The 72,089-nt window shown below is 42.3% G+C and overlaps 1 protein-coding gene across 1 annotated transcript; it reads right to left on the bottom strand.

Moving 5' to 3' along the window:
* Positions 1-12,787: 12,787 nt before the first annotated feature.
* RAB11FIP5 (RAB11 family interacting protein 5) lies at positions 12,788-43,671 on the bottom strand. The gene is made up of 5 exons (XM_089501089.1): positions 43,316-43,671; positions 22,525-22,976; positions 20,791-21,469; positions 13,998-14,160; positions 12,788-13,000 (listed from the first exon to the last, which is right to left on the bottom strand). The coding sequence occupies exons 1-5, from the start codon at positions 43,669-43,671 to the stop codon at positions 12,788-12,790; spliced, it is 1,863 nt and encodes a 620-aa protein (XP_089357215.1).
* Between the last annotated feature and the right edge of the window lie 28,418 nt (positions 43,672-72,089).

Raw genomic sequence — 72,089 nt, 5'->3', positions numbered from 1 at the left:
ACAGGGCAGGGGTTAGGATTGTACCGCGCCGAAATCAGGGATGGGGCGGGGGGGGGGGGGCGAAAAAGCACTAACATTACACTGCTGTCTTACTATGGGAAATTCGATGTGTTTATGGCAACTTAACACACATTAAAAGGTTGTAACATATACACGTCATGTAAAGGTGCTTTCTACCTGTCCATATGAGCCGGATTCCAATCCCAACGAAAAACCTCCTAGGAATAAAAACATGCGCAATGACATTAGCCCAACGTTCTCATACCCCAGAACTCCCAGGGTTTGCCTCTGCGTTCTAGGGTTTTTGCCCCAAACCCCAAAAGTAAATGGGTTGATTTGAAAGGCGACACAAACTGGAGATGACTCCTTTACACTCTCCTCTGATTTTAATGATAGCTGAGCATCCAAACTGGTGCTTTTCTCGCTGCTATATCACAGCTGGAATTCCTGCATGAATACAGGTGACTTCATTCAGAAGAAATGTTACGTTTTGTGAAAGATCCAAAATAAACTAAATGGATTTATTTCCTAGGAAGACAAACTATGAAGCATTGAAGCCTTGATGGAGATAGACGTTAATGTATGGCCCCTTGCTGTGCCAGGTTGACCCTTTTTTTTTTTTATCATGACAAAATACAAAAATACATTTCTTTATATTCGTTTGTTATCACTAAACCAACGGAAAAAAAACATACAAGTACAAAAACATATCAGACATGTTAAAAATTCCCCTGCTACGACCATATCCTTAATTATACTTAAATACTATCACCAAGATTAATATTTAATATTGTTTATTGAGTAGTTTGCCATCAAACTTTACTAATTTGGACAATCTATCAATCTAACCTGCCTTGTTGTATTTGATCTATCTATAGGCTCCAAAAATAATATCTGTTTTGGTTCCAGATTGATTGGGATAAAATTCCTTTTTCCATCTGGAGTGGATAAATCAGTTGGGTTTTAACTTTATTCCAGGTAATCCCTTCAGGGGTCTTCCAATTTCTAGTAATTTCTATTTTAATAGATAATAATAAATGTAAGAGAAATCGGAGATCTTTACTATTTGAATTAGGGGGATTTAAATGTAATAATGCCAAATGTGGATTCAATCTCCATTCGGAACCAAAAATCCCTTCCAAACGAAAGGAAATCCTTTTTCCAAAAACTATAAATAGGGGAGCAACTCCACCAGATATGGAGCTCATCACCTCTCGATGCTCCACACCTCCAGCAATTTGGAAAGTTTTTATACATTTTTGTTAGGATTGTTGGTACTCTGTACCACCTGTTCATTAATTTGAACTGTAATTCATTCAAATTGAGATTATGAATATATTTATTAGTGAGATTCTGAGCCTGATCCCAATCTGATATATCAATTTCCCTATTCAAGTCTTTTTCCCATTTTTTGAGTGCTGGGGGAATTAGTTCTTTTTACTATGAATTTATCAACGTCATGGACTTCGTAAGGTTTTTCCTATAATCTTTGGCTTTTAATATTTTTATGAGGAGTCCTATGGATTTGTTATTATCCTCTATATATCATGAATTGGATAGATAGCTTTTTACCCTCAAATATTTAAAGCAGTTCACTGAAGACAAAGAGAATTGTAATATAGAAAAACTTTTAATATTTACCGTATTTTTCGCTCCATAAGACGCAGTTTTTTTCCTCCCAAAGTAGGATGAAAAATCAGCCGCGTCTTATGGAGCGAAGATGCATGCAGGCAGGCAGGCAGGCAGGCAGGCAGGCAGGGAGGGGGGGCAACGATATACCGTATTTATCGGCGTATAACACGCACTTTTTTAACTAAAATCCGGAGCTTAAACCCTACCTGCGTGTTATACGCCGATAAATCCGGGGTCGCAACTGAGGCAGGCGGCGGCGGCCGCCAGCAGAGGAGTCCTGGATTTCTGCCAGTCAGGGGGGCCCAAGGGGTGCCGAGCGGTTGCTGAAGACAACCGCTCGGCAACTCTCGGGCCCCTCTGCCTGACAGATATACAGGAATCCTTTGCTGGCGGCAGCCGCCGCCGCCTGCCTCAGCGCTTCAACTCCTGTGTTGGAAGCGTTTGTCTCGGGTGCCGGGTGCCGGGTGCCTCACGCTTCCAACACAGGAGTTTAAGGTAAGTGACCGGGGCGGGGGGGGGGAGATCCTGAGAAGGGGGGGTTAGGGAGTTAGAGGGGAGATCCTGAGAAGGGGGGGTTAGGGAGTTAGAGGGGAGATACTGAGAAGGGGGGTTAGGGAGGGAGGTCTTACTGTGTGTGTCTTACTGTGTTTGTGTGTGTGTGTCTTACTGTGTGTGTGTCTTACTGTGTGTGTGTGTGTCTTACTGTGTGTGTGTGTGTCTCACTGTGTCTGTGTGTGTCTTACTGTGTCTGTGTGTGTCTTACTGTGTCTGTGTGTGTCTTACTGTGTGTGTCTTACTGTGTTCATAGCTTATTCAGTTATTGTAATAAATATTTTAGCCCATTTTTTAGCTCAAAATATTTTTTCCTTTTTTTTCTCCTCTAAAATCTAGGTGCGTCTTATCAGCAGGTGCGTCTTATAGAGCGAAAAATACGGTATATTATCGTATAACTCTGCTATCGTGTTTATGCCTGCTTTCTCCCAGTCTGATAAATTTAGATCTTCGTTTAGATTTTGAATAACCTTTAACGGCAGGCATGAGATAATTTTGTCTCCAAGCCTAATCTTTTTTTTTTTTTTTTTTTATATATTCCCAACTCTTAAGTAGTTGTAAAAGAATTGGATTGTTCGTGGTTTTTATAAATTCTTTAGATTTCCTTCTGGGGATCCAAAAAAGAGATTGGAGATCTCTCACTGGAATATTTTTACATTCTAAGTCATACCAAGTTTCGTGAATTGCCTTTTCATTTAGGGTCAATAGAATATGAGACAATTGCGCAGCATAAACATAATCTTTAATAATTGGCATTCCCAGGCCGCCATTTTGTCTATTTTTAGCTAATAAATGAAAATTTAGCCTTGGTCTTTTAGAAGCCCAAATAAATCTTGAAAATGCATTTTGAATTAAGTCTGCCCAAGCTGTAGATATCATAAATGGGATAATCCTAAAGATAAGTAAATTTTGGTAAAATATACATTTTGACTGCGTTTAATCTGCCCATCCAAGAAATATATAAAACTCGCCATTTTTTAAAAGATTGATTCATTTCTTTTATTAGAGGAAGAATATTAATTTCCATCCATTCCAATTGATTTGCTACAATTTTTAATCCTAAATAATTTAATAATTTTTTTGTCCACGAAAGACCAAATTTTTCGATTTGTAATTTTTGTGAATGTTCCCAAAATAGGGGAAGTATCACTGACTTTGAAACATTCAGCTTATAATTAGATAGTAGGCTATATTGGTCAATCAAAATCATAAGATTTTTCAGCGAGACAACAGGATTACCCATCGTCAGAAGGATATCATCAGCATATAATTGAATTTTGTAAGTACCCTTTGTACCGCAGCCTGAAATCCCTCTACTTAGTCTGATCTCCCTATCAAGAGGTTCTAGGGAAAGCACGTAGAGGAGAGGGGAAAGAGGGCAGCCCTGCCTGGTGCCATTAGATATTGGAAACCATATAGGTTCTATTCCCTGGGCCACTACTCTCCCCATAGGGGTTGTATATACAGCCAGAATTGCTTGATGGATTTTTCCAATGAATCCAAACGATGTTAAAACTTCAGACATATATCTCCAGCTGACTCTGTCAAAAGCCTTTTCGGCATCTAATGACAGGGTCATCTGGGGCACTGCCATTATCTTCGCCAACACAAATATGTCGGCAAGAGCTCTTATGTGATTGACCGGAGACCTACCGGTTATAAACCCTACCTGGTCTGTATGGATCAGCTTGGGAAGGACCAGTTTCATCCTCTGAGCTAATATTCCAGTATATATCTTAATATCTAGGTTTAGTAAAGTAATTGATCTATAACTGGAAATTTCTTCCGGGTTTTTCCCTACCTTTAGGATAGGTATAATATTACCCCTTAATAGTTCAGCTGGAACGATTCCTATGTCCATAAATTCATTAAAGGCTGTAGTCAGTCTTGGGGCTATTTCATTTATAAGGAGTTTATAAAATTTAGCGTTATATCCATCTGGACCTGGTGTTTTATTACGTTTCAATGTTTTGATTCTATCTTTTACTTCTTCTACAGTTATAGTTCTGTTCAGGTCATTTAGACTCTCTTCTGTTAGTTTAGGGAATGTTTTATGGCTAAAGTAATCAATTATCTCAACCTCTGAAGCTTTCTGAGGAATGTTATATAGTGAGGAATAAAATTTGCTAAAGGCCTCTCCTATTTGTCTGGGGGACATCAAAGTTTTATCGTTCTAAACTATCTTTGTTATATTATTAGGCTGTATATGCTTTGGAAAAGCAGGTGTAATCCCTGTCTGTAGGATGGATAGTACGCCAAATATCATATAATGAATGCTGTCTTAGGAGAGCTTGTAATTTTTTAGCTTGCGGGATAACATTCTTGTCTTTTGTATTACCCTTTAAGGTCATTTTGTCTAAATAGGGGTCAAGGACGCAGTTGAAGTCTCCTATCCATATTAACAGGCCCGGACTGGGACAAAAAATAGGCCCGGTAATTTAAGCCAGAGCAGCCCATTTTTATTTAAAACATCGGAGGTTTTTTTTTTTTAACTTTATTTAACATCCTCCATGTTAAATAAAGTTAACAAAAACTTTATTTAACATGGAGGATGTTAAATAAAGTAAAAAAAAACAAAACCCAGATGTTTTAATTTAAGCCCTGTGCGGCCGCACACCCATAGGGCCGGACATGGTGGGGGCTTTCAGGCCCCTTAGAGTGGCGGACCCGGTCGCAGTTGTGGCGGGCTTAAGGGGCAGGTGCCCCTTATGCCCTGCGTTAATGAGGCCGCATAGGCCCAGTCAGTCCAGTCCTGACTGGGCCTATTTTAAGGTAGGAGCCTGGAGCTGCAGCTCCATCAGCCCCTAAGTCAATCCGGCCCTGCCGCGGCCCGGCCCGATGGCCAGTCCGGGCCTGCATATTAATGAGCCCTGCTTTATATCCATTATTTTCTGAGTTAATGATGACAAGAAAGGAACCGAAGACTGATTTGGAGCATAGACATTTACCAAAGTCATCAATTTCTTATTTATTTCTACAATCATTATAATAAATCTACCGTCGGGGTCTAAATCAACAAATTTAACATTAATGTCTATCCCTTTGGCAAACACAATTGCCACTCCTCTCTTTTTTTTTTTTCTTTTAATGATGCCGAAAATAAAAGGGGAAATCTCTGGGTTTTCATATTGATCTTATCTAGGAGCCTCCAATGAGTTTCTTGTAAGAAACATTATATTCTCTGACCATAAACGATTTAGCAATATTGAACGTTTTTGCGGGGAATTAAGCCCCTGCACATTAATTGTGGCAAATCTCAGCGTTGTTTATATAGCATTAGATAATAGCATCCTGGTGAAGTCATACAATTGGTCGTTTGCAGAGGGAAATCTACATACACAAATAATAACATTCATATCCCACATAACAAAACATAAAACATAGAATTGTAGGCAGCCACTTTGAATAGGTGATTGCATACTTCCACCTGTGTAACACCAGGATACACGAGTGGACATTGCCATCTGACCGATGGCCGTCGGAAGCTCCAAGGGGCAATAATATATACATTTCTTAATATTTGTCTCATGTAATACGAGGGGGAGAGAGATCCAGGGGGAAGAAAAAAAAAAAGTGAATTCATATACTCATATATTTCATGTAACGTTGAGAAATACCAAAGTCTGTGGTGCATCTAATGGGTCCTGAATCCACCCAAATATGTGTAAGTTAGTGTGAATTATATGTATATAAAAAAAATATATGTATGCCTATACTCTTGTGGTTCTCCCAAAACATATAACTCTAAGCTAATGTTTTACGTGTAGTTAAAAAAGACCAAAGTCTGTGGTACGTCATGGGTCATGTATCCTCCCAAATATTGTGTATAAGTTAATGTGCATACTATGTATAAAGGAGGGGGGAAAAAAAGTGATAATTGTGACCTGCTTTGTGACGTGTAATCATCAAGCTTAATGTATTATACAAATACAATAGAAAAAGAAAAAAAAGGAAAAATTAGTGATAATTAAATGTGATAAATATGGCCTTTATTTCATTATCTCGTGTAATCTTCAGGTTTAATATATTGCCAATATAAAAAAGAAAGAAATTAGTGTGAATAAAGTGTAAAAAAAAAAGTCTCTACTCCTCATTTCAACATTTCTAGTGGATTAGGCGTCTTGGCTATTACTATTAATTTTATTTACTAACATCCATTTTTTCAGTTTATCCGGTGAGTCAAAGGACCAAGATTTATAATCATAAGTTAGAACGATTTTCATCGGCACGGCCCATCTATATCGAATGTCTTTCTGTCTCAGAGTCTCCGTAAACTCTGCATATTGACGTCTCTTGGCTCTGGTGTAATATGATAGATCTTGTAGAATTTTGATACCTTCATATGGTTTAGGAGGTGTTATTTTTCTTGCTTTTTTTAAGATAGTATCTTTTAACCTTGAGGAAGTAAAGTGAATTAAAACGTCTCTTGGGATTTCTAAGGATATACTGGAGGGTTTAGCTGTTCTGTGGCATCTATCCCATAATTGAATATTTAATTCAGGTTTAATGCCCATTGCATCCAGGAAGCTTTTCATAAATTCTTCAAGTTTTCCATTTGTAATTGTTTCCTGGATCCCTCTAAACCTGAGATTGTTCTGTCTAAAACGATCTTCTTGATCTGCCAACTTCTGCTCAAGCAGTTCAGTTTTAATTGAATTTTGTTTTATTGTATCCCGTAAGAGTTCTGTCTGTAATCCCAGTAGTCCCAGCTTTTCTTCATTATGATTTACTCTTTTTGCCATAGCTGTTAAATCAGTTTTTAAATCTTGTATGTTGGTCTCTATGACTTGTTTGATCTGTTCAAGGCTTCAGATAACGGATTATGTATCAGTTGTTTCATATCTAAAGTTGATTGTAGAGTGCCACATTCTATTTGACAAATTATATTAGAATTAGCCTCTAAGTCAAGGTCTTTTCGGTCCTGCTTAGGTGGAGGGGTGAAAAAAGGACAATCTTTTTTTCTGCTTTCTGGTCTTTACGATCTTTCCTAGGCATTTTGTCTTGAAGTTTTTTTGATGCCATGTTCTTTCAGGAGTTATATTTATATTATATGAAGTTCTTCGTGCCAACCTTATATATTCAAGAATTCCACTTAGATATCAAAAAGTTGTAAATCAAATCTCCTTGGACCAATTAGCCCAGGGGAGTCATTAACGATATGGATCTTCGTTTAGCTTAAGTGTGGACAACTTAGCTCAACTTTAATATGGCCACCAGTTACTGTGTAGATTTCTTTTTTTCAACATTTCCGCATTTTTTTTTTCAAAATTGTCCAACATTAGACCCTTCTTTAAGCATATAGTCCATAATATGTATAATTTAGGTTTTTTGTTTTTTTTCCCCTTATCTCATTTATTTTTTCCTTTTTCCCCCCCCTTATCTCATTTATTTATTTTTTCCTTTTTTTTTTTTTCCCCCTTTTCCACCAGTATTTTCAGAGACCAAATAGAAATACAAAAAATAAATTTAGCCCATAAATAATAATTTTAAGGACTCTGGTGTCTCCTTAGCCTCATGCATCCTAGGTGACTGCTATGCAGCCGTATGGAGGGCACACAGAAGATGTCCAGCTACGTGCCGGGAGCTGGAAGCAGAGGAAGCGTCGGCCAGCGTGTCGGCAACCAGCGAGGAGTAAGCCTGAGATTGCGACCCTCAAGCAGGGAGTCACATTGACAGTCGGGACGCCGGTTTGAAAACGGCCGAAGTTGCAGCCATCGAGTGCCGGTAGGAAGACGCCAAATTCGGAGAGACCTAGAGATCTAAGCGCCCGAGCTCCGACAAACCGCGCGCGTGGCACACCCGCGTGCTAAGTCATCACTCCTCCCGAAGCCCAGGTTGTCCCTTTTAATGACTGCTCAGGTGTTTAATAATACGTTCGACGCTTGGCTGATTAATCTGAAATACAAATCAATGGCCACCCAAACTCATTCCAGAAACGGCTCGCTCGGCTAACGACAACCCAAACAGTTCGCGCCAGAACCCGTGTTTATCGAACCTCTTATATCCCGCCGGCAGCAACAACAGGAATACATTTATGGCAGGTGAGCTGAACCTTATTCTGCTGTTAATACAACTTTAATTGGAACAATGCTTCACCGCAGACAGTTAAACGGCATCATTATTTACTCGGACGGATGCCGTCTCCAGTGCATGAAATCGTTACACGAGCTTTGAGATGGGAAAATTCTTACAGGAAATAAATTCTGGTGTTCCAATCTAGTCTTACACTCCAGAACAAAAAAAAAAAGAAAAAAAACCAGTGTGTGTGTGTATATATATATATATATATATACACACACACATATATATATATATATATATACACATACACACACACACACACACACCTTTTCCCCCCTTTCTCTCTCGCTATCCCCCACAGTGGTTCAGACTCAAACTCCAATGAATTAATCTGGATTTTCCAGGAGAACGCCACCTACAGAGATGCATCGGCCCTACCGTAAAGTCTGGCGGACGAGGGACGTTCTGGGGCTGTTATTCAGGGTTGGGCCCCTTAGCCCCAGTGCAGGGTAAAGTCAACGCTTAAGCATACCAAGTCATTTTGGACAATGCTCTGCTTCCAACTAAGCGGGAATAGTTTGGGGAACCCCATCGAACAACTTTGGGATGGACTGAAACGGAGATTGTGAGATCAGGCACCGACGTTGGACGGGACGCCCAGGTAGCAAACGCTCTACTGGATGAACGGGCAAAGGTTCCACAGAAACTCTCCAAAATCTTTTGGAAATCCTTCCCAGAAGAGTAGATGCCATTATAGCTGCAGGGGGGGGGGGGGGGGCAACTTCATATTAATGCTAATAGTTTTGGAATGGGATGTCCAACGAATGTATATACGTAGGTGTCCACATACTTTTGGTCATATGGTGTAGTAAAGAATACAAACCGGGTGACCCATCTCCTACGACTCCACTCCATGGTCTTTTGTCTCTTAAGCTTTCTTCTTATTATCAATATTTTTATTGTCTTATTTATTCTGTAATTTCCGCAGCAATGTCCTGCATTCAAAGAGACAGACGAAGCCGACACGTTAGGGAAAGAGGGCCCGGCTCACAAGTCTACAACGAGACAGCCTTAAATAAACTTACAAATCAAGAGGTTTAAACAGACTTTATTCTTAAAGTGCTTTTTAAAATAAAAAGACAAAAAAAAAAAAAAAAAAGTAACACAGTAAACATTAGCCGAAGAGTGATATAAAATACATATTTGGTACAGCAATAGATGCAGGAATAAATAACAGAACAAAGTTTTAAGAGAGTTCTCATCACCATAGCAACCAATGGTTTGGTCCAATCCGCAGGAACATTCCAGCGGTTGCTACGGCGATAAGACCACTTTTCAAAAACTTTACAACGTAATTGCTGTTTGAGAACAACGCCCCCTATTGTGTGTCGGAAAATAAACTACGGGCATTCAGCCATGATCCAAGCATAAATAAAGTAATGTTTTTGCAGTAATTTTGTACCGTACTTTTATGGTTAAATGTCGTGTTTCCGGCAGTCGTAAAGCAAATTTGCTAAATTCTTAATGATGCGACAGAAACGCTGAGCGCATGGGGTCATCCTAAACGAGCGGGGATTGGGTCTTGGGGCTACCTAGAAGCCTCGGAAGTCCAGATTGCAAATAATAATGAAAAAAAAAACACCTCAAATTAACAGAGCAGATGCTTCTTTACAATGAGCCTTATTTTTATTTCATTTTTTGTAACTTTTCCTCATCTGACTGGCGATCAGGGAATGGCTACAGATCAAGAAACCCCGGTGGAAAAACATTCACCCAACATTCCAGGAGTCCACAGGACTACATGTGGCCCACAGGGCCGTTGGTGGGAATACTCTACATTCCAAAACAAACTTATACTAATACTGTAATAAATCGCCCACGGCCAAGGGGAATACGACCAAGCGTCTGGACATCAAAGCACCTTGAAGAATAACTCCAGCTGTGGAACGGTCTGGCAGACCCAAGGAAGAAGGCCGTCAAGATTAAATCATAGGGCAAGTATGGAGCTAAGAGTTTTAATCCAAGGGTATGTAGAGTAAAGACGACACCGGTGTAGCGCACGGCTCTTTCAGTAGAATCCTCACCAATTCTGGTTTCATAGTTTTACTAAACGTCCTTAATAGTGCATTCTTCACCCAAAAAAAACGTTCCACTTAAGTGAATGGCGTTATTAACGTGTGTCATGCTCTTTAAGCACTTTGTAAGCGTTGAAACTGGAAAAAAAAAAGTTTTATTCTGTGACTATTGCTGGCCACGCGGACATCTGGATTGCCCAGTCTGGAGAACCACTGGCCTTTACTCATTCACAGGACTCGTAAAGGAGTGAAGGGTCACGTCCAGCCCGTTCGATAAACCTGAGCTGTGTGCAGTATAATAACGAGGGCGCTTATTCACAAAGCTCCATACTCTACAACCACAGCCGGGGTCATGTATTGGGAAAGCCAAGGCGAGCATGGCTGAAATAGCTCCTGAATCACGCATAGACGACATGAGCAGCTCTATGGTATCATACGTCGCGGCCTGCAACTCCCATTAAGACCTTTAGTTTCCCATGCCTGATGGGATTTGCCGTCCACGACATTTACCTACAACAGCCCTTCATTGTTTGAACCTAAACTCTATATATTACATACGGTATGTATGACCCAAAGGTCACGCGGTACCTAGAATAGCGTTTGCAATATCCATACATTCACAGTTGCTTATTTTTGGCATATTTTTTTTCTTTCTAGACGATTAAGAATTGCCCAACACGCGAGGTTCTTGGAACGATCCCAAACAAAGACGCCAGCGGCTTACGTGTCTAAAGGGTGAGACCTACTTATTGCACAGCAGCTAAACCATAAAAAGAGTTGTAAACATACCAAACTGCTTTATTTTTACGCATAGCGGGAGGCGAGCATCACGCGTGTTTAAAACATATCGTTGAACTGATGATAAAGGTTTCAGGCTCACATTCTGCTGTCTGGTGTAACAAACCTGAAGTCAAATGACAACGGCACAGCCTATAGAGACCCTCCTTCAGACGCCCCCCAAACGCAGAAAGGGTAACAAACATCTCCTGGTTCAGTGGAAATTCATACTTTTATAGGAAGCCAGGCTGAAGATTTATCTCTAAATATACACACATTATCGCAAACGTGCCAGACCATAACAAATTCCGTGTCACATGTGGCTTCTTGCACAATGCATGCGCCACGCCTATAATAAAACCATTGCCAAGGAAGCAAGGACTTCCCAACATCCGTCAATATTTATGCAATTCATCTATTATTGCCCCCAAAAGTCTGGTTTGTGTGCAACATTTACAGTTTTAGGTTTACTCTAAATTATTAGAATAAAGGCACGTAGATTGTCTGTTACAATAACGTTTTTTTGGTTTTTTTTATCCATACATCAGCATGCCACAAAGACAATTGCAATGGATGTTCAGACCCACAACGCATTTAAATGGTCCTAGATTAGTCGTAGTCCTGATTCTGGTGGGAAGAAGACACTTTGGTTCCTCTACAACAGAACATAAACAGATCATATAGAGCCCTTACAAGCCCAGCTAAGTGTATAGACCAACGTAGTAGGTGTCCTGTCTGCAGAGCCAGTCATATGTTCAATGTAGCATGCGCGGGCCCTTTCTCACATACTAAGGACATTGCAACGGACAACTGTTTCATCCGAACGCCGACGGAATGGTAACGCCACGTCTATCAATTCTCAGCAGGTTGACGAACACAATGTATCGATCGCTCTTTGGGTTAATCTCATCATCGTTTACGTGGATGTGAAATCAGGTCACCCGAATGACCCGTGTTTCGTCGTCTGCGATATAAAACTTGGACTGTGTTGGACAGATTTAGATGGTCAACTGGTCAATTCCAGTACAGCCCTTTGACTGTTCCTAACATCAGACTGTAAAAGAAACAAAATACATTCAACTAAAAAGAGAAGAAATCCTAGCTAATGCCACCAAGTGGTACGTTTAGCCACCTAAAATCACACACGGGCAGGACCAAGGTCGACACAAACTCCAGATCTAATTCGTGCCTCTCCTGGTACCTTCTTGTCCTCAAATGTACCTGCTGTCTACCGACGGATTAGTGGGAGGATTAAGCACAATTAGCACGTTTCTGCCAAAGTCGCCGGCCTGTATCAAACCGGACGACAATGAAAGCAGATTCTGAAATGAATGGTAGTTTGCAGCTTTGGTTTGCGTCGAAGGGTCTGCAGCCAAAATCGACTGCGAGGTAGCACGACCTTCTCGAAACGCTCAATGGCTGTACACAGGGACTTCAAAAAAGGTAGAGACGCCCCAGGGGTCAAAGCTTTTTGGGAAGGAAAATATACAAGTAATAGTATATTCAGTATAGTAGAGTCCAGCATTAAGACCAAGCTACTTGTGCATGGAACCCCCCCCCACATAAGATGGGTCCTCGCAGGTTTCCCGCGGCGGGATGGGCTCGGTGGAGGTGCGGAGATGGCCCCCTTTACTTTTTTACTTTAATTTCTTTATTAATTATCGAACATTTTGAAAATGCGTCAGAGCGGCTCCAGAGTTTCCCAGATTGCGGCTGCCACGCGGTGCTGTCTATTTGTTGTTCTTCGTGGCCTCCAGCGGGACCTGGAGCAGCGTTGGCGCTTGTTCTATGATGCGGACCATGAGCTTGTCGATGTAGTCCTCCAGCTCGTGGACGTGCTCCTCCTTTCTGCCCAGCTCGGCCTCTTTCTGCAGCAGCATGTGGATCAGCTCGTCGTGGGTCAGGTGATAATACTTAGCGGCTGCGTCCGGAGAACAGAGATCCTGAAGGAGACGGAGAAACAGAGGTTACGATACGTAAAAGAAAAAACGGACGGGAGCCAACATCGCCAGTGCAACCGCTACAGGTTAACTAAGAAATCCTTAATCTTAGAGGTCCACTGCGAGGCAATTCAAGGGGACTTATAAAACACTACATGGCGGAGGGGTGTTAGGGTTAATATTCTAGGTTCCCAGGCCTATTGCAGACTAAAACCAGCTTAGCAATGGTTGTATATCCATTTAGGAATTCCTAAATTCTGTTTCAGAATGGTTGTACACATTGTATATGTATATTTATATATATTATATATACATACATACATACACACACACACACGCACGCATACTTTTCTTTAAGGTCCAAAGTTGGAGGGGTCGTCTTATAATTGAGGAAATGCAGTATTTCTCTCTCTTATATACTAGTGTGTGTGTGTGAGAGATATATATATACACACACACACACACACACACACACACACACACATACATAGTTTGTTTTGTAATACCTTTATATGTAGACACATTGAAGAAATACAAGCTGCTTAATGATGTACGCTGAGGTTCTTTTTGGTTGGAAACACAAGCTTTTTACGTTTTTTGTTTTTTTTATATAAACAAAAAACTAAAAATAGTTAATATCCTAACAAAGTCCATGCGCTGCTAGGGAAGTGATGCCGGCTGGTAACGAGAAACAAACAGCTTAACCCTCCCATTCCACCAGGGCTTTCTCCACGGTCCCCACGCACCACCAAGGAAACCACAGCCCATTAATGTGATCACGCACCGCATCACCACGGGACCCGATCGCAGCGACAACAGGGCCCCTCTGCTCTCGGGGGTAAAACATAATTAAATTTATCCTGCCAGGTGGTACCCAGGGGGCCCAAGGCTGCGTCTAACCTTTACAGAGCGTTACCTGTGAGGGACGTGGCAGGTAATCGACCTTGCGGGTTCTGCTTTGGTCTTTACTCCCCTATGAAACTGAAGGCACCTCACTTACCTTCAACCGGTCAAGCTCCTGTTTCTTGGGTGCCGGGTGCTGTCCACCGGTCACCGACTTCAGCATCTCCAGCCCACTGCTTATGGCCGTGCTCAGTGCCGGCTTGTTTGGCTTCTTTTCCGAGTCGGACAGCGCGGCACTAATGGGCTTCACGGGATGGGGACTGAAAACACGAGCAATCGAGGAGAGACCAAACAAAACAAAACGGGATAATTAGAGGTCTACCAAATTAAACGCGTCTCTAAAGCAGTCTCGTCTCAGTTCTAGAGTACAAGGTCAGGATTTTAGGAGATAGGTGAGCGGCATCAGTGGCTTCAAAGGGAGCTGTCACTTCTGAGAGAACCGTTAACTAAAATCACTTCCGCCATTTTTAGAACATTCAGATATTGGACTTTTGAGCTCTGCCTCCACCAATAAGCATACGTGCCATTTTCCCTTCACTTCCCATGATCCCTCAGTGCATTGTAGTCTTAACTGTCAGCCTGGGAATTACCACGGGAAGTTCCCCAGAATGTTAATATGTTGAGATCAGAGGTATTCTGCAACAGAAGCAAAAGCCTTGACCTCAACCTTAATAAATAGGGGGGGGTTTATGTATACAAATTATCTGGTGCAAATTATTAAAAGTGATCTTATCACCATAGCAACCTATGGCAGGATCCAAACTTTGCACAAGAACTCCTTTATTTATTACCCCCCAACATTTCACATTAAGGGATTGCAAACATTTTGGCACACTGGACCATGCAATGAACAAAAAACATTTCAGCGCCTTTGAAAGGGAATGTTCCTGGACCCTTCAGTCTGTTTTGGCAAGAAGACCAATAGTTTGCACTAGTACTAGGTTTTTATCAATAATTCCAATTTTTTGGTTTTAATTCCTGTATTTTAGGGTGGCATTAGGTGAGATGTTCCGCTCAGTTATCTGGAATGCCAAAATCATATCTTAAATTCCACTTTATAGCACACTCAGAGGTTGGAATACAAGACTTTACAGTATAACCATGGAATGTTCTTACTTTGGCAAAACTGTTTCTATCTTGTCCTGGAGACCAGTTGTGATCCAAAAGGTCTCTGCATGACACATCGAGACTTGCCAAGGGACAGGGCCATTACCATTACAGAATGGATGGGGCCATTACCATTACAGAAGCAACAACATCCCACTAAAGAAGTTAAGAACCACCCAGGAGTATTCAGTACAAACTATGATTCATAGCTCATAAAAAGGGGTCACTAATGTTAGAGTACAATGAGCTAGAATGGGAAAAGCGGTGGAGAAATTGGTAAGAACGTAAACATCTCATATCGGCTGTAAAACTGTATTTAAATTTATCCATCTCTGCACTTCCCCTTTGAATGTTTTGGTCGGTTCTACGAACCAGATTCGATTAGAATTCATAATATGGACAATCTGCAAATGTAACTGACCTCCAGACATACTGATCTAGAACATGCCATTACTCTCCAGGTCACCACGAAAAGGCTATCAAATGGACAGCGTACATCACACACACACACACCTTTTATGTAGAGCTCACCTGGTTTTCAGTGGGTAAAAGGGGCTCTCAGCCGGCTGTGTCTCCTGGGGTAAAACTGAACGGGCAGCAGATGTCACCACAGAGCTGGTAGCAGGAGACTGGAGGTAGGAGAGAGCTGCTGTACAGGTATTGGTCGTGCCGGTGACCCCCGAGGTCGTAGAGGACAAAATAGGAGAAGGGAATTTGGATACTTTAGGATTCTGTACAGCTACAAGGGAAGGAGTAGAGAAAGCCAGTGGTTGGTTGCCATGCAGGGATGGGATTTTCACATCGGTTGGGAGAGTAACGGGTGGTAGGACTTTAAGAGCTGCTTGCCTATGAAGTTCTTGGAAACTTATATCTTCCTGCAAGGAGACCTCAGAACTTTCATTACCATTTGTGGGTTCCACAAAGGGGTTTTTGTGACTCAAGACTGGAGGTGTTTTGTTTGTTGGTGTAAAGGGGTTGCCAGGTGAAGGCAAACTTTTGATGTCTGTAGCCTCTAAGAAGTCAGATTCTGACCTCCAGAATTCTTCATTCTTGAAGTCGACGATAATATCTGCTGACCAGGTGGACAGCTGGCTCAAAGAAATGCCAGACTGGCTTTCAGCCTTTAAGCCCTTTGTACTGGTCTCTAATATTTTTTCACTTTTTGTCTCATTGGCCTTTTCCAGCTCTGGGATTTTAAGATTTTCTTTTGGCTCAGTATTGTCCTCCACTATATGACCTTGTGCTGTAACCTCTTCACATTGTAGCAGATTTTCACACTTAACTTCTACAATCTGGTTGACTTCTGAATGATTTATGTTGTTAGGAAGTGGCTCCTCGAGAGCAGACCAAAACAGTACATTAGAACGTTCAACTTTCTTTGAGGAATCTGAAGATTCCATCTCAACCTCTTTTTCCTTCTTGGACACCGGCAAAGGCTTTAGGAAAAGGTCACACTTTTGTTTTATGACCTCCACGTCTCTAAGCTTTTCTGAATGACCACATTCAATTAACTCAGAGCCCGGTCCACGTTTCAAAACATCTAATTTATTCGCGCTTTCCTCTACACTCGAGAGATCTAATGCGTCTAGCGAGACTTTTGAAGGGCAAGTCCGGAATTGCTCAGCCAATGTCTCATTTACATCCAACAGGTGTTCCCCATTAGTGGTGCCCGGCTTTGTTAAATCATTATTCTCTTCCATTAAGCTAGGTAAAGGGCCCTTAGCGGGTGATTGAGTGTCCTCTCCAATAAGTTGCTCTGGGCTGTTAACCTCAATTATAGGACAACAGATCACTGGAGAGACAGTCTCTTTGCTCACTCCAACGTTCGGCTCCTGCCTTTGTTCCTCTGGGCTCTCTGCTCGTTTTCTACTTGTGTCTTGATTACTTGTTTGTTTGTAATTATCACCATTAGTCCCCTTTCCCTCAAAAACAGATGACATCAGCCGTGGCGGCTTTGGTGGGGCGAGAGACCCTACAGAGTCAATTAAGGCACGCAATCTGATTTCTGACTGATTAACCCCTTTATCATCTCCACTGGTGACGGTTACTTGATCAGGAACTGCATGTAACCTGTTGGAGATTGACTCCATGCGGGCCTTCTCTTCAGATTCTGCGGAGTATTCAAGTTTCTCTTTAGAGTTCACACTGAACACATCCTCTCTATCTATGGTTTCCTCTGTTATGGCCCTATGCAAAGGGGGTACAGTTGGGTTAAAGGCATGATTATCAAACAGTAAAACAGGTGAATCCAATAACCTGGCCATGGAATCGCCTACCGGTACCAGAGGGGAGACAGCAGCAACCCTGCTTTCACCATCTCCAGAAGTGTTTTCCGTGTCAACCTTATTTACTTCAGAACACATGGCTTGTATATGATCAGTGGTGTTAAGACTTCCAGATGTTGGGTTCTGAAGAACAGTATCACCAGATAATTCTGTGACCTCCTTGTCTAAATGACACAAACTCAGGTTGTTAATTTCATAGCCAGCAGCTGGTGGGTCAGACATATCTGTGTCATGGTTGTAGGTTCTGGATAAGTCCTGGGTGAGTGTTCTGGATCTTGTGTACTCAGCAAGGGGAATGTATGGCATGTTTTGACTTACTGACACATTTGGAAGGGAAGGAGAAACGTCTTCAGTTGTTAAGGCATCAACAGGCCAGTGTGTCTCCAATACCTTTACGCTAACGTAGCTTGTGTAGATACTAGGCAAGGTGTTGACCATATGTTCCGACTCTATGGAGGTCTTTGACTCTTCACTTAAGACGCCTGTTCTTTCTGTAGAGTACGAAGCCTTTGAGGGCAAATAATGAGAGGCACTGGGATCCTGTAGTTTTGTGTCTGGTAGACACTGGTTATTGGCGACTGGCTGAAGCCGGCTTGATGCAAAAGAATCGAACTGTTGCTCCCATCCTGCGGTGTTTAGACGACCCACTGAAGAGGAGCTTGGAGTAAACTTGAAGTTGTGGCCTTCAGTGAAGGCATCGCCGTGGTCTCTTAAATATTGGCTCGATGGGTTCTTCCAATCTTCTGTAGATGGAGAAAAGGCCAATGGACTCTGTTCCTCCACAAGAGAAGAGCCTCTTTCAGCAGCTTCTGAGGTAGCAATAGACCCAGAGGGAAAACTAGAGAAAAAGCGAGCAGGTGAAGAATTTAGTAACTGGTCAATGAGGAAGTCCTCGAAGAAAGGGTTTGTCTGTACTGAGTTGAGAAATGGGTTGTTGGCAGATAGGTTCCCATAGACACCACTATCAAAAGCCGCAACAAGGTTAGTTTTAGGCATGCTAGCAGGATCGGCTAAGGGAGAGAGAAAAGTGTTGGGGATAGGAAAGCCAGGGGTAGGGTATGAAGAAGCAGAGGAGCTAGTATCTACCCGAGGAGACACATCCAGGCTGTGGAGGAAGACAAAATAGTCCTCCTGGTTAGTGCCAAACAGCATTTCCTATGTTATTCGCACACACGCATACATACTCATAGGCCTGTTGGAAATACAATAGCACCTACTAGAGAGAAGGGAGTGACATATGGCTTTAGGTATAAATAAGCACTTTCAAGAAGACAGTTTTTAATTATTTGTTCATTTTTTCCCAGCCAAAATTTAAACACCCTCCCCCCTTTATCTTCAAGTCCTTTATCTTATACGGCTATCACAGACTGATACATTTCAAAATAACGTTTATACTCCTTTATATACACGGAGAGGTTCCAGGAACCTATATACCGGTCTATGTCTGGATTTGTTTTACAAGCAAATTATTGAGTGTTTTGTGGAATTACGGAGTACAATTGCGAATACGTTTGTAGACCCATTAAGGATCTGTCCTCTGTGTTGCTTCTCTGGTCAAGTAGGAAACGACAACAAAACTAACTTTTTAGTGCTAGGTATCTAGGTCTCAATAACGCTAATCTAATGGTAATCAGGATTATTGATAACATCTCGCGCTAGATCAGTTATCCAACTGGTGGCCACCCCTGAGACCTCCTGAGAACTCCATATGTTTATCATGCAATATCATAGATTTAAGAGGGTTGAATAATCCTTATATTCAGGATCTATATCATAATCCAGTCCACTGAAAAAGAGCAAACTCCCATCCCAACAGAACTGTTCTTTATGGATAAAAAGTACAAAAAGTTATTAAATGCCGACTTCTGACCACTACAGAAGCTAGGTACAGATTATAGACTCTCTCTCATATATATATATATATATATATATATGAACTTGTAGCTCAGGAGCTGCACACCGTAGTGTAATTAGATCACAAACGCCAATTTAAGAATAAACAGACCACCGTCTTCAGGAAGATCGCACGCCAGTCCACCAGGTTAAATATTAGACGCATTACATGGGGAGTATGTGACATCCTCAGACACCTGATATCCTTCCCAGCAGAAGGTGGATCATACTTACCGGTGTCCATCACCCGAGCTTTGGTTTTACAAAGCCTTGGACACGGGTTCAGAGGAGTCTTTGTACCAATTTTAAAAAGCGAGATTGGTCGGCCACAATAGCCAGGGCTTAAAAACAACAGGGACCTTAATTGGAAGGTGAAACTTTCAATGAATGGAGAAAAACGTTCCCCCAAGTCCAGCCATACACCAGAGGAAGAGAGATGGACCAACGTTATACGATAAAGCATACGGAGTTCTCATACAGTCCGAGAGAAATGCCTTTCAAAGCAAAACAAAACCATACTTAGTCTGACCTTCTTGCTTGTTCTTGGGTTTGTGTATATATTTCAAGAACAGATGGATGTCAAGGCAGAAAAATGATCAATAATGCACAAAAGCAGCATAGGTGGGTGAAACAGAATGAATATTTATGTGACAACATCCCACAGCGGCTTAACAGAATCTCAAACATTTAAATATGACGCACAGGAGAAACATTAACTGAAGGGCTGTTTTAATATAAAATGATCTTTTTCTGAATAATTAAATATTATATATATATATATATATAATATGTGTGTGAGCAAAATGTTCTTTGAAAAGTAGGAACACCATACTGAAAACCGTACGGAATGGGTAAAATCTTTAGCTCCCAGGGATAATTCAGGATTATAAAATAATTAAGATTATGTAGCAAAAAAGTGTTGTTAACTCCCTCTATGGAGAACAGGACAACACAAGACTGATTGATTCTGGAAGACGTACACTACCCTTCAAAAGTTTGGGGTCACATCAAAATTTCCGTGTTTTTTTTTTTTTTTTTTTTTTAGAAACACAAATATTGTCCAATAAAATAACATTAAATGGATCACAGCACAGACGGGGTTAATTTTGTAAACCACTATTGTTGCTGGAAACGGCCGATTTTATTTAAATATCTTTATATGCGTACAGAGGCCCTTTATCACTCCTGTGTCCCAATGGCCCTTTATCACTCCCATCACTCCCGTGCCCCAATGGCACGTTGTGTTCATTGACCCAAGTTTAAGTTAGAAAACGCATTTATCAATTATGCTACAGCCAGAGATTTCCTCGTTTTCCCATGAAGATAGCAAAGTGACCCCAAACTTAGGTCTCATAGTGTATGAGACCTTTAAGACGGAAATAACTGTATAGCTTTTTCACTATATTAATAAACTATTTTTCAAAAGGAAAAAAGGTAATCTTTTCTCTGGGCAGTCATGCTGATGTCTCATGCACACTGTGGGCTTTTGACCTACTCCTTAACAATTTTCTCCAAAGGGAGCAAGGTCATCAGCCTGGCGTGACCCTTAGGATAATCAACACATCAAAACATAGATTTCATAAAAATCAAGAACTCATTACCCACCTTGGTTTCTGTTGGACGTCTTTGGCTTCTTTAGAGCCAAACCAGCCGCCAGCCTTGCCTTTGTCGTCTGCGACCGAGGATCCGTGCGTAGCTTGTTCAACTAAGGTCTTTCCACCAGCTTCATTCTTCCCGGTTCCGTGGTGGAAAAGGTTGACCTTCGGTTTCTTTTCTTCCTTACCAGTGATTTCTTGAGGTTTATTCGTGGACACGGTGTCTGTAAAGAACATGGGTGTTGTAATTTGGACAGGCTTTGCCTCCAGAGAGACCTCCTCTTTCTTTGGACGTTGGATGTTGGCTTTGGCAGAGATCTTTTCCTCTTCCATGGCCGAGGTATTAGGGGCTGATGGCTTCTGCTCCAATTTCTTGTCTGGTTTCTCCCAGCCTTGGGGTTGTCCTCTGGATCCTTCGCTCAAAATAGGCTCCTCTGATCTCTTCACAATGTTCTGAAATGACTTGGATGGCAGCAAAGATTTCTCCAGCGGACTCGGGGGAGGTTTTGGAAGAGGAACTTCTGCATAAACGTGGCTTCCGTTGATGCACAGAGAAGACTTGGAGATGGGGCTACTGCTTATCTTCAGATTCTGGATGGACTTTGGTTCAGGGAACATTTTCAACTGGCTGACTTCATCACTGAAGGCTCTCTTATGAGTCATCCTCGGTGAAGCCTCATTGTCTTTGGCTACAATTAAAGAGATATCATTTATAAACCATCACATATAGTCACAAACATTCAGTTTTTATAGACCTTGGCAACACCCGGCAGAAATAATCTATATTAACAGCGTCAACGCTTCCGAGAAAGGCCACTGCAAAGTTCTGGACTTAAATGAATCTGTCCGAGGCTATTATGAGCAAAGGGAATTATTTATTATTTTTCCGAACGGCAATAATTAACATTTTTAAAAAGTTTTAACGAAAACTTCCGTTTTAATAAAGATCTATAGCTTGCCAAAAATAAGGTTCATGTAGTCTGCTCAATTTCCTGGTTGAAATTGCAGTATATCCTTCCTTTCTGTTTATTGTTTTATGTAGCGCCATCATATTCCGCAGTGCTGTACGATAGGTAGGACAAGACAAGTAGTATATAACTAGTTATGTGATGCATTATTCCTTATGCCCCGTTCAGACACTGTATCAATAAACAATACATATATACAGTATACGTAATAGTGCATATAATGCCTTTACATAAAATATAGGATGGTAAGTAGCTTTTTTTTTTTTCCTGGATAGGCGAGAGAAGACAGCTGCACAGAAATGTAACATATTGTAGAAGCACAGAGAGAGCTCCAGTTTGGGAATTTTGGATGACGTGAGCTCGCAGCCAGTTATACTCAAGGTTGCAGCTAGAGGGCAGTAGTGAGCCGTCACTATCTTAAGGATACTAGGAGCTGAACAGTGCAGATGTTCCTCCAGAAAAGGGGTATATAATACCCCACCGTCTAGGGATCCCAGGCAGGGAGGTGCAGATAAGGAAGTCGGGTCACGCTTTGATTCCCTACCCATAGTCGCATGAGCTCCCCTCATTGGCACATACATGCTACTCTTTACACCGCTTTGGTCACAAGGTTGGAAGTTCACGAGCCCGAGTGTTCCACCTACAAACACCAACGTACCGTGTGACCTGCAAACCGCTCCCCAGCTCGCTGTCGCAAATTTAAAGACACGGTATATCTTGAGGATTTGGGACTGATAAGGGGAATACAAAGAATGACGACGGTAGGTTATATTTACCCGTAGGCTCTGCAGATAGGCTGCTGTTCCGGGAGGCAGGTTTCTTGCCTGGGTCCGGCAGAACGATAGTGATGCCTGCGCTGGTGGGCACCGTGGCACTGGTGGAGGATATGGTGCTGTCGGACCCCAGAGAAGTGTTGGATTTGGTAAGAGAATTTTTCCGTAACCCCTTGAAGAAAGCAGCCGCCTTGGACTTTGGCTTTCGTTCGTCGTCGTCGTCGCTGTCGAGGCGACCCACGCTGCTCGGAACGATGGCCGACGAGGATTCCATGTCGAAGCGTTTCTTGACTTTCATCTTGTCCTTCAGCTTCCCAAAGGGTGTCTTCGGCTTGTCCTTGATAGAGAGGTCAAACATGCTGGCGGTCAAGTTGTTTCTGGTGAACTGGATGTGGACTTGGATCTCGCCTCTCTCTTTCTCCTTCTTTCCAGGCTTTGACCGGAGATTGTACCACCTAGAAATAAAAGTGACAACGGCGAAAGAGGTCAAAAACAGAAAAAAATAAATAAAAAAAAAAATTAAAAAAAAATCACTTCCCCTAAAGCCATCACAGAATCTTTCTTACAGCCAGGTTTATTCAAAAGCTCTTTAATCCGTGTAAAATGACCCAATATCTTTAGAAACCTATGGCTTCTATTGGGCCAGCATAGAAAAATATATAAAATTACAAAAGCTTTCAAGACCTCAGAGGTCTCTTCAACTGGAATATTACACTATGAAGAGTAACATGGGCGATGTCGACTAAAACCGAATGCCAGAGGTTTCTGACACTAGTCCCTTTACCACCAAAAGCATCAATGGGTAAATACGGCAAACCCTAAACCGGTGCCATACTCATACAAAAACAGAATTTAGTTCACCTCCTGTGCCTCAGGCAGGGATTTAAACATTCCCAGCAAAAATAAGGGATTATTAATAAATCATAATTATTAAATATTATTATGATGATTCATAATAAAAATGTTATGTTTCTGCCTGCTGCATAGTGTTGAATGATATCAGCTTGGTCACATTGATAGGGTTAAAAATAAAAATGTACGACAGCCAGATGGGTTCCGGGCGACCTGGCGGGCTTCACAGACACATGCCACATACTTCTCTGTACACGGGGCACGGCCCCCCGATCCCGGCCACTGCCCCGGAAACAGGCAAAGTCTACCTTCAACCCCCAACCTGCTTAACCCCCCTTTTGCCAGAGGGAAGAGCAAAGACTGGGTTTAGGGAACTTACAAAAATAAATAAAACGGTTTCATGGAATGGTAACCCACCTGCCATCCGTAAACCTTGGGTGGCTGAGAGTATTTAGAATTGGAATGGGAGAAACCCATCTGGGTCATTCTAACAGATTCTGTTCCATTAAAAAAGCAGCAGGTTCTTCACGACATTAAGGGGGTGCATGGCATTATTTTTTAACATAGCGCCATCGTATTCTGCAGCGCTGTACAACGCGCTAACAGGACTAAACAGAGCACCACATAACATTCTGAATGGAGGCCCTGTGTGTGTATTGCCCCCATACGAGTCCTCATTCCACATGACCTGCTCCTGACTCACCCACTACTAGCCTCCAACACAGACCCAGCATACGAAAGGACCAGAAAAACGCAGAGCGGCGGGGAAGCACCGAACCCCAAAAAAGTGGACAGGGGTTAACACGACAAAGCAGGGGCTGCGCATCACACAGAGTATTCTAGTGAACAGATTTAATATTCTCAATAATTTACAGCTGGGAGGAAAGAAAGGAAAGAGGGGATGTGATGGAAACATTTAAGTACATAAAAGGAGGAGAGATTATTTCTAAAGGAGGATAAACCTTGGAACAAGAGGCCTGAATCTAAAACAAGAGGGTCAGGGTCTTAAAAAGAACGGAGAGGGTGGTAGATACGTGGAACAGCCTCCCAGCAGAAGTGGTAGAGGGTAATACAGTGAGGGTATTAAACATGCATGGGATAGACATACGGCTCCTGAATCTAAGACGAGACCAACGACCAAAACGGTCCTTATCTGCCATCAAATTCTGTTAGTAGGAATTATTAACGGAATGGATGCGCGGGTTACATTTAATAATTGTTTTTATAGAACCGCCCTTATTTACTTTAAAATGAAGCTCGAATCCACGCAGTTCATGTCCTGTTATACGGAGCCAAGAAAAACAGCATTACGTCCGGGCAAACAACGCTCCTCACGTAGCGGCGTCCAATAAACGCGGACCCGTCGGTGAAATACTGCAGATCGAGATCGGTAAAGGAGGGACAACTTCTATATATTCATAGCAAGTACAAAGATTAACCCCTCCTCGTCTAATGCGCCAAAGAGAATATAAGCCGTTTGCGTTGGGGTTTCCCAAGGCATCCCTGGTTTAACTGAATTCACGAAACATGCAGAATCTATAATGGGCAGCTGATGAGGACTTGGACGCGACTTCCCTACTTCATGATCTTAATAAATCCTCCTATTGTTCGTGCCGAACCGTTACAGGTCGGTGGTTCCCTGCGGAGGTCATTCTTTTGCTTATTTATATACAGACAGTAATGTGATCCGGTAGAAAGTTTGCTTTAAGAAGAAGAAGAAACAAGAAGAAAATTTGTTTCTTAGAGAATCTGCTGACTTCTCGGCAACGGGATGTAAAGAACACAAACTAGCGCTCTGTGACCCCAGCCTGCATTCAATACCAATTATTGCTTATCAGAAAAAATAAAATTAATATTCTTTTAGGATAGTTGAAATTGCCCTGGGACCCCCGACTTCACCACACATGTCCTACAGCGCCATCTTACCCCCAAACAGTTTGTCAGTGCCGTCTTTGCCCCCAAACAGTCTGCCTGTACTCCTGCCTGCAGAATCAGTGTGTCTTTTCCCCGTGCAGACTGACCCAGCATGCAGGAAGCGGATGTGATGTCACTTCCTGCCCGTTGGATCACTCAGAACCAGCATGCAGGAAGAGAGTGTAAGATTATCCAATTGGATGAATGCTACACTCTCCATACCGCTAGCTGCGGGTATTGCCAACACCTGGCGCCTTTAAATGAGTAGACAAATTGGCTTCCCGGGCCCCTAGAGTGGCGACCATGATTGTTACGCCCCTGGTTATGGATACTATAAACCCAACTTCCATAAAGTTATTATATACCATTTATTTTACAGTTACAAATACACGAGGACGTGACAGAAATTAGGTCCGGCCGCATAACGAAGAGAACGTTCTTTAAAACCGAACGACCGTAACCAGGACCCCCGCCAATGCTCAGATAAACCAATGGCTGAGCACAGAACCAGCTCGGGCCGACCAGTTTGAGGGATTATTATTATTATTATTATTAACGTTCTATTTTATTTTTTTTTGCTGTAACTACAAATTACGCAGTTAATCTAATGACAGCATTTACACTACTAAAGAAAGCTCCTAATTATAGTAATTAGCTTTACTTTATTTAAAAAAAAAAAAAAAAAAAAAAAAAAAGAGCCAATGTATAAGAAAAGCTGGGCTAATGTATACAGAACACGGGAGACCATGCTGATGGTACCGTTCCCATGAGCTTACAATCTAGGAGAAGGGTGAGAAGTAGAAAATGAATCCAGAGGCTGCACATTTAGTTAGAATGGGAAGAGATCAGACCAAATCAACAGAATATCCTCCCAGCAGAAGTGGTAGAGGGTAATACAGTGAGGGTATTAAACATGCATGGGATAAGCATATAGGTCCTGAATTTAAGACGAGACCAACGACTGATTAAGGTCAGAGTATTTACAGCCGGAGAAACGGGCCGATCTGTCGGCAGGTAGGTCAGGTTTTTAGGGAACTGGGTCTCTTGAAACCAGCTGGTAAGAATCTGATGAGTAAAATTATAGGAGGGAAATGCATTAGTGTATAGTCAAAAAAATGAGATGAAATGAATGGGTTAAACACTTTGTAAAGAGGGTCAACACTGCAGGGGCAGATCCCTGGGCTAACCGCTTGCCCCTCACGCGCATTCATGTTAGGACTGACCTTCTGGCGCTGGACTGGGATAAAACCACATCCCAAATTTTTACTGGTGCAGCTCCCTGTTCTGGAATGTTCTCCCACACGCTGTTACTCTTTTAACCTTCCCAAGTGGGATTAACCCTACAACGACCAGAGCCGATACAATCAGAGGCTAAATATTGTGCAACTCCAAATTCTATGTATGTATACACACATTATATACACACACACACACATATATATTAGAATTTTATAATGGAAAAAGCGGCAAGACGTTTTGTTTTTTTTCGGAATGAGATTTTATGTCGAAATCACAAATGGTGCGTTGTGGGTAGATCCTATACACTATCAGAAAATATATATATATATATATATATATATATATATATATATATATATATCAGAATATATTTTAACCTAAACATTTGCTAAGCATTCTGGTAACCAAATGCAAACGTACGTGTATATGTGTGTGTGTATATTACACATATATATATATATATATATATATATATATATATATATATATATATATATATACATACATACATACATACCATACACACACGTACGTTTGCATTTGGTTACCAGAATGCTTAGCAAATGTATAGGTTAAAATATATTCTGATATATATTTTCTGATAGTGTATAGGATCTACCCACAACGCACCATTTGTGATTTCGACATAAAATCTCATTCCGAAAATAAATAAATAAAAAAATTATTGGGTTAATATTTTACTGTCAACAGATTATCCGTTATACGTCTTGCTGCTTTTTCCCTTATAAAATTCTAATTATATATATATATATTAGAATTTTATATATTATTATGAAAAATTATATATATAATTTTTTTTGTTTAGTTTTTATTTCTCTCTTTTTTACTGGTGTTCAGTTTTGTAACATTGGCAGAGGAGCCAATAACTCCTTCAGCTAGAAGATCTCTCCGAAGGTCTTTGCTTGTTTTTGGAGGACGAATTGTGATGTTTTGTACCAACCAGTTTATCTCTCCATGACATTTTTTTGCCTCAGAACTCAATTTGCTTTATTTCAGCGAAATCGATCCTGTTTTATTGCTGGCTTGAATAAAATGCTTTTAGTCCTAGCGGTTTGCCCGAAAGTCCTCGAAGCACAGCATCAGGACACTACGAATGAATACAAAGTAGTATCTATGGCACAAAATTCAACACCCGGCTGACAAATATCTGATTACTGGTGGGCAAACCGCCTTCCTCGGGCCGGGATTAGTAAACCCAGTGTCCGCAGACGTGCATGCACTCAACTACTGCCGCAAAAAAAAAAAAACTTGACATACTGTGTTACAATAGCTCAGACGGGCAAGGCTTACAAGCAGCAGTAATTACTTACACAGCATTCTGTAATTAGACTCCACCCCTTACATATAACGATCCACCAATAAAAACACACAATAAAGCCTCAGAATCCAATAAACTTTACATTAAAAGGGTTGGTCTGTTTATATGAATTAACTACTTCAATAAAGCCTTGTTTGAACCGATCTTAATACATATGGTAGCTGCGTGGTCCCTTGACATTTTCACGGGGTTCCTTTTGTAAACGCGTGGGGAGGATTCTACAGAATACGCATTTAAGAGCCCTAAATACTGCGCACACCCAGTGAATACCGCCCAAAAAAACACCAATATCGGGGGGTCCGTCACACTATATGGCCACACATTTCTTAGCCTGTCACCACGCCAAAGTACCCCAAGTCTGGTGAGTCCCATCCAATCATCATGGCTATATTGCCTACCAAAGGAGCTGAATGAGTGGGACAGCACTACCCCTTTACACACCAAGACTCTCAAGCTATTTAAAGCCTTCTCTGGACACCATTAATGAGGCTCCTGCGTGGCAGGAGAGGGGTTAACCCTATGGTTTAATCAGACCGACAGAGGAATCTGAATGATTATGCCTTTTGCCCCCCCCCCCTTTTCTGTATTTTTTCTTTGTAGTCCTAAATACTGGCCTGCCAAGCCCTTTCCCTTTTAAACAACCCACGATGCTCACTCCTTGATAACAAAAAATTACCACGATGGCAAAAACCACAGGAAAACCCCACAGAACAGATAAGCCGGTTCTTCAGAAGCCTGCGCGGTCGGGCGCGACCGACTGCCGGCCTGCAGCTCAACCAAAAATAAAAAGAGAAGCTTCGGTCTTCGAGAGAACGTTGCGTAAAGTCAGCCCGACACACAAGGAACCCGCGAAGAACAGTTGGAGGCCGTTGCAACATCCATTTTCAGTTGCAGCCTTACTAGTTTGTTATTCCAAGTGTTTTTCTTGTGTTTCTTTCCCAAAAATAAAATGTATTTATAAAAAAAAAAAAAAAAAATAAAAATCAGAATGCCAAGGGATTTGGCTTTTTTTACGTCCTTACTTTATATTAACCCCTTCAGTGGAGGTTTTTAGAACCAAAAAGTTGTTTTTTGTTAAACCATGATTCCCCCCTTTTCATCACTTTGTTTTGTAAAATAGAAATACATAAAAAAAAAAAAATAAGTAATAGTACATAAACTTTTTTTTTTTTTTGCAATCTAGCTTACACTTTGTTCTATGCTGTATGTGCCACAACTGGACGACGAGCCAATTTAACCCTCTCTGAATCCTATGGTTACATGTCAGGCCCCTAGGAATTCGCATAGCTTAATGTACAGGGCACACGGGTGAGTGCGCCGTGATTGGTGGATACATGGCCGGGGGGGGGGGCATTCAGAGGGGATATAGGGGTGAACTGGGTCATTGCCGTTTTGATAGCCGGCTAGGGGCCCCTTCCCTTTGTTGTATCATTCTCAGTGTTTTAACTTTCTTTTCTTCGTCAGCGCAGGCGGGTTGCCGTGTCCTTGCCGGTCAGGAATTAGTAATGGTGGTAAGGACAGAAGTCCGGTCCCAATCCTCCCCTAACCTCTTGTGGTAAAATCAATGACCTTCGTCGTGCCCAGGGAGCCATTTGTTGGTGTTGGCAGCGGGGGGGGGGGGGTGAGTACCTTGGTGGTGGCAAGTATGGAAGCGGGGCCGGCAAGGATGGAGTTAATTTATTATTACTGTGTTATTTTGAGTTCGGATGTTTCATTGTTAAATTATTTATGTTTTGATATTTGGTTAGAAGCTGGTGTTTTTTTTTTTCTCTTGAAAATAGGCCACTGCAGTATTGATTTTGGATTCTGTAATAAACCTGTGGCCGGTTTTCATCTCGTGTCTGCGGTTGGGGGGGGTTGTAAGGGTGGTTTTATTTACCCCGAGCCTAAACGGGGCTTCACCCAGAGTCTTAGAGCAAAACCTGGAGAGTTCCCAAAGGTCATCATTAATTCTTTGAATCCAGTTAAATTTGAGCCTTAATTAACACCAGGAGCACTTTGTCATGTGATACAAAAGCAGGCTCCGATAGGTTGTTACCATAGAAACAACAAAAAAGTTCTTAAAACTTTCTTTGCTGTTTATAATGTATACATACAATATACGACCATATAGTCCAACAGAATGCCCAATGTTTATGCCCCAGATAGGGGCTTTTAAATCGTTTTTGCTGACTTTGCGTTATTCCTGTGTGTACACGGTCCGGTAATCTAGGTTTCCTCCTTTTGGGGCGTGTGACAGGAAGGCTATACATCTAAAAATACATTAAATTAGCCATAGATGGAGGGGAAGGAGGGAACGTAAAGATGAGCTTTACTGCCATCCCAAAATCCGGCTTCCTAAACGAGCGCAGCTCTTTCCCAGCTGCGATATACAGATCGGGGAAGAAAAAAAAAAAAAGAAAAAAAAAAAGGAAAGAATAGTACATTACGCACAAATCTGCATACTTTTATTTAGATTATACAGCAGCGTTCGCTACAGCGTCCGGGGTTATTTTTTTTTTTATTTTTATGGAAAACGAGATGAAGTATTTCCCCGGAAAAAATAAATATAATTCTTAAAACAATAAAAAAAAATAAAAAAAAATAAAAAAAAAAAAAAGATTACGAGGACCTGTTACATCTTTAAGCATAAAATAACCCCGATTAATCTGTAGCAATTTAACAAAATAGGGCTGCTCCCGTGGCGCGCGGGCGCACACACACACACAACTCCCCGATATTTATTGCTTAGTTTAATACGCAAGCAACATGCACCACGTGAACTACAGATGGGTTACGACCCTTTAATCAGCCCAAGTAAAGTTCCGTTGGAGCGCGGGCGCCGCGGGATCGTTTATAAGCCATTATACAATTCTTGGGAAAATACATAAAAACGCATGAATTATAAAATATATTTATATTTGATTATGTATGATGTAGATGCTCATGGACAGGGCCCTGTTAATGTATATTTGTTACCAATTTGTTAACCACCCTGTATTTAATTTGCTACGGAATATGTTGGCGCCTAATAAAGAATAAATAAATAAAAAGCGGACAGACATTTTTAAAAACGATTAATAGGCCGTAATGTCTTTTTATATCATACGTGATGATAGGACTAAAATGTAACACAGTAGCCAAAGGGTTAAGAGGAACATGTGTATGAAGCCATGACAGCCGTGTTCCGGTAATAAGGAAATCAGGTCTGTTTGGGGCGTCTCCATTAATATCATTATTCTCCTCCTTTGATGTGCAGCACAAAGCTTACGGCACTTCTAAGGGCCAATTAAGTTTGGGAGCCCGCTGCTGCTTCAAAGGGAGAGCCGGTATCATCCTATCACCTCCCGAGGTCCCTCCAAACACCCAAAGCTTCTTCCAGATGGACAGATTTTTTTTTTGTTGGAACCGATATCTGGCAACATGGAGGGCAACTTATTCCAAAAAAAAAATAAATAAAAAATAAAAAAAAGTCTAACCTCCCCCTCCCGCACCCGGGATAAATGTATATGAAAGTTCCAAAAAGAATATTGCGTTACTCGGCATTCTATAGATTTTTATTTCCCTTTGATTAAATAAAAACATTTACAAGCAAAATTACAAAATACGAACACTCCCGTTTGTTTAAAGATGGCCGGTCATAGGGACCCGGGCAGACATTTTTTTAAATGAAATAGATTACTTTTCCGGTTCTGAATCGCTCACGAAGTAACGAGTGGGACGGAGTTATCCAACTAGTTATGAAATGGTATTTCCAAGAAGAATAACCCCGTTCCCTGCTGTTTCTATACACATTATCGGGGCTTTTAGGGCTGTAGAACCCTGCGATCCCCTCATACCCCGCAAACATTCTGACCTCCTAGAAAAGAGGGGGAATCTGGGGGGAGAGAGGGGCATCAGGGGAGGAAAGAGGGGCACAAAGAGACCGGCCACACTGAACAGAAGAATTTGGCAGGTACGGCAACACTTCTGATTGGTAATACTGCAGGAAGCAGTTGTTTGGGGGGGGGGGGTTCCATACAGATGTGCAGTTTAAAGACAGATTTGCCCGGCTGAGGGTGTGGGAGTGTCGCACCAACATGCCCGGTTGGGGCTATATATGCGAGTCACAGCAAAAACATTCCACAGCAGATCCAGGATTTTTTTTTTTGATTTTTTTTTAAACCCTTTTGTCTGCTGTGCATGTTTTGCCAAGTAAAAGGGGGGGGGGGTTACACGGTCTAACCGCACCCCTGCTTTGGAATCTGTCGCTTCCCGATTGCTTTAACAAAAATCCTGCCTACATTTACCGAGACGATGGTAGGTAAGTGGAATAGCCTTCCAGCAGAAGTGGTAGGCTAATAAAGAGATGTGAATACTTCCTTGTCTGCGAACCTAAAACTGGAAATATGAACTCCACCAAGGGGGCCATATTTCCCGGCTCAATCACCACACTGAGCTGATGCTTTATGGCGATGCTAATGAAGTCCGCCCCTCCCTAGACTTTCATTAGTCAGAGTGTCAGGCTGGATTATTATGACTGAGCCATTCTATTGTTCCCCAAAGGCAGTATGATAAGGAGTTGGGGTGTTTAGTAGATCGGGGATCAGATAACAGAGCGAGAATCATACAAACGGCTGATATGCAGCTGCCTGGATACTAGACATGTGCACCGCGTACAAAAATCACTTCAGACCAAACTTCTGTTTCATTTTTGTGCAAATTTTGTTTCGGACGAAATTCAGAACGACATTCTGGGGGAGTTCCCAGAGGGGGGGCCCTGACATCTGGACTTTACTTTCATTATATCAATTAGAAAAAGGTTCCCCCAGGTCAAAGAGGTGCAGCATAGGCCTGGGCAGGCAGACACCGGCACATCACATGTAACGAGACCAAATAGATCTCACTGACTTAGCTATACATTATACAGGGCCAGCCAAGCACTTCCTGCAGCAGAAGCTGATTGGAACTTTAGCCCCTCCCACTTTACCTCATGAACAGAGCACCAAAACAGCTTGTAACGGCGGCTACACGTGGCCACGAATCTAACGAATCTCCGGCACTTTTGTTATTTTCGCCGGGGATCGCCCTCATTTTCGTTGATTTTCTACGAACGCACGAAAAACAGGCCATTTTCGTTAAAATTTAAATTTGTACGAAAACGAACGCACAAGTCTACTGAAAACATATTGTGGGGCAAAAGCTACAACTGGTTTAAGAACAAAAAAACAAAGCAATATTTTTGGAAAAAATTAGTAATAAAACAAATCGTGGGCGCTCCCTTCTGAAGATAAGCTTGCACCAGTAAAGCGACCTCCCGGGTTTATCCAGACGTCCGCGCGACTTTAATTTCCAACCTCTGTATAAACTCGGCAAATTTTCCAACAACAACCTTTTTCCAACACTTTCTCTGCTTCATAACAAAAAAAACCCTGTTAATTTTAGCCCAGAATCCCGAGTTCCGCTGGCAGAACGTTCGGCCTTCCTGCTTGCAAAAGGGGCAAGTTACTTAACCCTTAAGCAATATTTGCCTCGCGGGGCGTAAGGACGACGTCTGCTCACCAAGACTGACTGGGCTTCTGCTTTTTAGTACTTAACACGCTAAAAATTAAATAAATAAAAATTAAAAAAAAAGCCTTTCCATCTCTGGCCAGACCATATTTAACATTTGGCTCACTGAGGATGATAGGAGTTGGAATCAAACTGAAGAGCTGCTGTTGTCCATCTGTGTTGAAGATATTACAGTAAAAATATTAGATCATTTATATAGCGCCATCATATTCCGCAGCGCAGTATAATAAACTCAATTTATTTATTTATTTTATTAGACGTACAATGCTTTTTTCTTTAAAAGCAGATGAAAACCCGGTTAATACGAGCACAAGATTGCGGCTTAGTTCTGATGCGGGTACAATCATTCCCTGTGTAGGTCTCAGAAGTCCTGCGGTCAGATACAAAGTGCAGGGCAGATTAAGTGAATGCGCTACAAAGCCGAGCCTCATGTGACGCACGTTAAGAAATCCCGAATCAAGAACACTCGGCACCTGCGAGGAGGCTCGGCGCCGTGCTGGGTAGCAGACAAGGCTTTCTGGGAACTGGACTTCCAATATACACTATAGTATTGGGGCAGTCACCCGGTGATGCTTTGTGTGCATTACAGTATATATGTGTAGAATAACCCTGAGAGGGTGGCAAGTATGCAGGGAACGGCCTCCAAGCAGAAGTGGTAGAGGGTAATACAGTGAGGGTATTAAACATACATGGGATAGACATACAATCTAAGACGAGACGAGGTCTGAACCTTTACAGCTGGAAAAACGGGCGACTAGACGGGGGCCGAATGGGGCCGATCTGCCAGCAGACTCTACCTTACTATTCTATTATGCAGAAATTATTATTTTTATTTTTCAGTCCTCTGTGTATTAAGCGGGAAGTCCATTGGAAGAATACCACATACGGTAATAGATCCCCCCCACCCCGGCGCTACATACAGTAATATAACCCCCCTGTGCTGCATATACAGTAATAACCCCCCTGTTCTGCATATACAGTAATAACCCCCCTGCACTGTATGCAGTAATAAACCCCCCTGTGCTGCATATACAGTAATAACCCCCCCTGCACATACAGTAATAACCCCCCAGCGCTGTATACAGTAATGTCGTTAGGATTTGCTAAAAACCTGATTTTCTCTCATTTTTGTTTCCATAAACTCCCATTATCTGCAGACCTGGAGCCGCCATTGTTGTCAAACACGGCACTGAGCCGATACTTTATGGCAATGCTAATGAAGTCCATTCCTCCATAGACTTTCAGAGAGTCCTGCTGGGAGATTAAGACTGAGCCATACTAATACTTTGTTATCTGAGCCCAATCTACTAAACAGAGTGAGAACGCATAGAAATGGATAATATGCAGCTACCTGAAATCAAATTATGGGGTAAAAACTACAAATGGGGTAAAAAAAAAAAAAAAAAAAAAAAAACCTGGTAAGAGACATGATCCACACGGTGGCCCAGAATGGTGTTCAGTTTGGTAGTCATCGCCCTGGTAATGCACCTAGTTTTGGTTTCGGTTGCGCGGCAACGGCTCGGTATAAATAAATCGTCTGTTGCCTTTTCTACCCCACTCTTGGCTTGGTGTTAATTATTGGGTCATTAAATTGGTTAGGGGGGCTGGCTCGGGCATCGAGGGTACATAAGCCAAGTGCACCATTAATGCAGATGCAAAGATGTTGGGTGACAGTGTAAAGAAGACGTATTCAGGGTATAAAACAGGACAATTAAAAATATATATTCAAAAAAAAAAAGCTCATCTCAGTGTTGAAATTACATTATCTGGTCAAAAATAACCGGACTCTAAACCAAAACACGCATGTTTCCTGAGCAGATTAAACACAGGCTAAGAATATCGCGTTCCAGAATAGAACGTTTGAAATGGTAGTGATGATAAACACGGTTTATAACGCAAACAGAGTTAAATAAAGCAGTGGAAGGATGTTTGTTATAGTTTAGCCCTGCCAACAGAAGAAAGTTGGGAAAAAATGATCCCTAGACAAGCCACCCAGCAGATGTGGTAGAGGTAAATACATTAAGGGAATATAAACAGGCATGGGATAGACATACGGCTCCAGAATCTAAGACCGGCCCGACGGCTGATTAAGGTTTGACGTCACATATGATGTGTACACACACACACACATTTCAATCTCACCTATACATTGTGCAACCCAAATGAATAGAGGTAAAACGTTGCCATAAATTTCCTGAACAAGAACCCCGCAAGCAAAGCTGCCATCCCTCGATGCAATGCAGGCACCCGGGAACCTGCGTTTACATCTTAATGCAAATAAGAAAGCAGGTTCTGTGATTCTTGTACACAATATCATCGATTAATACGGAATAATTTATGCCGCAGCGCTGTATAACGGGAAACAACAACACGTAGAAACAGAAGGTTGGGAGATGCTACGTCAACATGGAGAAGGCCAGAATGTATAGCTTAACCCTTTAAATCAACCACGTTACTCTCCCATGAGGGACTTGGACGTTGATTTCCCCTAAAAAATATAAAAGCCTGCCTGACACCATGATACAAACCATACTTTACTACAATTACGCTGAAACAACCCCAAACAAGCTTATTAGTAGGAGAACAAAAGCCGTGAGATATGAACACATGGAAGCAAATTGTAAATAACAAGAATTGAATTCAAAGAAGGAGAGATCCCTGATTTTTCATGGATTTTTTATTACATGTGTTCCACGCAACACACGCACCTGAGTTATCTTCACTATAAGATTCCCCCGACTGAACGATTCATCAGATTATTAATACGGTTATTAATTTGGATCGCGGTCTCTGTTGAGTTTAATATCAGCGTTTCAGAGAGCTGCGGAGTTCTAGCGACCTTATCTCAGATTCCAGATGAAAACCAGAGAGAGTCCCTCCCTTTGAAGCCACCAAGTCCCGATGAGGAGCAAAGCCACAGACAGACAGATAAATCAATAGATTAGATAGACAACGTCGAGCTGAGGCTCGGGGCTTGGCCAATAAAGACTTTTGGCGCCAGAACATGGCTTAGGTTTGTTGAACATGTCTAGGGTTCATAAGTTACATAGTTAATTAGGTTGACATATAGTCCATCAAGTTCAACCATTCCACAAACCCGTATCGGTTGATCTACTGAAACAGTAACGTCATCTTAAACGGGGAAAAAATCGTTCTCGACTCCAAGGCACTCGGACTCACCCTGGATCAGCATTCGCTTATCTGCTTTTACTCATAACGCTGCATGCATTTCATATCTAGAAAAGCATCGATACCTTCTAAAACATTTTGATAGAATCGGCCAAAATGACTTGAGATGGTGCAGTTAGACCTCTCTAACCTTCTATATGTTCCAGCAGACGATGCGCTGTCACAATTTAACAAGCCCTCTCACGTCTAAGAGTCTTAGATGATAAATTCATAAAATGAAAAAAAGATAAAAAAAAGATACGTCTGTCTGACTTGTCAAACCCATAGAAAAGACTCCCAAAAACACTGTCTTATAGATAGAGAAGCGGATGGCCTCCCAAAGGCTGCCACAACAAAGTAGACCACAAAAAACGGGGGGGGGGGGGGGTCAGAAAAAGGTAGAGTGTGGGAAGATAGGTTACGGGGATTAAAGCAAGTTACAGTCTTCAGACAGGAAAATCCTCCGACAGACCGAGTAAACATTCCCCAATAAAAAGGCATGGATGAAAATTATTTTAAATCAATCTAGAATCAGCTACACAATGACATCAAAGGGATAACAAGGCTGTTACGGTTTAGAAACCTGGTTCTCAGAAGCCCCGTATTTAACTTGCTACGTTAAAGTGCCCCGATTCATAAATATGATGTCACTATAGTACAAAAAAAAAAATTCACCCATTTTGCCATTTACTGTACTAGAAGATGCATTGGGGAGAGGGTATCTTCAGCCTTTTATGTGGTAGCCTCCAAACTGCAGGCAAGAACAACATATTTGGTAGGGCAACATTTACAGACCCACTTTATCACTCAGTCACCTGCCTCAAATCAATTGCCCCACCTCGGGAACTGCCGAACCTTAAGGCTGTCAGTGTTCCAGAACACGGAGCAACTTGAGAACTCGTAGAAATGTTCCCTCTTATCTACTTTCAAAACTTAATAGACAATCTGTATTAAATGTAACGACCTGGATAAATGTATATAGAATTTAGAAACAAGAAACAGATCAATATAGGAAGTACAGAAAGTTACCGGGGATGTTTTAGAAGCCACGGCTACAAAGATCTTAGGACTCGCTAAGCCATTTTAAACGCTACAGGAAAAACCCATGACATGTCTGCGATATGACTTAAAGATTGAATTCACAACTAATTAGTTTGAATGGCGCCTGCATTCTGGATGATGGAAAGCTGTTCCTCAAACACAAAATATTAGGCACATAAACCTTAACACCTTTTGGCTCATAAGGACCGGCATACCTAGGAACTACTGAGCTCCGGCTGCCTGGAGCCTTCCCTTGCAGGACACGGCCAGGATTGCCTGCTGACGTCTGCAGGCGGTCCTGCTGATGTCGCCCCCCATTTAAATGGAAAATGGGCGGGGCGTGTCTTGCGACCCGGGAGGACTTGGGTCTTGACCCGCAGAACCCGTGCCTGACCCAGAGATCTCTGGGTCAAACCCAGAGCGTTCCCAGGTATGAGGACTGGTGTGATCCTAAATCTTTTTTGTGTTCGCCCAATAAAAAAGTATCACCCTATGAAGACTCCATCAGCTCTTTGACCAATATGGCTATTTACGCACACTTCCTGAAAGCAGGAAGCATACTTAAGTACACTTCCTGCATATGCTCACTAGCACTCAAACTGACAAGTCAACCGAAGCTCGGCCCACTTTAAAATCAATAGGAGCAGTTATACGATTGGCTGCTGAACAATGACATCCAGCTAAGGATAAACGTGATTTGCCGTTGCCACTCATTCATTTTAAAGGGAATCAGGTTGCAGGAAGCATACTTAGTACCCTGATGAGGGAGGAGATATGGGAGGGAAGTAAAAAAAAAAAATATATAAAATAAAAAAAAATTAAATATTTCACAATTTCTTTAAAATCCAGAATGCAGAAGGGACCAGACTGGAACAAAATGCTGCAGGCAAATTAACAGCATCACTAAAAAACTCTTAAACCGCCGGAGCCACTTACTACCGTAAAATCCCGGGTGTAATATGCACATTTTACCCACTTTTCAAGAGTTATGAAAAAGGGGGGTTGCATATTAAACTTGACTAAATATTTGTTAATGCATAATCACTCCATGTGATTGTAAAGCGTTAACCCCTTAAATGCCACTATCACAGCATTAAAGGGGGTTAACGCTTGTGTCTCCAGTCCCCACAGGCTTGTTACGACCAAGTAACAATCGATGGAGTATGCCAGCATTAAAAGAGTAAAAAAAAAAAAAAAAAAAAAATACAATACAACATGAGAGAAAAGGAGAAAAAAAAAAAAAAAAAAAAAAAAAGAAAGATTAAATATTATAGATTTTTATTACATAACCGATTACTATCACCGATTAGCGATAATCTAAGTTTATACTCGGTTGGTTCACGTTTGTCGTTTGCCTGGTAAAAATTCTGATATCGAAAACCAGATCCTTACCGCAAAAAAAAAACAAAAAAAAAAACATCTCAGACACAGGCAGAGTTTCACATGACAAAATATAAGCCCAGCGTGAAAGCCGACACCGGCCTCATGAACAAGTTGGCTCAGGCCTCGCATACCAGCTACTACTGGCTTCTCTCGCAATAAATAAAGCGGCTGAAAATAGAGGTCCCACCGGCTGCCGGCACAGATCGGCTGGGGAGGAAAAAAAAACCAAAACCAAAAAAAAAAAAAACCAGCAGGGCCAGGGAATTAAGTGTTAAAAGTCATAGTATTGGGGGTTGAACTGTTAAGTTTCCCTCACCGCCCCACAGGCCTTTCCTGAATAAGTCGGTGAAAGGAATTCCCTGCCGCGCCATATAACGGGAAAAGAACCCAAGGTCCAGCATAACTTAGTCGGAATATAAAGCGATTTTAACGGACCACGTGAGAGGTTTTTGGAAAACGGAGACGCGCCTTTCCTGGAAATAATGACAGGTATGGCCGCCAACTCGTAGGTGTTCTTCATACAAGCCAACAACAACAGATGTTGGAGGAATGACGACTGGAAAACGGGAGACCAAATGTCCGAGTTTTAATGGCCGGGTCAACGCGTGGCTTTCAGACATGTTAAGAAGCATGGCCTCGCAACAAACACTGCCTGGACTCCATCAGTCCTAGCGATCAGCTTCTGATACGGACAGGAGATATTCAATCAATGGAGGACGCACCCTACAGACTTATTTTGTATATTAAGTTCCGGAAAAAAAAATGGTGCAATGATCTGTTGGCCCTTAGTGACGGTTTGTAATGATGTCATTTGGCACAGCTTATGAGTGGTCCTAGGCCTAGGGTTGGGGTGGCAATTTCTGTGCTGCATTACCAGGGGCAGATTGGAGGCCACCTAGCACACGGCTTACTCCGAGGGCCAGCGGGGGAGATGAGCCATTTCCCTTGTAACAGTCCCCATTTTCACTATGGAGGTCGCTGCCGAGCCGGCACAACCTTCATACCCCTCCCCCCGCGCTGTATATCCTCCAGAGCATGCAGAACATAAGGCCGTAACTTTCACGGGATGAAAGGGGCAGCTGCCCCAGGGGCACCAGACAGCAATCCTCCCTGTGTCTCCATCCACTTCTGGAAGGAGATGTAATGGCAGTGCGGGGGAAGGACCTCCATCCCTGCCCCAGGCACCAAAAGCCTAAGTTAGGGCTCTGACAGAAGGCGCGAGTCCCTCCAACAGCAGGGTGGTTGGAGAAGTTGCCCTCGGTCAACGAACCCCCTAAATATACCACTGCTCTTCACAAGCTGGGGCAAGTGAGATTTCTGCGGTCGAGCCCAACACGAGCTATCGATTTATTATTTAAAAAGTAACGTTCTAAAACACTATAAATAAAAATAAAATAAAAAAAGTAACGTTCTAACATTTTTAATTTAAATAATTGTAATTTTATCGATTAGGTTTAAATCAGAATACCCTGAATTTATACGCCGGAAGCCATATTAAGAGACGCACGAGCCAGAAGAGACAGGGAAGACTCATTGTTACGGTTGCCATTGCTGCACATCACGCGATTAATGTTTTTATAGCCGTCGCTCTAAAACGCCTCGGCTAATAAAGTGTTTGCAAGCAACATGGATGCCGTTTGACGGCTCTTTGAAATATCTGCTAATGAAGCGTTTGGAAGGATCAAGGCTGCGGTTTGATTGATGGGACAATATCAAGGATACCGAACCCTACAAAGCAACACAATGGCAACAACAATAAAAATAAAACAAATTAAAAAATAAAAATACATTTGGGGATTGACTAAAAGAGGATTTATTTAAATAAAATAAATACACCGGCATTTATAGGGTGAATGTAGGAGTTTGACTCGGTTGGAACTCTGGGATTAAAAGGTTGCCGTAATTTGTCACAGCTAATGCAGTAATAGAGAAAGGAGGGAAATCCTCCACTGTGACAGTAATAAAGGTTTAACATTTTCTGCGAGAGAAGCAGAATGAGGAGGGATACAAAAACGCTAATAATTTCAATAACGCATCGGCCACCAGGCAGCCACGCGGGACGCTTCTCTAATAAGACCAAGATCACGTCACAGAATGTGAAACCAGGCTATGCCGGCAGGTAGCCTCACCAGGGGGGCCGCTGGGAGGTCAGAACTCATGGGGTCTTCCAGTAATGCAGAATGTACCAAGTGCCAGAGTGAAACAATGGGGCACACATGGAACCGGGCAACACAACACGCTGTCACGCTCACAAAACGTACCAGCACACCGTATACACCCTGAAACGCACATATCGGCATACCGGGGAACACCCCGGGTCTCGCCCAGAGACTCCGAGTCAAGCAGTGCTTCTCTGGGCCACCGCGGAGGAACTCCGCGTCGCGGGAGCAGCACACCCCGCTCCCAGCGCGCTTCCCCTCCAACCACGGAGGTTGGAGCGTCCGCAACATCGGTGGGCCGCCAACGTCAGCAGGACCACTTACCGGCATCCCGAAGATTATTAAAACACCCTATAGCTGCGCCTTTTGCTTTACTCGTTGGGTAATCGTTGAGATTTTGGATTGAAGGGATGACCTGACCTCGGCAGAACTGGCGCGACACGTCGTTTCCTCCCTTGATGTTCTGCCTCGTCTAGAGTTTGGGAGAATCAGATCAGCCCCATTACCAAGTGCCGTTAAAAAGCTATCGCGGCTCACATTTTGGGTCTATTCACTAAAGGGAGCGTTTACCTTTTTAGCTCCTTGACGTCATCATATATATTATGGAGGGAACAACCCCATTGAGCTTCTGCCGTAGGAAGTTTTTGGCTGCCCCTCCATAATGTATTGTTAAATCAGTGATATGGGTGATCCCCACACCCATTGCACTATACATTATACAGGGTCAGCTCAGTGCTTCTTCTGCCCTTCATAATGAAGCGAGGAAGTAAAATCCATAACTCTCCTGCAAACTCTCCCTTTAATGAATAAACCCCATTATCTCCATGTGGCTTTCTGGAGTTCACCAATGTAAAAAGTGTGTTCCTTCACTGTATTAGCCTCTACCACCTCCCCTGGGAGACTGTTCCCCTTATCTAGCACCCTCTCAGTAAACTAAAACTTCTTTACATCCCATCCGAGCCTCTGACCCTCTAGTTTTAGATTCTGGCCACTCGTTCTGACATTTCTTCTTCGCAAATACACGTCCCTGCCTGTACTTTGTGTCACAGCAGCCATTTCTGGAAAACACATAAGAATCCAACTGCTGAGTCCTGCTGTTTGTGGCCAATCTGCTGATCAATCTCAATATCTAGTTTCACCGGAGCCTGCAACGTCCGCGGAGGTCTCCAACCTGCGAGGTCAAAACACTTATTCACGGAACGCGAGGAACAGTAAGGAGAGAAGCTCTAGAACCCGACAGTGACAACAATTTCCTCTGCTGAATGTTACATATGTAACAACGCAAAGCAGATCAAACAGGAGCTCCGTACGATGGATTATATTATAAACTGAAAATATGAGGGCAGTTGCCATAGAAACCAATAACCTTGTTTAATCAACACAAGTAAATGTTAAAAAGTTCCTAAAGAGTTACCCTTTTTTCCACCCGCCTATAACGTTACCCTGTAGCATGCAGAATGTATAAACTTATAGTAGGAAGTCAATCATTTATTAAGGTTTATTCAACCCCAATACCGCCACGAAGCATTTTATAGACTGGGGTCAGCAGCATGTTAAAAATCTGAACAATGCTGATATGGCAACCCTATTCCTAATATGAAGCCACATACTGAGGTTGTTGCGAAGGCAATATGGGAAATCGGCTACAGAGACTTAGGAAAGATGTGACCTCCGGAGTGGGATATATCACATATGGTGGTCTACGCACCAAATTCAAATATGGGAGGGGGGGGGGATGTAAAATCCCAAGTCTGCAAGCCTCGTCAGGCCCTCTACTTGCATTAACCCATGTGATCATGCCCATTAAAGGGTTAAGCAGTGATCACATATAGGCCAGCTATGCAAGTCCTCCATGGCATTCGTAATATTTCGGCAATTGTCCGACAGGACCGAAAAATAGCCTTGGGAAGTTTTTACGTAATTCAGGCCGGTAAGATTAAGGTTACAGGACCCCAGATTCCACCACTGTGGCTTTAAAGTATTTAACCTGGCCATTCACCCCACGACTTAACCCAATACACCCACGAAATGTTGTGAAGGGCATTTAAGGCATCCGACTAGAATTCCCATTAACCCTTAGGGAATATTCTGATAGGAGGCTATTCAACGCTCCCCTATACGCCAAATGTACACCCCCCTAGGGGAGAAATAGGACGTTGTATGTACTCACTGGTTCCTCAGGGAGCGGCCCTGTTGGTACACCTGCTGCAGGGGGATGCTCACTTGGCCCAAGAACTGGTCCATCCCAATAAGGGCCCGGTGCATGACAGTCAGCTGGAGTTGGCAGCCCTCTCCCCTCTCCAGGGCTCCAGGGGCCAATTCGAAAGAACATTCCTCCTTCCATTCCGGAGAGCCGGGAGTCTTCTCCACCACAGAGGTGCTGTATTTATCCCGACCAATCTGGATCAAAGTGTAGGCATCACTGGTGCCATGCTTGCCTTTGGCTCTGAGGCCTCTGGCCTGGAGGACAGTCACCTGGACATGGGTGGGGATCCAGCCCAAGTCGGGGTCCGGCCGTAAGAACATTAGGACGCAGGTTCAGCTCTCGACAGAACTAACATCTACCTGCGGTGGAGAAAAGTCTTTAGGTTCTAGTAAGGATCAGCTGGCCAGCTCTCCCTGGCTAATGTAACAACTACCTACAAAAGGGCAAATGAACCAATGAGTGGGGCAGGTGAGTCTGCACTTATACACCCAGTCAACTGCGCTCACCAGTGCAACCTGATCTACCCACCCATATGCATATCCCGCATGCAAACCCACACCCACCTACAGCAATGCAGACCCAGGACGCGGTACTAACCCCAAACCGCTCGACAAAACCCATAACACACCCAAACAGTCAACCGGTTAACAAGACACAGACCCATACTAATAAATCCAGTACATGTCAATCAGAGCCCATAATTACCCCACACCTAGTGATGCAGCAGGCCGGGACGCTCTAGAATGCAAATACTTGCGCCTAGAACCTAAAGGGGTTAACGCACAGCTGGACAATCCCAATGCAGATAAAGTTTGGGCAGGGGGGCAGAGTGCCAGTCCAGGGCAGAGTTCTAATGCCACGGGGGCAATTCCAAGGCTCTGCCCAGGCGGATAATCCAGGACGGGCTGGTCGAGGGGGTGCAGTCATGCAGGGGCCCCCAATGGAATCTTGCCCCGGAGAGGATCCTCGCTGCAGGGGGTGACACCAGGCGGGGTCCCTGCAGCACAGCTGCAAAGTAACTTTGTTGTGTGTGATCTGTTAGTGGAGAGGAGGGAGAGGAGAGGAGGGAGGAGGAGCCCAGCTGCTGCAGTAGTGGCTTAAACTGCAGTTTGTTTCACTGGGAAGCAGCCCTCCTCCCTCTTCTCCTCCTTCTCGTGTGTCATGGTCTCAAGCCTCTGTCTGCATCGTACGCTCAAGAGCAAACTTACAAGTATCCCTGATCTGGAAGGACAGTCCTGCTCTGGGCCTGAAATCCCCCTTTTTCCTCCCCCTCTTTTCTATGATCTCAGAATGTTTGCTGGGTATGAGGGTATCACGGGGTTCTACAGCCCTAAAAGCCCTGATAATGTGTATAGAAACAGCGGGGAACGGCTTTATACGTTAAACCGTGTAAATAAAATCCATAATAGCTACCAGTAGGTCTCAACGTCGTATAAAAAGTCCTGGTAGATCCCTGCCCCCCCCCCCCCCCAGGGGTCTTTCTGGTGGCTTTTTTATGTAGGGAGAGCCCCGCTGGCCCGGTAAAAGCCCCTGTAGTGAAATCAGGGAATCTATTAAAACAATTTCCATAAATACATTGAGTTTACCCCCACCCCCTATATATATTGCCCTTCTTTAAAGTCACGAGCAATTAATAGGAGCGGCTCCTGTCTGGGGCAGAAAGGCATCACGGTGATTACCATCATTCGAGTTCTCACATGATGCCGTGTAACATGTAACAACGTGTTCCGGCACGTCCTACAACCAGGGCTTCCAACACATGTGATGCAGCAACCTATTTGGATATTGAACATGTGGCGGCTGCCAACAGTCCTGGTTTTCAGGACTGTCCTAGCAAATTGGGGACTGATGGCAATTATGGTATGTGCATAGTCCAGAAGAGTTTACGGTTGTTCCCTAAATACGTTGAGCGAGGGCGTGTGGATTATTACCACCGGCAGCATTTCTGGCTAAGGTAAGCATGTGACAGCCCTGATTTTGCCTCTTTATGCCCTCAGCGGTACGGTGAGATTTTGGACAGATTTAATTCTCCAAGAAATAAGGTTTGTTACCATAACTACCATAGGGTAAGCATATATAAATTACAGGACTAAACTAAATACTGGATCTCAACAAAGTAAAATGAGCTGCGGGTTATTTTTTCATGGTTCAAATTTTTTGAGTTTTTTGCCTGCCTTCCTGGTTGTGCAAGATTTTCAATTGGCTGTACTCCAGCACATACCTCCCTACCATCTTGTTTTTCACAGGATAGTCCCATTTTCCAGCCACATATGTCCCCAATGTCCTGCTTTTGCAGGCAGTTGGGATCATGGACTCAGGGCCGTTTTTAAAAATGGGCAGCTGCCTCGGACCCAGACATTCCTGGGGGGCCCATAGCATCTGCCCCTTGAAGCTGGCAACAACCACTCTAGGGGGCCCGTGCAACCCCTGAGACCACTTCCGCACGGGCCCGCTGCATACCTCTGTGTGGCTCCCAGAGAGACATTAGCAGGGGAGGTAAGGGGGTTCAGGAGGGAATATGAATGAGTATGTGTGTTTGAATGAGTATGTCTGAATGAATGAGTATCTATGTCTAAGCATCTGATAGCATTTATGTGGAAGTGGAGGGGTGAAGATGGCACAGACATGCTGCTTTGAGAAAAATATAGCAAATCTTGTTAATGCAATCTGGGTTCTAAGGCCTGTGATCTATGTCTGCAGTTTAGGGTTTCCATGGATTATTTATTTGATCTATGCCTTTAATGGTGAGTTTGCTTGTCATAGTCCGTTGATCTATACCTGCAAGGCTGTGTGTGTGTTTTTTTTAGTTGCTCTGTACCTGCAATGTTATTTATTAATACGTGCAAATACAGCGTTTGTTATTTTTTGATCTATGCCTGCAATGCGGTGTGTTCTTTATTTGATCTATACCTGGACTACATCAAGGAGAAAAAGTAAGGCATTGTACAGTGAAGGAGGGGGCAAAGGGACTCTGGGGGTGATACCATGGAGGTGGCCCCCACAGGGAGCCTGAACACTTAAAGCCGTCCCTGATCACGGCTCGTGCTCCACTTCAGGTCACTCACAGGAACCGCACCATTCATTTGCTATGGGATCTGTATAGTATTGTGCGCTTCCTCTGCCCTGCGCGTGTTGCGTGAGAACGTCTCACAAGGAGTCACATTAGGTTCAGAAGGAGAGAAGACCGGACTGACTCTGACAGTCTACTCTTAATCTGTAGAGTCGGTGTGGCAAATACTGTGTGGTTTTTTTGTGTTAGGGTGGAGGGTGTGATTGCATACCAGGGAGCGTGTTGGGTTCCCAAGCAAAAGCTTGCCCAGTATCCAATCAATATGTAAGACGGCACTATATGGACCAGTTGGGGAGCTCCCAGGAAGAGGTGTATGCTATTGCAGAACAGACCTCTATCAAAGCTCCCATGTGGCTACCTTGTGTAACGCCTTAAAACTGAATGACACAGGCATTCCAGTTTTATTCTCTGCCAGAGAGCTAATGCAAGTCCTGGGGATCTAACAAGACCGTGTCAGAAAGCTCTCCAATTGATTTAAGTGACAGTGCTTTCCTACCAGTGATTGGCCACCTTAACTAGCCGCAACCAGTACCTTTTTACTTTGGCACCTGGTATCTGCCTCTGGCCTGAACTGTTTGTGTAGCTGCCTTGCATCTTATTGCTGAATGAGTGAATGAAGTATGTGAGAATGAGTGTGTATGTCTAAGTGTCTGATAGCGTGGATATAATTCTTTATACCAACAGTACCCCTAGTATGAATGTGGCATTTTGAGACTAAAAACTCCATGAATCTTCTTTGCTCTGGTTTTACTTTTATTACAGGAAACAAACTGTGGGCAAGATGGAGGGAACTTTGGTGTGGGGGGTAAGATTTGGTGCATAAAGAATTAATTCATGGAGAAGATAGGAAAAAGTTGAGAATGTAGAAAATTAGCATAAATGTTTAACAAGAAGAAAGATGAAAAGATGTGAGTGTGATAGAGAGGGGGGTGAAAAATGAGTAAAAGGGTACAAACTCAACAAAAAGTTGGGGGATCATTGGAAATAGGGCAAGAAGATGGAGCAAAGGCTGGGGAGGAGGTAGAGGCCATCAATGGCCGTCATCCACCTCTAGGCACAGTTCCTGTAGCAAATTCTGAATAAAAATGCCAAATAAGTTGGGGAAGTGATCTTAGCTTTAGTACCTCTTGTTCGTCTTCAAACCAGAAGTCTTGGCTTTGGGTCTTCTAGATGCAAACGTATTGTCCTGTCGTTTCGAGGGTCCAGTAAAGTAATTTGTATTCTCATTGATAACATTCACTGCTATTACCTCTCTACATTATAGATTTAGATATTACCATTGTGTTGGTGTATTATTATTATTATTATTAATATTATTATTACAATAATTCTTCATTATTATGTTAATTATTATTCTTATGTTATCAAACATGTTGTTAAACATAATAATAATCATATATTACTATTATTATATACCGTATATAGAATGACGGCAGATTCCACAGTGATAACTGCTCTATTGTAGATATATTCAACATGTCTTTCTATACTTTCCCTTCGTGTATTCGGAAAAATGAAACATTTCTTCACTTGGTGTTGATGCCGTCGACTCCGCTAATCCCTCCCTAGAAACATAATACTAACTTCCCCGTCATCCTTACCACGCGCGTTTACATTTTATGTTGGATATACCTCCTTCCAACAGCTTGAATGTGAGCCCCAAACAAATCTGTCGAATCCCGACGAGGTAATTTAAGGTGAACGAGACAGAAGTTCCTATAAAGTTGTCTGAAAACGAGCTTCTCGCCCCCTCCTGTTTTCCGCTTATTTGTATTTCATTCCAAAGAAGAAGAAAAAAAAAAACCAACATTTGATGCTTATTTAGCCAATATTCTACTTTAATTAAGTAAAAGTTACTTAATTAATATCAGCGAAGTACACGGCAAGCAGATGGTTTTGTATACTCAGCACATTCGTTCATTTAAGCGAGGAAAGATGATTAATGCTTTGAAACTGGTTCTCTGCCAGAGGACACCACTCGCTATTAAAGGTAGGAGACCCAGAAGTGGTAGGTCTGGTCTGCCATTTATGTCATACTCCATCATGGCCTCTCTTGTCCTCACTGTATCGTTATCGCCGGTCTACGTTGGGTGTGCCAACTGTTCAGTGACTCTCAAACTCTCCGGAACTACCTCTTAAACTTTGGCCAAACGCTTGACGATGATAATTTTTGGATGGCAAAATTAAAGTTTCCTACCTTGACATCGGTCATCTCGGGAGATGTCCTCTGGGTGATTCTACAGCATCTCAGCCTATGTTAATAAGATTAAGAGTCTACATTCAGAATTTAAGGCCCTGCAGCTGCCGCGTTTTATATCAGGGGATTCATGCAACTGGGAAGAAGGCTATAACAATTCTTCAACATACACCGTATGGCCGAACGTATGTGGACTCCCATCCTAGTTATTGAGTTTAGGTGTTTGCCCACGAGTGCTGAAGCACACAGTATGTAAAGATCTCCTGTCCTCTGTAACATCTCTCACTAGAGATCCAACTGCCTCTGGAAGCAACATCAGCACAAACTCTGTGGGCCGGGAACTTCATGAAATGGGTTTCCATGGCCGAGCAGCTGCACACAAGCAGAACATCTCAGGAGCGGTGGAAAAGCATCTGGAAGTCTTATGGTTGAATCTGGGTTTGGCAGATGCCGGGAAACCGATACCTAGTTTGACAGGGGAGGGATAATTTGTCTGGGGCTGTTTTTCAAGGTTTGAGCCCCTTAGTTCCAGTGAAGGGCAACGTCAATGCTTCAGGATACCAAGACATTTTGGACAATGCTCTGCTTCCAACTTCATGGGAACTTTGTGGAAGAACCTTTCTATTCCAGCATGACCCAGCGCACAAAGCAAGCTCCATTATAAAGACATGGTTGGATGAGTTTGGGGTGGAAGAACTTGGCCGACCACACAGAGCTCAGACCTTAACCCCATCGAGCATCTTTGGGATGAACTGGACCGGAGATTGCGAGCTCAGCGTCTCGTCCAACATCAGCACCTGACCTCACAAACGCTCTACTGGATGAATTCCCACAGACACTTCCAAAATCTTGTGAAAAGCCTTCCCAGAAGAGTGGAAGCTGTTATGGGGGGGGGGGGGCAACTTCATATTAATGTCCATGGTTTTGAAATGGGATATCCAATAAATTCATATAGGTGTGATGGTCAGGTGCCCACATACTTTTAGCTTAAAAAAAAAAAAGATTTTTTAGAGTATTTCTATTACTGAGCAGCTTGGCTTTTTCAAACTAATGTTTTTATTAATGTTCCTAAAATACAAAAAAAAAGTCACAATGGGAATATTACATACGATGAATTAATTAGTAGATGGTTTATTATTTCTAATTGTATATCAGACTGTTTGATATTGTGGTCTGGCTCAACACAAACAAGAAGAATTTTCCCATCCATGCATCCGCTAGCACAATGTATAGGTGAAAAGTTACCCTCTACAAAGTGGCTTCTTGTACAAATGGGTTCAACTCAGCACTATGTAACATCGTTTTGGCTTAAAAGAACGCAGAGCTGCAGGTTTCAGTATGAAAAAAATGTCACTGTTCCAAATATCATAATTCTTTCACAGTCATTCCCACCGTGTGTCTGCTTTACCTCTTTGTTTTATGTTTCACACAATATCCCCATCTATTTCGTTACACTTTCTTGTCATGTATTTGTCAGTGCAGGAAAGTAAGTATATTGAACCATCGGGAATGGAATCGCCAACCATTCCTTACAACCCTAAAATTTTGGGGTATTTAGAGTTCTTATATTGGTTCATTTTCCGCCATGTTCAGATGTTGAGCCAACTCTGGGGTACTTGAGGGCACTTGGGCCACTCAGAGAATGAGCCAATCATTTCAGCTCTTCGGGGGTCCAAGACCACTCATGTTCCTCCAGGGTGGAACCCAGAAGCGGGTGGATAGAAGCATTAACATTACAGCAGGTTCTACCGAAAGTGTGTAAAACATCATTATTTCAGTTTAAAAAATAGTCACTAGATGAAGTTGTATAATGAAAATTGTATCAATACATTAAAAATTACCCCAATAATTATGCAGTGAAAATTTCAGATGCAGGGGGGTACTTTTTGTTGTATCCGCCTGGGTATTTAAAGAAGAGACATTAAGAGACTCGTTAACAGGAAGGTCTTCAGTGATTTCACCGCAAACTCATTAGGGGGAAAAAAAGCAATGTTTGCTAATACATATTTCACATTTTACAGCATGTTGCAAATTGATTTATATCTCATTCTATAGAGAACGATCCCCTGGAATCCTGCAATTAGAAGCTATTTATTATGCAGTGATACGTTGCTACTGACACGGCTATGACGACACCTGTAAAGAAATCATTTTTGTTTAAAAAAAAAACATCTGGAAGATATTATGGGGACACCACGTCCAGGATGATATACTGGTATATACGTAAATTCCTCAATGGTCAGACCAATGTGGAGCCAAGAAGTCGTGTAACCCCCTATTTGGTGTTTGAGTGGTATGGCCCAAAGAGTCATCTCAATAAATCTACACCTATCAAGCATTTTACATCCATTCAAAATCCATTTTTTTTTTTTTGGTTTTACCTCTAAGATGTTAGAACCTCAAAGAAATGATTCAGGTTTTTTTTATGCATTTGTCGGGGGAGAGGTTGTCCCCGCGGTGTGCGTGGAGACTCTGTTGCAGTCCTGTTGCAGAAGTACTCTGAAGAGGAGAGAAGAATGCAGATTTTTTTTATTGAAGCCCCAAGGTCAGTGAATCCGCTGTGAAAAAATAAGGGCCAAGTGCCAAATCGTGCCAGAAGGCCAGGGTGGACACCATGTCCCCATCTTTGTTTCATTGGCCAGAAGGCCTGCCAGGAGGGCTGGAGCTACCTATCTCCCCTCCCCGCTTTTTCGGGAGTCCTTCGGCCAATCCGATGCTCTGTGCCGTGTCGCAGTACATATCATGTAATAAAAATCACACAAAAACAAAATTCAAAATACCCCGTGGTGTGATAAAAAAAATTCTCCGTATGCACCGCACACCTAGCCTAAAAGTCTGGATCTAGTGCATACAAAAATAAAAAGGTGCATGGAGGGGTCCAAAGTGCAAAATGTGCTCACCAGGATGTGCAACAAAAAAAGGGATGCATGCTAAACTCGCAAAAGTGGACAGAGGTCTGGGGGCATTGAGCTTCGGGGGTCCATGCTATCCCAGCCTAAAGGCCAGATGACCAAGCTTGCCCTCTCTCTACTCCCTTCATCTTAGCCAAAAGACCGAGAAGCGATGCAGATGGAAAAGAGAAGATGGTACCACGAAAAACGAGTAAGCCGAGATTGGGAAGCGAGAGAAGGGGCAATAGTGAGGGGGAAAAAAAAACACATTTCAAAAGAAAACTTGTAGTTTTGCTGTTTTGTTGGGGGTCCGTCTTCATTTTCGGACATTCCAGCAAATTATAGAATTGAACAAAAAAAATGTTAAATTAAAACTTGTACAAATCCGAGTGCACAAATCTAATAGATAAGGTTTGAAGGTCGAAAATGTCACTACCTGGCTATGTATGATCATGCGCTTCTATGTACTTTATGAGCTCAATTGAATGACATCTAAATCCGACTTGGGTTTTGGGTAGAAAATGCATGGTTTGGGACTCTCTCACTGCACCTCTAGTTGCAGTCCGTGAATAAAAAGTCTGTTATTGTCGACCACTGATGATGGTGAGAATGGTGAATATCCACAGAACAGGTGGAGCAGAAGCGCTGTTGGGTCCTTTGCAAATGAGCTGAAGGACGGTAGCGTGCGACCAACACACCACGGTTCAAGGAGACACCAGAGTTGTGTCGCTAGGATTGGTTCCAAGCTGGGATTTGCCTAGTGAAGGTATTCCAGTGGGGCAATAAAAGATTTGGATAATACGTTTAACCCCTTAATGACAAAGCCCGTACATGAATGGGCTCAAAATGCATTGTTTTCAATGGGTTTAGGGACTGCCCATTGTCCTTAAGGGGTTAAAGAGGAACTACGTGGCTGTTTGCAGGTATAGTCCAGGTTACAACGTCCTGCTTAGGCTGGCTGTCGGAATCTGAACCACGGGAATCATGCAAAATAGTGTCAAATTAGCATATGCTCAATCTGTGGCTTTGGTGGCGGTGGTCCAAAAGGTATTAGTCCTCCCCTGGTGTTTTTTTTTTAACCACTCCCTTCCCCCCACATACCCGGATGCAAAAAGGCAACTATAGTGCTGCCCATGGAGCAGTTGCCCACTGAGGGGCATGATCACTCAAATGGGGCAACATGCCCCCCCCATAATGTATAACACCTCCTGGGGCCTCCTTTCTAAGCTTAGTCGACATGGGCCAGAATACATCGCTGGGTAAATGGCTGCCGCATCCTGATGTCCTAAATCTCCATGCGTGTGAGAGTGCAACTTATCTTATTTATCCTAAAGCTCTAATTAACCCAACAGGAATTTTAAGCCTAAACAAGGTGAAGAGTCAGCGTAGTCATGAAGCAGCAGGTTCACAATCAGTGGTTTGGGTCCATGTACTTATTTACTAAAACATCTGTGCAGGGAGTACTAAGGTATACAGCAGGGCACCGAATGGTGCCAGCGCCCTCTAGTGGTGGCACTGGGTATACAATAATAATACCTTATCAGGCACTATTAATAATAATTTGGTTCAAAAAGGTGCAAAAGGTACTAAAATAAATACCTTTCGTGATATTGAAAGCAAGATAATTTTGAGATATCTCTTACTTTTACTCTTACTGGTGTTTCAAGGAACATTTGGGGGACAGATCATTTTCCAGAAGAGGATTGTCACCCGCCACCAAGGATAACTGGCCCCCCTATTACAGAAAAGTGATATGCATAACATCAAGAGGGTACGTGTCAGCCCCTAAAGTGCCGTGAAGCGCATGCCAAGAGGGTACAACGCTCCAAAATACTGCAGCCTTTGGGCCGTTTAATTTTTAAATATTTAATTATGTTTTTTTATTTTATATGCTTTAGTTACGAGGTCTATATGTATGTTTTACTAGGGAAACCCTGTTATGATTATACTTGTATAAAATATGCCTACTTTCTTATCATAATTTAAATTATTTTAACATTATAGATATATTCAAATGCATTTTCCACATAGAAATTAAAAATACATGTAATATTTCAACATATTTCTGTGGGTCTGAAATAGAAGTACAAACACATTTCCTTTAATTATCACTGACACCAGCAGTCATGAGTTGAAGATGATGGGCTTAAAAATAGAGTTGACCTTTTGTCTTTAGGTCTTTCTTAGCTGAGGACATGTAGATTCCAAGCTTAAGTAAGCTTTGGTAAGGGTGCGGGCCCACAGGATAAAAATATTCTTCATCATTACAATTTTTTAACAAAACATAACTATGCGGCCACCCTCACCAGTGGGTATATAAACATACATATTATATGAGAGCTCTCATGTGAATGACGAGCATATGGCCTTGTTTTTGAGTGTGCCTTCTGTGCCCAGCTCTTGTAGACACTGACCCAAAGCAACGATGCCCATGTGACATGACATTCTTTATTGTCGATCAACCCTAAGTACTAATTCTGCCTGTTTTCCCTTGGACTGGGCATTTCTTGTGAGAATATCGTTGACAAGTTTTCCCTGTCTCTCTTCTTGGACAGTTGTGTCCTCCCTAAACGCTAGACCTTCACTTGGTGGCCACTAGTGGTTACATAGTTACATAGTAAATAAGGTTGAAAAAAGACCTAAGACCATCAAGTTCAACCCTTCTACCTAACCTTCCTATTCTTGATCCAAAAAAAGGCAAAAAACCCTAATTAAGCGACTTCAAATTCTGCCATCAGGGGGAAAAAAATCCTTCTTGACTCCCAAGAGGCAATCGGATTTCTCCTTGGATCAAGAAGCTCTAAAATATTAATGTTATTCTATTTATATCCCTGTATGTCGTGCCTTTCTAAGAAAATATCGAGGTACCTTTTGAAGGCATCTAATGTATTGGATAACACCACCTCCCTTGGAAGTGAATTCCGTACCTTTATTGTCCTCACTGTGAAGAATCCCTTCCTTTGTCGTCTATGAAACCTGCGCTCTTCCAGTCTCAGAGGGCGACCTCTTGTTCTTTGTATATTTCTGTTAATGAACAGGTCACTGAAGAGCTCTTTATATCGGCCCCACATATATTTATATAATGTTATCATATCCCCTCTGAGACCCCGTTTCTCTTTTCAGGCTCTAGGCTGTCGAGTAGTAGTGATTGTGCAATGGAGACTCCACACCAAGATAACTAGCCAAACCTAGAGACGATCGAACCTGAGTCCTGTTATCTTCCTCTACGTGTGGTTTATGAGCTCTACCACGTCGAACGACCATGGACCAAACCCGGCCTTCGAACTTTATGAATAAACTGAAATATCGAAGCACTGGAGAAAAGATAAAAATATAACGTTTGTGGCTGGGCTTAAACCATGGTGTGTGCGTCAAACCCTAAGCAAATAAACCCGAAAATAAGCAAAAAAAGCATAATAATGGTCCATTATGTTGGTCTTCCATAGCTTTTGAAATCCTGCATTGAATAGAAAAGATTTTAGCCAAGCTTTGAAGTGAAAGTTAACCCTTTAGTTGGTAAAGAAAAGACTGCATGTGGTCTTCTGCCCATTTAATGCATCCCCTTGGCAGCGGAAGGGTTAGTAGCGAAGTTGCACATTGGCCTCACTGCCTCCCTTTGATCCAGCTCATTTATTCATGCCCATTGTCCTAGGTGCCAATCGTCTTTATATTTCTCTAATTCACATATAATCCCCAAATCTCTACCAGAAGCTGCCTCCGGGGCACATGTTGCTGCTAATTTTAATAAGGAAAAGCTCAATTGAATTTAAAGCAGAAATTGGTGCAGTGCAGGCGCCCTCTAGTGGACAATTATGGGAATTACCATTCTAATAATTAGAAAAAAGAAGGTAATGCATTCATTTTTTATTTTTATTTACTTTATTCCAAATGCATATGAGAAATGAGTTATCCTGTGCTATATGTTTTATCAATCAACAAAGAAAAAAAAGCTTATGGTATATGAATGCATACTAATTGGTAGCAGAGTAGATATCTGGGCCAACCGAGGCACAGATCTCCCTTCGCTCCCCCATGATCAGGCAGATACAGAAGTGACTGTGGCCGTGAACTCTGGAAATCACATACTTTCCAAATGTCATGGGATCATCAGGACAGTCCCAATTTCGGACCTGTGTCATATTGCCCTTGGATATTCGGCTGGTGTGTTGCTTCCCCCAGACAACAATGGAAATTTTCTAAAACACAGCGCCGAGCATGTGCTCCAAACTCTATTTTAGACAATTTTCTGTATCAATATAGTTTTAGCCATGTTCCTACTTTGCTGAATGCTCTGTGCATGCGCACCCCATGCAGTCTACTTAGTTACTGATATGTCTTATATATCTTTAAAGATCTTAAGCAGCCGAGAGTTTATTTCTTTCTAAATATGAACATTTTATTCTGTGATGGGTTTTTATTAGGGTCACAGTTGGGTTTAATAGTCCCGGTTCCCACAGCCATACCCCAAACTAGTGGTAAATCACAGATAATCCCGTTCTCTCTGGCGGGTCACTACCTGCTGGAGACTCCTGGTTTACACTTTCTGCCATCTTATTTTAAGATTTTTTGGTTTATTATAGACCACATTGGCTTTAACATAACCCTAACTTGTTTTCACAAATGTATTGCGCAAGTGTCATAAAACAGCGCTACGGAATATGGTGGTGCTTTATAAAACAATAAATAATTAATAATAAATGAACGTGTGGCCTGTGATCTGAACCAAAGTTACAAAAAGTTCTAAATGTACCCCAATTCTGGTCGCTAAAATCTATAAAAGACATTCTTGCCAGGCAATCGTGCCCGGCAGTACAGCAGCTGTTGTGAAATGCAACTCTCATGACTCTCAGCGCCTAGTCTGGAACAGCCGGCCATCTGTATGCAGTCTAACAACACAAACGCCTAGATAATAAATATTCCTAAACAATAACGAGGATATATTAATTAAAGCAGAGCTCGTGGTGTTTTATGGCTACTGGAGTTAGGCGCTATTTTGTGAAACCCCTGTAATTGTGCTGCCTGGAGATAGGAATCTATTCCTAACGTTCCGAAAGCTCCAAGACGTTACATGGCTGATCGCTCTCGCTTAATTGCACGGGCCGTGCGGCTCTTTTAGACTCTGATGGAGGAGATTAAGCATGGCCGCCTGCCCTGTCTTAAAGAACAGACTGTGAAAGCTGCCCCTATCTCACCGCGATCGGACATTACCGGCAAAATCCATTCCAGCCGGTCCAGATAAAAGGCAGATAAGAAACCCAATGGACGGGCTGATGGAGTATTTACTGCCCGTTTAGACATTAAGGGCCACTCTTTTAATCAACTAGGTTTAGGTATTACAAAGTTATATTAGGTATTAGTTATTAACCCTTTGCAGGTACGCTGTACATTGCTTGTAGGTTCTAGTGATGAATTGTGTAGCGTGGGGTAGGAAGGAGGCAAGAGGCAGGGGGTAATAGAGTCTCAACTTATTTTGGGTTAGCCGAACAATGTTGGAAATGAAGTTCTTCAATTCTCAAGCTTTTAATTCATGGGTGCAGGGATCGGACAGATGTGGCCGTTGGGTCATGAAGGCCAGGTGACCTCTCCGGCAGGTGAGAGATTGAGGATGCCTCTGTACCTGATTTTAGGGGGCCAATTGCAGGCGATTAATTAACTTTTTAATTAATTGAATTACTTTTTTTCTGAAAGTTTGAAGGCTATTTATCAACAAATATACCATTTGATTTATGACCTACCCTATACATTGAGCTTAGGGGAATGATTTTGTCACAAAGAGGTAGGACCAAGTGATGGGAAATACTCTTACGTTCCTAGGTCTCTGCTCACATTCTATATTGTGTATTTTGTGCTTCTGAAATAATTATATATATATATATATATATATACACATATCATTTATGTTTGATTAAAGAAGGTGTAAGGTTGTTACAGTAAGAGCAGTAAAGATCCAGGATTCACTGACCACAGAAGTGGTTCCAACACAACAGACACACTCAGAAGATTGTTGGAAATCTAAAATATATTTAGTCTTGTGATATTTAAATAAATGTGCCCTGTTAGTTTGGTCAAAAAGTGCTTCTTTTTGGGGTTTTTCTTTTTTCTTTTCTTGGATTTATGGTAACAATACCGATTTGTTTAGCGCATGTATTTAGGATCCAGCCGTAGTGATTTAAAGGTGACATTTACTGAAGTCCAAGGGCTAATGGGTACACCTGGGAATTTTCAGGGTTTGACCTCAAGTCTCAGGGTTTTTGCCCCAATCTCGGGGTGAAGCGGGGGAGATTCTCAGGGTCACACAGTCTGGAACTGACTCCTTCCTATTCTCGCCCGCTGTGATCATATATAAGACTCAGATGTCATAGTATGTCATGGTTGATATCCCTGCTTGAATGCAGGTGACTCAAGTGCATCTTTAAATAAGGACAAGTCAAGGTTTCCATGAGGGCCGGCATTTGTGTAACACATTTGGCGAGTCAATACATAGAATCTTTAATAGCACATAGACGTGCTATTAAAGGGTTAATATTCCCAGCGTCTCAGGGTCCGCTCATTTAGAACGTTCTGAGGTATGCTAATGGATACATTCTGTATTCACCTTCCTCACCTGTAACATATTTAATGTTTCCTTTGTATTAAAGGAATCCGCTGGCCCATGCGGTATACGCGCCGTGACAATTAAAAGCCGGCCCCGAGGACAGGACAATAAAGCCAACAATCGCATTAAACTAGCCGAGAGAAGCCATCAGCGCTCTTGTTGTTGCCACGTGTCGTCAGGACCCTTTGCATGTTTTCACAATCTTTATCGGAAGGTTTTGGGGTGATAAGGCCTTCTAGCCGTGAGTAATCAGCCAGCCGCTTCTTTGTCAGGTTTGGAATGTAATTATGAAGCCGCCATTAGTCGGGGAGATAAAATTAAGTGGCTGATTAGCTGGAAATAGATGCCTGAAGCAATTACAGATACAAATTGGGTTTTCACCAGCCAGAAATGAGAAAAACAGAGAATTTAACTGCTTTGACTTTAAGACAGCAGCATTACCATCTAAATATCCGGGTATAACGCAGGTAACGGGTCTCGCGTGACTATAAAACAGATTTTTTTCAGCTTATTCTTCTAGTCGTTGCTTATCTTCTGTTTTTTATGATGATGCATAGGAGACGTGACATTTTAACCCCTTAAGGACAATGGGGGGTCCCTAAACCCAAGCAGCTCCGCTCACGTGTTGGGACTGTCCTTCTGAACTGAGGATACGTTGGACGTGTGAGTCCGTGTTCTTAAATAACACAAAGCTGCCCTGACCGGACATCGCTGATATTCAATATCTGTGTTATGAAGAACCCAAAAACGTTGACGGGTAGAACCATGGAACAAATGATAAAAGATGGTAGATACAAACCTATGGAATCAGAGTGGCCCCTGGTTGGGGCAAGCTTGCTATCTGCGCATGCATAGCTGGGCTTACACTGCATGTACGCTCATACTGGACCAAGTGCGCATGCCCAGAATTTAATAAACTACTGCCCATAACTTTGTGTCTGGTATGGTGGACCGTTGGAGGACTCGCTGTCAGATCTAATTCCCAACGGAACCCGCTATAGCCAATGATCAAAGATTTGTGTTCTGACCCCCCCTATCTCCAAGGGGATATCGGACAGATTATTGCCCAAAAGGTCCATCAAACCCTCCAGTAGATATAGGCTTCAAGCTGCTGCCGAATGGTCTGTTTGAGGACTGCCTGGTATATCGCATGACATTGATTTAGAATGTTGGGCTAGATCCAACAGACATCTGCATTCTGCATACGGAATTCTAACAATTATTTAATTCTGGTGGGACCCCATATGAAGAGCACAGGTCTCGGCTGAGCCAAAGTCTCACATATCACGACCTATTTTTTTTTAAGAAGACCCCAATATGTTGCTAGACCTCTGGCACACAAACAGTCATTCATTGGACTGAAGCGCATGTTGCCATTTAAAGTGGATTGGAAAACATGTTTTGTAAAGGAATCACGTGATACCTGTTGGGTATCACACTCAGTCGATCTCTGCTCCATGCAATTTCCTCTCCTGATTTGCTAATTTTATGGCTTTTTGGTTTCTACTGCCCAAGGGGGCCGAGGAGTCATTGTACCGATGTGCTTTAAAATGGCCTTTTACCGAGCCAGAGAGATCAAACAGAAACGGATCTCAGATTGGGGGCCAGGTGGAAACACCTGCAATGAGTCTAATCAGGAACGTCATTAAATGTTCCTTCGTTCCAATTCTTGTGCCCCTTCCCAGAGTATGTTACGTGTTATCTGCTCTTCTCCACGGATTGTGCGTCCACCACCACTCACACACATAACTCACCCACATAACTCACACTCACCCACCTAACTCACTAGTACAGCCCAGTCCAGAACTGTGGTTAAAGTTGCTGTCCCACTTATAACACGAATGCAGTCCCCGACAATAGTTGACATAACTAAGGAATTATTTTGGGAATTTGGGAATGGCTTAAGCGCTCAGCGGTTCTACAAATTATGTTTTATACCTATTAGACATGTTCTGGTCTAGGACGTTCAAAACCCCTTTTTGCTATAGCTTTGCATGTATGTGTGTTACCGTGGGAGCCGTGTTTAACTTACTTCATTGACCAAAATGTAGTAAAAAATAAAATAAAACCACAAAAAAGAATGTGTTGGACCTGCAGTGGTCTGGTAATTTACAATCTCGAATCTTAACCTCTAAACCGGGCAGCGCACGCAGAAGAACAGGTCTCCAACCTGGAGCGATTTTCATTCCCTGTCCAGCATTCGGGGGCCGTGGGGATCATGAGCCCCCATAGCAGAGACCTCCATTGCGGCTACTATACGACCTCACGACATTCTGAAGCTGAGCAATGCGAGATTGCTATTCAAATACGGTGGGCAGGTGATCCCACTCTGGCCATGCCACCTACAAGGTGACCCACCTCTCCTCACACATCCCAACGCAGGCATCTCGATTTGAGGGGTATTACATTAATTAAAATAAACTGGCCGGTAGGGGATTTGGTTTAATTCTATTGTCAAATTACATTTAATGACGTTTGAACCAAAACAAGGTTCCAGGGAACAATTCTGAAGACAAGTAGAACAGAAGTCTGTTTCTTGAAGTGGAGACATCTTAGTGACAACCCAAGAACTGGGTGACCTGGCGTCTTTTGTTGGGGATTTTTAACGTCAAAACACAAAGGGATCCTCCGTTCCGGGGTGAATAGGGGCATGAGAAGGCCACACAAACAAATATAAAGAGAGCTTCCCTTGGACAGGATTGAGTAAATTGCCTATGTTCTTTCTGGGATTAAAGAAATACTAGGTTAAAGGAGGCCCTTTAATCTAGTATTGTTATTGTGGCCTTTGTGGCAAGTCTATGCTCATGAGGAGGTAATCATACAAACTTCAGCAAAATAAAGCCTCCTGGGACCCATAGGCTTATACATTTTTTTGCCCCTGGACATCATAATGTCTCTTTATAAAGATGGGCCAGTATGGTTGCCGTAGCATGCTTAGCAACCCCTAGTCCCAAGGTATGATGTCATAGGTTGCTGCTCAATAGAGAGGACAACAATCCAAGGTTTATCATGGATGGCAGCAAGTGGAGGACCTGAGGAGATCTCAAGGTTCAGTTGTTGAGTATTCGGAGATCCCTGGGCAAACGCCTGGCTCTTTACAAAAAAAACCCAAAATACATGTATTTTTTGTGCCTTCTCACTAAAGTGGGACACCAGGGGTTAATACAAATGAAAAATGTTTTTCTTTTTCCAACATATTTCAGTAATAGGAATCTTCGCTCTGTTTTCGGAAGGAACGAAGAAAGGGAAAAGGTGGCAAGATTAAGCCGAGAGCAATCGGTGAAATGTATCGTCTTTTGATAGCGGGACGATCTGTTTTATAGCTTAATGCCTGTGTAAATAGTCCTTTCCCGCACTCTCCCCCCTCCTCAGATTATCCCCCTGATTTTTATCCTGAGAAATGGCTGTCAGTATAAACCACAGAGAAATGGACAAAGCCTAAAACCAAATAATGAATAAAGCATGGGACGTGAGTTGGGCAAATCCTTCATTATACAGCCCGCTCTAAAATAAGTCATGTTACATTTCTTATTAACAGCAGATGTGAGAAGCGCGTCGGGGATGACCCTGGAGGTGACTTTATTCAGATATCCATTCTAGTTGATGGCTTAAAAAAACACAACGCAGGTATGGGACACACAGAGCCCTCCTCTCTAGAACGTTATTATTATTATTCGGGATTGGCTTTCATCACCCCTCAAATGCCAGATCAGTCTTGTGCTTAGGGCCTGAAATCCTGAAAAAAAACAGAGAAGCCAAAAACAAATGGCCACCATGAGAGGACTAGTTAGCATTATACGGTTAGAATGTACGCAACAAGAATGCCCGTGCCAGTCAAAAATTTCAAGGCCCTGATTTCACTTTTCATGGTTAGTTCTCATCATAATCGAACTCAAAATGAGGAGGGTCCGTACCAAAGTATGTATTGGTCTCAGTCTAGAATTTTTCCAGGCCTCGTATACAACATACCGATTAATTTCATTTTCAGATGAGTATTAAAATACCTGGGAACGTCCCAGGGTAGGCTACCCTCATTTCTGTGTGAATGGCTCCATGAAGGGATAGGGCTAACCATGCATGGTGGTTGGGATAGTTATGCATGGGGGGCAGCGCTAACCCCAGAATGCCTTTAGTAGGGGAGGGAAGTGGGTGGGGACTGGGCATGGCCAATGGCCAATCACCACTCCCCTGCCTGGAGAAAGACGAAACTGACCTGAAGACCCAAGGTAGCCAGGGTTTCCACCAGAGACACCGGGTCAAACTCGGAAAGTTCTCAGGTATGTTCGCTGTAAGTTCGCAGCTGCATTGTACGTGGAAGGACTATCTTGCTGCCATATATATTTAATTTCTGGAATATTTTATAATTGTTTTGTAGTGAGGGTACGCAGCTCTAAAGAATCTCTAGAGGTAGAAGCTCATGCATAGTCTGCTCAAACAACTGGAGAGTCCAGAAAGAGTCTTATAGCTTCCTACCTGGGCCTGATGCTGCTATTCCAATACAATCTATACTGAAGGATCATGGGAAATCAAATTGGCGTGAAATGCCCTGTCCATGGGCTACCTCGTTTACACATGATGCTTCTTTATACGTAGCTTTGAGCTCAAGGAGAGACTTCATGAGCCAGAGGTCCACCAGCCTACAGCTGCTTCCATCTTGTTACATCTCATCGAGACTCGTAAATCTGAAGACGGACGCAGGTTCAACACCCTGGTGGGAGATATATAAGCCTTACCATGGGAAGTTTTATTTCTGCCCTACTTATTTCCCATTGGCTGCTCAGTGTTCCAATTTAGAACTCCGGCCTGGAAATTCTAGCAGAACATTCCTTTCTTTTGGATAAAGGGGCGAGATGGCTTATCACAGCATTGGCAGGGGATCCTGAAATTGCCTAACAGATATCTCTCGTGATAAAGGATGTCCTGGTGATGTTATTCCAGCTCTGCGGAAAAAAATACATTGTTCCCAACAACAGGGGGGGCATTTGCAAAGGATCCTTATTGAGTTGCCCTGCCCAGGACTAGGACAGCTCCGTCCCGCAGTGCCCAATATCCTGCCCTCGAGTCTTTTATTTAATTTGTCATAAGTGAAAGCCCTTTATAACAAACAGATTTATCCTTTATTAACTCAGCCCGGGGAGGCCTTTCAAAGAGAATTAGCACAGAATGGCTTCCTGAACCACAAAGCGAGATAAAATCGCCATTTCTCCCACAGAGTACAGCCGGGGAGCCAGACCCGGGACAAATCTCCTTACTTTGGTGTTTGGACAGTTTTAGGGTTTAATCTCGACCCCCCCGGGTGTCGTACCCTCAGGAAATGCAAACAGACTCGGCCGGCTTCTACGCCCAAACAAAAGAAATTCGAAGAAACAGCGCATTGTTGTAAAAGATAAGGTGTTACTGGTTTTAATGGGTTTCATTCTGGATGGGTATGCGCTTCTAGATCGTCGCAGGTTTCCAGAATGTAGAAAAAATAAAGAAAATAATAATTTTTCAAATAAAAATGTCATTTGCTTTTATTAGCATGTTCTCTATAGCTTCAGTGATGGTTCTGATTGTTCTGGTCAAGGAGCTTTCAACACTTTTATTGTATTATTTTATGTACACATTTTTCATATTCATTCTTTTTATCTTATTGAAATATGATTTTAAGATGTGGTATATACAGTATATATATGACAACAAAACAACAACAACAACAAAAAAATATGGTATATATGGTGTATAAATATATATATAAAATATATACCGGTATATAAAAGATATATAAAATAAATACATAAATATACGTATATACCATATATATATATATATATATATTTATGTACCATATATACCATATATATATCTTGTGTTGTTGTTTTGTTTTTTTGTTTAATATATACTGTGATATACAGTTTGGAATACCTAGACAGACACAGAATTTTTGTACTGTGGTAACCCTACCATTATGCACTGGAGGCCCATTCCACGTATCCACTACCCATTTGTAAAGTGGTTCAAATCATTCCGCATTATTTTAACTTTTGCCACTTCTAGAAGTGTAGAATCCTGTAACGTATTCAATGTTTCACATTCACATTTTTATCATCTGTCCTTCCCAGCCAGGTGTAGATAATTCATTGGAAATCCTTCCTCGTACGATAAACTAGTACTTATTTTTTTCACTTCCTGAAATCACGGTGCATTTTCACTTTTGGTGCCAAAAAAGTTGATTCCTCTAGTTTTCATATTTTTTATTTTTATTTAAATGACCCCTCCTAGACTGGAAAAAAAAATGTTTTACGGAACCTGTACTGTATTCAGTTTCAAAGAGACGGACCCTTTTGAAATGATATTTTTCGGGAGGCAGTTCCACTTTTAAAAATTGGGTTTGTTTAAGGAACTAGTAAAAGTTTGCGGATTATTGCGCTGTTAGAACTCGCGCTGTAAACGCTTCGGGTTATTGATAATGACAGTAAGCTGTAAATTTTAAGGTTCTTGCTTGAGATCCTCCTTCTCATTACGATCCCATTTACACCTCATTTGTTGCATTCGTGTCAAGTCACTAAAAACACACAGCCACCCAGGGAGAACGAGCCATCAAAGGCATTGGCCTGTCCGCTGCGCCTTTGAAGTTAAATGTTCCTGGCCCCCCGTGATCCCTATGAGATGTTAGCACCAGCTTCTCAAGTGATCATCTCTCACAGCAGGCTCCACGCACCAAATAAAAACAAGCTTACCCTCCCCGTATGAGTTAAATTATCAGGCTAATCACCAAGCCACTCGAACATAGAAGAAACATGCATGGAGAACTCCTTACGGGATCTTAATCACTACAGTAAAAGGAGAACATTAGTGGTATGTATTAGGTGAGATAATAATAAATTACTCACAATTAATTAAAGGGACACTTCAGCCATCATATTGACTTTGAGTGGTCCCTTTTGCGGCGTCTCCCTTTCAAAGACATGGAGGGATTCCGCAGAACCAATTGAAAGATTGTTCTGGATCATCTACTGTCCTTCACCGCGATGCAGCCCTGACCTGAATGGTTGCCATCTGCTGTCAGATTCTACATTTCTAAGTTTCGTTGGTAGGGTTGCATTGTTCAGTAGAGTGCCCATTTAATATCATTTGACTTTGGATCATTCCAGAACAGAAGTAGGGATAAATGGATACACATGCCTTACACACACATCCTGGCATACACTTGCTCTTACACACACACATCCTGGCATACACTTGCTCTTACACACACACATCCTAGCATACACTTGCTCTTACACACACACATCCTAGCATACACTTGCTCTTACACACACACATCCTGGCATACACTTGCTCTTACACACGCTTACATACTTCGCACACTTTCAAAACACAAACACATTTCTCTCTTCTCTTTCACTCTCTTTTTCCCTATCTTTCCTATTTCTCCCTGTCTCTCCTGCCTTTCTCCATATAGCTTTCCCCTTTCATCCTCTCCCCTGGTTTCTCATATCTCCCCTTTCTCCCTATATCTTTTCCTCTCCTTTCTCATAATTTCTTTTCTTTTTATTCTTTCTTTCTCTCCCTTGTTTCGCTTTCTCTCTATCACTTTTCTCTTTTTCTTTCTCTTTCTCTCTCTCTTTCTTTCTCCTGTGGTGGAAGCGGAATATCTGTTCCTACAGACCCTCTGTGCGTGGAGCTCCAGTGCTGAGCTGTTTGCGGCATATAAAAAGGCTTTTCTAGGACCATCACCTTCCTATGTTGCTGTAAAGATCATTGGTGTCCCTGGGAGAAGGGGGCAGGAGACAGATGTCCCTTTCCGCTACTTTTTATTCTCCTTTCACTCGGTGGGTTAGTAAATGATTAGGCTAGGTGAGGGGACAGACACAGAGGTCAGACGATGTAATGGACTCACCATTCTTATTATGAAGACATGATGGAAATAATTATTGGACACCAGAAAATCTATAAAGCAGCAGAGTAGATACCCTTTAAATTCCCTCACCAGATTAACCTCTACCACTTCTGCTGAAAGGCTGTTCAACACACTCGTCTCTCCATCTAATCTACAAGCCTAATTCCATTTATTTATCCCCTATCTTTATCCATAATTACAAAGGTTGCCTGAACCAACACAACAATCATAAACTCAACAACAGAGGAGAGATAACTCAATGGGGAGGAATAATCATGCAGATCCAGAGGACAGGAAGTTAGGGTGACTGCTCCTTTGACACATGGGTTTATTTAGTGTGCTGAACTCTATCTACCTTTTTTTGGGGTATTATTTTTAATAGGTGGATGGAGTGAGAGTGCCGCAGCGGGTTTGGAGCGCTCTCTCAGACCGCGAACGCTTTAACCGTTTGTTAGTCTGTTCTCCGGACGTTGGTGATTCTTATCTAGTTATCCTTTCTGCAAATAGTCCTAAGACTCCGGCCAAAAATAAACTTCGGAAGCTGCGAATGAAACGTTTTCAAGGCTGAGGTTTAAATCCTCACGGGCCAAGGGGAAAGTGAGCTGCGGATTAGAGATGCGTGTTTGTTATTCATGAGAGAGAAGACTTGAGCAAACGCAGGCGATTGTCGGAGGGCCACGCGGCTCGAGGATTTAACAAAAGAAAGCAAAAGATGAAGTTCATCGAAGAGCATTTGCTGCCAAAATAGACAATGAGTGTTAATAGAAATCACCGTTCTTGTCCCAAAACGCTTGTTCTATTACGACGAATTACACGTATACTTCAACAAACTGCCGACAAAAAGGGGAAAAAAAACATTCCGCAAATATCCGACTTTCATTGTTTTCTCCAGAGTTATTTAGTTTTCTGTGAACTTCTGATAATATTCCCCTCAGCCAGCCATGTTTTACACGTAAAAACCCACTCAAAATACCTGTCCATAAATCCACTGAACCTACAGCATACTTATGTACATGGTTTGTGATGTATTCGCGGTCTGCATAGGCCAGGGGGGCCAAATGTTTCTAGTTGTCCCCAAAATAGTGTGTGTATGTGTAAGTACATGGTGTTAGAGTGTGTGTGGGGGGTAAGTGTATGGTGGCGGAGACTGTGTGTGTTTATGTGTGAGGGTTTGGTTAAAATTGAGTGCGTGTGTTTGTGTATGTTGCTAGAGTGTGAACGTATACTGTGAAGGTGTGCGAATCTGTGGGTGTTAGTGAGTGTGTGTCTTAGCATACAGTATATGTGTGTCTTAGCATACAGTATATGTGTGTCTTAGTTGCCTGGGTCAGGGGGCGCCAAAGAAATACCGTACCCTGGTGCCACCAGGCTCAACCCGCCTTTAAGTCTAAATGTTAATTTCACGGGACCAAAATCAAAAGCATTTTAAAAATCCTCACCAGCCAAATAATTTTATTGCATAGGCCAGGGTGACCAGATGTTTCTATTCGTCCTTAAGTGTGTGTAAGTGCATGGCGTTAGAGTGTGTGTGCGTAAGTGTATGGTGGTGGAGACAATTTATTTTATTGAATAATGCCCTTAAAAATAAAATAAGTTATTTAGGTCTTTCTAAAAAAAAAAAAAAAAAAAAGACCCATTAACCCTTTCAGTACCAACTACATGTCATAACTATGGCACAATAGGTTTCCCTCTCTCAGTCCCCCTCTGCTGATTGGCTCCTGACCCCCCACCCCCCACTGTCGCTGTAATGAGAATGCTGCTGAGCGATCATAACTTCTCCAACATAAAGAAGCCACAAATGTGGAAGTCCTCTAATCTAAACAGTTACATTTATAATTATATATTTACTTTCTGAAAAAAACTCCCTTTTTCACAAGTAGGACCCTCATAAGCCCACCATTCATTGCCAGAAACTTTGCATAAAAGTACCAAACGGTTTGATGGCAGCTGAGGGGCAGGGTCCTCGACTCCTGTCGTGTCTGTTTGTGTATATTTGTTATGTATTTGTTAACCACCCCATATTTACGCCGTGCAGCGCCGCGGTATATGTTAGCACTTAATGAATAAAAATAATATAAATATTTATTTATCATAAATAACCAAAATTATTTGAAGCATTAAAGGTTTCAAAAATCTGATCGGTTTAGCGTAGATGTAGAGGATGACATGGGAATTATTCCCTTCTAGAAATCACATAGAAGAAGTAAAGTTCTGGAAGTTTCCCTCGTAGAAGTCAAACACGCTTTAAAAAAAAAAAAGCACATTAAAACTGTGAGATACAGGAGTTGGAAGGAGATTAAGCCATGAAGATATAATCATGATAGCCCGAGGAGGAAAGGGGGTCTCTATCATCGTCCCCCAGGGCAACCCTCGTTGCTATAATGGCCGTGCAAAATGGCTGCACTTAACGTTTGACTCCTTTCCAATTACCGCGGCAGAAGGTCAGCGCTGCCCCTACAGATAGACAAGTGGAATCAAAACAAACCCAAGCAACTTCACAATATGTGACATTTTAAAACAAAATAAATTGGACGAGGTAGAGATAAGAGCCCTGGGGCCCTGGCTTCCTATTTAACATTCATTGAATTGAATAATCAGCCCTCATTATCTAACTTTGTCTGCATATTTGCCCTCAATATGCTAATTTAAGTTTGCTAGAAGCATCTTCGGCCTATTTTGACTAAAATATTATTTTGTTTTATTGAGCGTGTTTCCAGCCTCCGGGGCCCGCGGAGCTAACAAATTGCTATCAAAAACCTTCTCTGTTTTCCCTGGGAAACCGCTATTCAACGGGAAAAGTAGAATTTGATTATTCGGCCTACTTTGCCTAGAAATTGGTTATTTTCTAGGCATTCAGGTAAAATTAAAAGCGTTATCTGTCTCTTCTGGGGAGAAAGGCCTCCCTTATCAGCCGCGCTGCGGAATAAGGCTGATCTGCACTGTAAGGGTTAACCGACAGATATACATATAGACTGCATGTGTGCCTACGTGTCCTATATACACATTTTTAAATTCATTTTTTTGATAAGTATAGCTGATTCTCACTCTGTGGTTGTGTGTAATGTATGCAGTCCATATGCATATAAACCGAGACACACTCCTTTTATACATTTACGCCCTCGTATCTCTCTCTCTATATATAAAGATACTGAATATAACTACATATATATTTATATTCTCTATAACGATTCCGTGATGTCTCTATATATTATGTGTGGACGTGGTGATATAGTCCCCCCGTAGAGATTGTTAATTATTTTGTGCCAGAGCAACTGCATACTTGCGAACAGTCCTGCTTTTTGCGAGACAGTAAAGATTTTAGACAGTGTCCCGCTTCCACAGGCAGTGGGGTTCATGGGCATACCCAGGAGCTCTCAGGGTTTTGTCCGTGGACTGCTGAACAGCGCCGCATCACCCCCCCCCACTTCGCCTCCAGCTGCTCAGTGGGCCGCCTATGACATCAGAAGGACCACCAACCAAAATCACCACCATCTTTATTAGTATTATATGTAAATAATCAAAAAATCTAAATTTTCTTTGCAGCTTTTCTTAGGATTTATTCTCTGGAATTGGTACCACTGCTGGAAAATAACTCAATTTATGTTCAGGGGTGTCCCCCAATTACAGTAACACCCCTCATAGATAGTTTATGTTCCAGGAGGTACATTGATCCCTAACATGGTAACATATTTCTATTTTTAAATACTTCTCGGTTCGGTTATTTATTTTGTGCGGCTCTTGTGATCTCTCTTTTTTATGTACATTTTTATTTCTATTTTTATTCTATATATTGTTTTCCCCTCTTTTCCATTAGATCATTAGATCATACATCTCTGTAGCCTTGCATTCCTGATCACAATGTGTGCCAGCCCTTGTGCTAATCTATCTTCCCATACCCATAGGCATCCTAACCAATCCCTTTGCCTCCATGTTTTTCCATAACCATTGACATCCTTAGCAGCCATTTTGCCTCCATGTCTTTTCCATGCCCGTAGGCATCCTGCCAGTCCTATTACTGCCATGTCTTTCCATACCCATATGCATCTTAACCAATCCTTTTGCCTCCATGTCTTTCCATACATAGGCATCCTAACCAATCCTTTTGCCTGCATGTCTTTCCATACCCATAGGCATCCTAACCAATCCTTTTGCTTCCATGTCTTTCCATACCCATATGCATCCAACCAGTCCCTTTGCCTCCATGTCTTTCCATACCCATAGGCATCCTAACCAATCCCTTTGCCTCCATGTTTTTCCATACCCATAGGCATCCTAACCAATCCTTTTGCTTCCATGTCTTTCCATACCCATATGCATCCAACCAGTCCCTTTGCCTCCATGTCTTTCCATACCCATAGGCATCCTAACCAATCCCTTTGCCTCCATGTTTTTCCATACCCATAGACGTCCTAACCAGCCATTTTGCCTCCATGTCTTTCCATAACCATATGCATCCAACCAGTCTCTTTGCCTCCATGTCTTTCCATACCCATAGGCATGCCAGGCAACCTTTTTTTTGCCTCCATGTCTTTTAATACCCATAGGTAGACATCCTACATACATGTAGACATGCTACAGCAGAAGAAGTTCTGACCTTCTGGCCCTGTCTATCTTGCTGTAGCTGGGATCTCCTCCACCCTGTAAGTGACGCGGCTTACCCACTATATTTACATTCTATTAGACTTCGGATAAGTCAATCAATACATAGCCAGCAAACAGGAATAATATAGATAGCTGCCCAGCTCTCCGGATTACAGGTTATTGAAGGGCAATTGCTAGAAAATTGCTCAAATCCTGCCTTAGTGATGCAATGATTCACTCGTGAGCTTACCCAGAATCCCACCGCTTGGATTAAATGACACATTTGAGATTCAGAGCCGCTGCCGCGCTGCGTCTTGTTTGCGCAGGGCAGCGGGGGCACGCAGGCAAGATGTAATTGTATCAAAGATTAAGCAGCTCGCGGGAGCCCATGATGAGAAATAAAGGACTTAAATCCTTGTCATCAATGCAGGATATTGCTTAGCGTTTGGCATTGACATTCTTCTTGACACCCCTCGAGGAGACACAGCTGGAGGCTCGCTGCCTAAACGGGACACTGCGGCTTCTCCAAGAGCTGGGATTTGGGAGCGGCGTGCAAAAAATAATGAAGGGACCCTCGTTTCGGGCTCGAAAAACTAATCTTTGGTTACGAAAGAGTTAATGGAAACAAATACAAAAGAATGGAGTGTAAAAATCACCATAATTAACAAAATACTAACAATTACTAATAATTAACAAAATATTAACATATTAAAATATTAACAAAATATTAACAAATAACCCATTGAAACATACATTCTCAAATATGCAAAGCTCCCATGTGTCCCTTTAAATGAGGGACAGTCCCTCTCTATGACTCCCAACCCTTTTGCGCTTTTTTCCTCCTCTGATGTCTCGCTTTTCTAGGAGGTCAGAATGTTTGCTGGGTATGAGGGTATCGCAGGGTTCTACAGCCCTAAAGCCCCCAATAATATGTATAGAAACAGCAGGGAATGGGTTTATTAATTCAATTCTTCTTATATAAATATCAATAGGTCAAAAACCTTGATGAAAAGTCTCAGTAAAGCCGCACCTTTAAATGCTTTTTCTCGGCTGGCCAATTTTTCCCACAATCCTCTATTTTAACTCTTAAAATCTACAGAATATTCAATAATGTAAAGTATCTCCCCCATCTGTCCACTGTACTAGTTTTGTTAACCCTACATGTTCCATTTCTGTACACTAAACATATCTGTGTAATGGTGTTTATGTTAACTCACATATAATAAGTCTAGATTATCTTATAGCACCTCAGTAGTGTCAGAGGTTTAATAATAAGGATGCAGTATTAATACAATCAGAAACGTAAAGCCGAAGATACGGATATGCCTTTGTATAGCTTTGTATGTTGACGTTTGGATTTTGCTCGGTATGCGAGGATGATTTCTCTTTTGTTGGCGAGGCATTGCGTTTCACTTAATATTTATAAGAATTTTATAACAATGAATCGAGGTATATGAAATACACTTTATGGACAAAAGTATTGGGACGCCTGGCTTTTACACCAACAGGGACTTTGGTGACA

Source organism: Sceloporus occidentalis, unplaced genomic scaffold (genome assembly GCF_023333645.1).
Source record: "Sceloporus occidentalis isolate IW3139 unplaced genomic scaffold, rSceOcc1.0.p SCAF_163, whole genome shotgun sequence".
NCBI lineage: Eukaryota > Metazoa > Chordata > Lepidosauria > Squamata > Phrynosomatidae > Sceloporus > Sceloporus occidentalis.
This window is presented reverse-complemented; position numbering and strand designations above follow the sequence as displayed.

Excerpts from the sequence above, each read along its gene's own strand:
- RAB11FIP5 (XM_089501089.1), bottom strand. The coding sequence starts at position 43,671 with ATGTTCTTACGGCCGGACCCCGACTTGGGCTGGATCCCCACCCATGTC. Across the intron at positions 21,470-22,524 it reads CCTATCTGCAGAGCCTACGG|CCAAAGACAATGAGGCTTCA; the intron begins GTAAATATAACC and ends CTTTAATTGTAG. Across the intron at positions 14,161-20,790 it reads GACGTCCAACAGAAACCAAG|TCCCCATCCCGTGAAGCCCA; the intron begins GTGGGTAATGAG and ends TCGTGTTTTCAG.